The sequence below is a fragment of the Sturnira hondurensis genome, unplaced genomic scaffold (genome assembly GCF_014824575.4).
Source record: "Sturnira hondurensis isolate 20B ecotype Veracruz unplaced genomic scaffold, ASM1482457v3 Scaffold0013931, whole genome shotgun sequence".
Classification (NCBI taxonomy): domain Eukaryota; kingdom Metazoa; phylum Chordata; class Mammalia; order Chiroptera; family Phyllostomidae; genus Sturnira; species Sturnira hondurensis.
Window position 1 is genome coordinate 4,618,972 of NW_028086562.1, and position 60,948 is coordinate 4,679,919.

The following is a 60,948-nucleotide window of genomic DNA, read 5'->3' on the forward strand; positions in this document are numbered from 1 at the left end:
CCGAGGCAGGAAGGAGGTGGCTGCACCCTGCCTGTCCCAGCGCCCTCTCGGCACCCTCCGGCTGGGTGACACTGCCCAGGTGGGCGGGACGACCCAGGGTCTCTGGGGTGCTCTTCCCCGCACTGGGCTGGGGTTGAGTCTGTCTTGTCCTCCTGTGGCCCCCTTGCCTGGTACACGTTGGGGATGGAAGATGAGGTCACCTCCCTGGAGAGGGCCCCAGGCTGGGCTGCTGTGGGGGTGGGCTGTGCCCAGAGGTGAACGAAAGCTGGTCCTCGGTGCCCCACACCCTTCATTACCCCAACAGTTTATTTTGGCTGCCAGAGAAAGCACGCCCCAGGGTCTGCAGTCTCCCCCACCATTGGGTCGACAAGGGCTGGGGATGTCCCGGCGCGGACTGTGCCACCGCAGGGGCAACGCAAGGGCAGGGTGCACCGCCTGGTCCGGCCACCTCGGAGCCCAACAGACCGTGGGCCTCCCCCTCCACCCAGTGTCCGGCGGGAGCCCCTCTTCTGGCGGTGACCAGGCCGTGGATGGACGGCATTACCAGACAGTATTAGACAGAAAGACCCAGGTCTAACCGTGTCTGGTAAGACGCCCATCGCAGGCTGCCTGTCCTGTGGCGTTCAGCTGGGTGGCAGGACCCCCAGGTCCTCCTGAGTCTGCAGAGTGCTGCCCCGCCCCCACGGCCCCTGTCCTGGTGTCTGACCGGAGCCTCCCAGGACTGGGCTGCCCCAAGGAGGGCCTCACACAGACCCCATGCCAACACATAGCCCCCCAGGCCCAGGTGTGCATGTGCGTGTGTGCTCACGCACGTGCAGCTGGGGCATCTGGTTACCCTGCACTTGACCCTGAGTCAGCACTCAGTTAATCAGTAACAGGAGGCCAGGGGCAGACCCTCCTCCCTGGGAGACCAGCTGGGGCCTGGACGGGGTGGGGTTCCTGGGCTGGAGGGCTCCCAGGCAGGTCTGGAGGCCTGGGTCCTGGCCTCGGTTTCAGACTCTGTTTCCCTTTCTGCCTGTGACACTTTGAGGCTGGTGGGGGAGGGGGACCACCCTCATCTGGGAAGAGCAGCGGGGGGCGGGGGGGGGGGTGGGCAGGGCCGGGCACATGGATGCCCTGTCCTTCCTGCGGGTCCAGGGGGCCACCGCAGCTGGCTCCCCCGACAGAGCCCTGTGAGAGGTCAGTGCCTGCTGCGGCCCCACCTGATGGGGGCCTCTCAGGAGGGCCAGCTCCCAGTGGCCTATGTGGTTGGGGTGCCCTAGGACAGCCACAGTGGACATGGGACCCTGCATGGTGGACGGGAGGGCCTGGAAGGGAAGGTAGTCGGGGGTGGGCCTGGCTGCTGCCAGCTCTGGACCAGGCAGAAGACGAGTGTTCCCGTGTGGCCGCTGCCCAGCTGGCTGGCGATTCTGGGAAGTCCTCAGAGCCGGGTAGTAGCAAGTCCATCGGAGCAAAGGACGCAGGCCAGGTCCCTGGACAAGGTTGGCGTGCAGGACGGAGGCACTGCTACCCTTCTCCAGCTCCAGTGTCCTGGCCCTAACTCTCTCTCCCGGGGTCAGTTGCTGTGGGCCGGCCCCGGCCTGGCTCTGCATGCGGGGAGCAGGACAGTGCGTCCCCGGGCCGCGTCCTGGCAGCGAGCGGCGGGCCGCCTTTGAGCATCGTTACCAGACAGTGTTAGAGCCAAGCCGAGAAGTCCAGCACTGTCCGGTAAGATGCCCACAGGGGCCCAGGTGCGCCTCGGCCCGAGGACACGGGGGATGCTCAGTGCCCGGCCCGGACGGGAAGACCGAGGCGGGAGGCCTGTGCGTTCCCACTTTGTCCAGAGTGAGGGACATGGGGCCTGGGGCTGGCACTGGTGGTGGGGCTGATCTGTTAGGCGCCTGTGTCCCCCACACTCTGCTCAACCCACGCCTGTGAGGGGCAGCGTGGCACCCAGCTGGGCCCCATGGACAGGGCCCGGACACCTGATGTCCAAATCCTGGGTTGCTGTTTTGGGGGGGGTGCTCCGTGCAGCTGCAGAAAGCCTTTCATTCTTGGGGCTGAGCAGGGGCTTCAGACCCAATTGGGCCCCCAGGAGGGGCCTGCCCAAGGTCAACTTTCTGCTCCATACCCCCCCCCCACCCCGCAAGAAGCCAACAGGCAGGACAGTGGGGGGGGCCTTTGGGCAGGTGACACCCTGTGGCCTGTGTGGGGAGGGGGCGGGGCTCCGGCTGAAGGGGCGGCCCCATCGCTGCTTGCAGGGCACCGCCGTCATCATTACCAGGCAGTATTAGAGACCCGACTCCATCCAATGCTGCCCAGTAAGATGGCGGTGGCCGCCCCAGGTGGGTCTGGGGGCCGCCCAGCAGGGGCAGGAGGGGGCTTGGTGTGGAGGTGTTCAGCAGCCTGAGGGAGACCCACATTCTCCGAGGGCGCTGCAGTGAGGAGGAGCCAGGAGGGATGGGGCTCACTGGAGGGTCCCAGGTGCCCCACAGGCCCCACCTGTGGGGCTCAGCCTGGAGAAGGCTGGGCTGCTGCATATGGCAGTCCCCAGGGGACAGAAGCACAGGGTGCCCTCCATACGAGCCAGCTCCTCCATCCTAGCAGGACTGCCAGCTGTGGGCGTGGGGTGGGCACCTGAGGTGGGGCCAGGTGTCCTGCCCTCGGGAGGCTGGAGCCCCAGTGCTCGGGGGCCAAGGGGAAGCCACCCTCTGGGTGGTCCAGGGGAAAGGTCTGGATGGCAGGCTCAGCCCCTCAGAGCCCCGGTGAGCCTGTGTCTGAGGCGGGAGGGGCTGCAGTGGCCACACAACGGGCCTCTGCCCCTGGACACCACCCCAGCTGTCTGCAACCCAGCCCCTCCCACCCTTGTCAAGGGTGAGGACTGAGGGCAGCGTGGCTCTGAGAAAGGACAGCCCCTGGGGGCCTGCTCCCCCCACCCGCCCGTCAGGGCACGCCTCCAGAGCCCCAGCATTCCCACCTTGCGCAGTGCCGTCTCTCATCAGCAAGCCCTCGGGAGGGGCTGTCTGCTGGCCCTTGCTGCTGTTGGCCGTGAAGTCCAAGAGCAAGAAGGCGCTGGCTCTGCAGGGGGGTGAGAGGGGAGTCCTGTTCAGCTTGTGCTCACCAGTCTGGGGTTGAACCCCAGAGCAGATGGGACGAAGCCCCCAAACACAGAATGCAGGACTACAGCCCCCAGTGCCTGCTGGAGACAAGCCAGCCTTTAGCGGTGACCCCCCAGGACAGGGGTGTTCAGAGTGAGGGGTTTTGGAAGTTGGAATATCTGCAGCCCCCACCCTACTCAAAGCCCAGACCGGGGACCCCGGCATGGGGCTGAGACCCTGGCACCCTGCCCTGGGAAGCCTGAGGGCTCTCTCCTGCCTCCTGTCCCTCCCTGTCCCCTGTACAGTGGCACCTGGGTCTGGAGAGCCAGCCAGAGCCGCTTCTCAAGTTTTCCGGCATCTTCCACCCACAGAGGCTGCGGGGAGGAGGTGGGAGCCCTTTCCTGGTTCCCCCAGGCTGCTGGCTGACCAGAACAAAGGCTGCGTCCACCCCACCCCCTCCTCAGCCAGGTCCACCTGGTTCTCCAGCCCAGTCCTGGGGACGGGGGGGGCCGACAGTCTTCAGAACACCTGACCCTGACGAAGGGCCTTGGGGGGGCAGGGGGGGCCCAGGCTGCTGCTCTGTGCCCCATCCCCACTGCTGGGCCCTCCTGGCTGGCCGGGGTCTGTCGCACGGACCCGTGGAAATCAGTGTGCTGCGGGGACACGGCTGCACTGTCCTCTGAGCTGCGTGAACCAGTTAGGCTTCACTTTCAGAGCTGAGTTAAATTTCAGCTTCGCTCTGGGCTGCCAGGCCCCGGGGAGAGGCAGTGGGGGCTGAGAAAGGGGGTGCGGGCAGGTGCCCAGCGTCCCACCTTGTGGCCAGCCCTCTGAGCATAGCCCGGCCTCCCTGCCCATGGCCCCAGAGCTGGAGCCCGGTGTCCCCGGAACCCTTGGCCGCTCAGGGCCAGCCTTCCTCAGAGAAGATCAGGGCCTGAGAGGCCCCACGAGCCCACAGCTGGCCCGGCCTCAAGCCAGATGGACAGGAGCCCCTGCTGTCTGCTGCCCGCCAGCTTCCCAGCCATTGCGTTCTCTCTAAGGAGAGGTGCACAACAGCTAGACAGACACAGGGACAGGCCCAGGCCGAGGTGTGGGCCTCGGGAAGCTTTCTACTAACTTCCAGGACAAGCCCGTGTGACCCCCCAGGCAAAGACGGAGCTCGGCCTACGGTTCAGGGCCTGGACCAGGGAGCCCGAGCAGCTGGGACGTGGAAAGGAAGGTCCCCCGCGGCCACGTGCCCCAGGCGGGGTCCCGGCCCGCAGAGAGTGAAGCCAGCGCCCTGGTCATCATCACCATGACGACCAGGCAGGGCTCGGGCGACCGCAGGAAGGAGCCCTCGCACGGCCAACGCCGGTCTGAGGGCAGCGGCCTGTGGGCCCGGGGCAGGCGGAGAAGCGGGTCCCAGCGTGGAAAACTCTCTCTCCGCTGGTTAACCTGCCCGGCGGGCCTTAATCAATGGTGAGGCCCGCAGAGAACAAAGCGCTGAAACCCAACCCCGCGCGTGTGGGGAGAGGCGGGGGCGTCCTCCGAGGGCCGGTCTCCAGCCGAGGGGCCGCGTCGCTCCGCGAGGACGCCGCCATTTCCCTCCCGGCCGCTCCCCCGCCCTTCGGCGGCGCACTGCGCCCTGCGCCCCGCGGCGGCCACACCGCTCCCCAGGGCCTGTGCCTCCGCAGACCCTCCGCCTCCTCTTACATTCACGCGAGACATTCCCACAAACCGGTTTTGCAAATAAGGCGTTTGCAAATTACCAGAATGTTGGAACGGACAGCAGGCTGTGTCCACACCTATGGCTGCTTTGCGTTTTCATAAGCACAAAACTTACTTTGCTAATTCAACATCCTGCTAATCGCCTTAACGTTCAAGCATTTCATCTGGGTTACTAGACAAAAGCCAAACAAAAGAAGCCCGACCTATTTCCCCCTAAAAGTTTTCGAACAACGAGCTCCACAGTACGCCTCCGAGAAAACCTGCCACACGCCCCACTGGCCTGAACACCTCCCAGCCCTTGAACCTGCCCCCCGAAACGGCGGCGGTCCCAGATGAGCTGCGGTGTGGCTCCCATGCATTCCAGTCAAGGATCCGGAGGACAGACTTTGGTCCTGACCCTGAGGAATCCCGCCAGCCAGGGCCAGCCCACTTCTCCGAGGTGGTTCCGGCTTTGTGAGCACCTCCGACCCGGACAGGTTAGAAAGAGCCTCGAGCCAGGCCTGACCGGCTCTGCCCAGAGCTCTGGCTGTCTCAGGGAGGCTGCCGGCAAAGCCTAGCCCAGCCCAGGAGTCCACTCCAGAGCCGGGCACCCAGGTCCTCCCCAGCCCAGCTCGCACCTGGATCAGCACAGCATTTGGGAAAGAGCTTCCCAGAAGGTGCTGTGTTGGGGTGAGAGGTGGGAACCCTCGCTATTGTGGAACCCAGCCGCCCTCTGGGTGGGGCAGAGCCCAGTGCCTGTGCCCACCGGCCCTGCAGATGCGGCCTACGGACCCCAAGTGGCTGAACCCAAGATGGCTCCGCCCCGACACCCAGCGCACCCGGCCTGAGGGGCTCACCTCCTTGGAAGAGGAGAAGGACCACTGTTCCCCAAGTCCTGACTGCAGGCCCATCGCCACGGCTGCCTCGTCCCGGCTGACCCGGGCAGGGGATGGCAGCAGCCACCTGGAGGCTCTCCCCACAGAGCGGCCTCCCCAGGCTCCTCCGCCTCCTGCTTACCTGCCCCGACAGGTTCTGCACCTGGAGGAGGAGGGTGGGAGGCTGCTCCCTGCCCCCAGCCTGGCGGCCGGGCTGGTGTGTCCTGTCCAGCACCGTCCCTGTGCCCAGGACCTACCAGGCCTCAGAATGGACACTGGAGAAGCTTTGGCACCAGTGACCCCAAATACCTGTCAGCTCGGGACAGAGGTTAGGCTTTGGCCCCACCTGATCCCCCAGTCTCGCTGTAGGGGGGCCAGGAGGGCAGCCGCCCCCTGGGAAGACCAGCCCCTGCCTCCCTCAGCTGAGACTCCACACAAAGGCGAAGCTTAAGTCCACATCCACACTTGCAGGTGGGCAGCTCGCCTGGTCTCCAGGAAGCTGGGAGAGTGACGGGGACAATGGAGGTGGTGGCCGGCCCTCCTGCAGCGGCAGAGGGCAGGGCAGGGCCGGGAAGAGACGGCGTGGCCCCGGGCTCGCCTTACATGCAAGGCCTCACCCCGCCCCACACAGGTGCCTGCTCACCACCGACCAATCTCTGCTCCTGGCTTCCGACAGGTGTGTCCCCCGGGCTCCCATAGGCCAGCAGGGAGGCAGTTACATGACGCGGGCCACAGGGCGGGCGGCAGGCCCCGCACGCATTCCTGCCCCCGCCTCACCGCCCGGGGGCCCAGGTTGAACAAAAACCAGGGCAGAGAGCTTCTGCAGAAGCTGCAGCGGGGGGTGTGCGGGGCGGGGGCTGGGGGGTGGGAGGACAGACTCCCAGCAGGCCCTGAGCTCAGCCTCGCTGGAGGAGGCAGGGGGCCAAGAGGGGTCACAGCCTGCACCCTCTCTTTCCATGGGGGGCCTACAAAGGCCCTCTGCCCCTCCACCTGCAGCTTCCCATGAACAAAGCACAGGGCTGTACCCGCCCCTCACTCCCAGCCCCCAGCCTCAGCCGTGGTGGCTGCGAGGGCTGCCCTGAATGGATCCCTGGGAGCGGCCCCGGGTCCAGGGGCTCAAGGTGTCCTGTGGGGATTGGAAGGACCACAGGGTGGGGAGGCCCAGGACTCTGTCCGGGGTGGCGAGGTGGCCCTCCCAACTTGACAGAAGGGGCCGCATGGACATCAGCCCAACCAGCAGAGTTCCCAACGGGCCCCACGGCTCGCCGTGATGAGCTCCGGCAGCTCTGCTGCAGACCTTGAGTGTGCCTGACCCCGGGTCAGGGCTTTGTGGGGCCTTGTCCTCCGCCCTAGCAGGAGGACATGTGGCCACCACAGAACATCCCCCCAAAGCTGAATCATGTCAGGGGGCTGCCTCCCAGTTGGCCTTTGTCCCTTCTGCACAGGGGCCCCAGAGGTTGGCACAGCCCCCCAAAAGTTGCTGTGGGCTCAGACCACTGGGGTCACTGTCGGGGAGCATGTACCCTCCCATTGCCCCTCAGGACAGGGCTCTGAGTCCTGCATGTCCCCAGCCCGGCCTCCTGACCCACAGGGCTGCGCCGGGGGTGAGGGTGCCATAGGCAGGTGGGCTCCTCCTCGGCCTCCAGAGGGCAGAGCACCCAGGAGCTGGTCTGCTCCCCCTGGCCCCAAGGCAGAGCTTCAGGAAGCCAGTCCTGGAAGCATTAGTGACCTCTGACCCTCCAAACCACTGACCTCCAGACCCCAGGGCTGTGGAGGGCACACACACCTTTGGCAAGACACTCACCCACCCACCTACCCTGATATCCACCTGATATCCTGGTGTCTGTGTTTGAGTCGGGGTGGGGTCGAGACAGCCCTGGCTGGCGGCACTCCTGCCTCGGGGAACCTGAGGCTCACTAACCCCAAACCTGGAGGCGTTTGCGGTGGAGTGGGAGGAGGGGCTGCTCACTGCAGACCCTTCCCAGGCTCACACCTGGACCGCGGCTCCGCCTGCATCACTCAGTCGCCGAGTGTCCTGGTCAGCCCAGATGTGCTGGGTTGGGGCTGATGGGCAGGCACGGCCTTACCAGACTCCAGACGCTCCCAGGAGGACAGGGGGCTGCCAGGGGGAGCCGCTGCCATTTCACGGGGCCCCCAAGTGCCTCTGATCGGGACGTGGCGGGGATTGAAGGAGAGACAGTCACGTGAAAAGCGGGGGCCCCCACCCTGACCCTCGGAGGAGGAAGGGCTAGAAGTCAGTCCCCGCTGAGTCCCGGAATCTGGTTATCCCGGCAGCACCTGGCCTGTCCTGGCTACTCTGACCGTGTCGCTGGCCACCAGTTCCAACACTCTGCCCTCGGATGCAGAAACACCAGGTTCCGGTCAGGCTGTCTGACCCAGAGGTGAAAGACGGCACCATTTCAGGCGGGGTTACAGCACCAGGGCGCTGCCGCAGCAGCGAGGCAGGGCTCCGGTTGGCCCTGGGACAGAAGACCCTGCCATGTGTTCCTCTTGGGCTCTGGGCCTGTGTCACAAACTCCTGTCCTGGTGAGAGGCTGCCCCGCTGGCCACAGCTGGGTCTTCGAGCCACAGTCCCGGCCGAGGAGTGGAAAGGCCAGGATGCAGCTGAGCTGTGGCCACGTGGAGGCTGGCCCCTCGGGCTGACCTGCTGGCCTGGGGTCGAGGCTCTGAGCTGCATGGCAGGGTGGTCTAGTTGTGAGTGCCCCTGGCCTGTCAGTTGGAGAGGGAGACTGTCGTCTGGCTGACCACCGGCTCCCTGACCTTGCTATGACCACCCCCGTAGCTCTCCTTGCACTGTTTCGCCTGAGTCCCAAATAGAGTAAAACTGACCCCGAGATGCCCGGGGCACCTTGTGGGGTGAGACGGCCAGGGCGAGCTGGCACCCTGGGCTGGATTGGGACGCCTCTCCTCGCTGGGCAGCACACTGGCAGCCCGTCCAGATGTCCCCTTTGCTCTGAGTCATCACCGCCAGCCCAGCTGGGCCGAGGCATCCTCTGGTGTCTGTGAGCTCCGCCGGCTTCGGGGCCCTGAGCGAGGTGCGGTCACCCCTGGCCAAGCAGCACGGGGCTGTCACCAGCTGGGGGGATGGCCTGGACCCTGGCTGGCACAGGTCTCCCTGGGGCAGCACCCCCCACCCCAGGATGTGTGTGTGTGGGGGGGGTGGGCACAGCCTGGTGAGCACCTAAGTCCTGAGCGGTCAGCTTGGGCCGCCCACAGCACACCAGGCCCACGTAACCCTGCCTGGTGGGTGGCGGCTGCCAGGGTCACTGGAGAAACCAGTGGCCTCCAGACACAGGCTCCTTGGGCCACCTGGTGGGTGTGGATGTTTCCATGACAGCAGGAGGGGATGTGGCAGGCAAATGGGCTCACCGGAGGTGAGTGGTGGGGTGGAGGGCCGTTTAGGGGGGTGACTAAAGCCACCCCCACACTTGGGGACACAGTGGGTTGGTGGCTGGGCTGAGGCCTCGCTGGGCGGGGCTGCAGGACAAAGGGCCATTGTGCTGCTGGAGGCGCTTCAGGCAGGGCGGCCAGCCACTGACTGCCCAGGGTCCTGCAGCCTCAGCCTCAGCCTGGGGGCCAGGCTGTGGGGGACTCACCTTCCTCTAGGACAGTTTTGGGACCTAGAGCCTTTGGGGCTTGGACTCAGGGCTGGGTCCTCTCCTGTGCCCTGGGGGCCCCGGGCTCAGAGGCGCCTGCCTGCCCTGGTTTCTCTAGCTCCAGTCTGTGTCTCCCTGCAGCCCCTGGCTCCTTGGACGCAGCTGACGGCCTCAGGGGAGCGAACACCGGGGGCCGGGTGTGGGTAGGTGCACTGGGGCAGCCACCCCTGGGGTCAGTGCTCCCCATGCAGGCTGTCACTCACCCTCCTCCAAGTCCAAGCTGTTGGCCTGGGTGGGGAAGGGGCTGTGACTCCCGCCCCACAGGCTCATTTTGCCTTTGGCCACCCAATCAGCACTTTCCTAGAACACAGTCTTCCTCAGCCAGACCGGGAGGGAGGTCGGGTCACAGGCCCAGCAGAGCCAGACCCTAGTATATGCGGCTCAGACCAGGAAGTTCTGCCCAGCACAGGGCCCCCCGCTCCGGCCTCCCAGTGGTGTCTCTCTGGGGAGCTGAGGACACAGCAGAGACCCCTGCCCACCCCAAGGGGAAGGCTGTGCAGGCTCGCTCTGCCCCTGAGTGGGGGGTGGGGCTGCAGCCTGTGTCTCTGGACCCGCCCACCCGCCTCACTTCCTGCCCTTGATCCTCAGGGCCAGGTGCTTCCCTGCCCAGGCTGCTCCCTGGGAGGGCGGGGCTGCCAGGTGGGTATGACCTGCGGGCGGTGGTGGGCAGGGGTGGGGGGGTCGGCCCTGCTGCACCCACCTGCTGACCTGTCTTTCCACCCTGTCTTGGCCTGGCTCTTCCAGCCGGACCCAGGGACCGAGGGCTGCTGGCTGCCCCAGGCTCAAGGCAGGAGGGCTCTCACCCAAGGCTCCTCCCCAAGCCCCCGATCTGACCTGGAGGCCAGGTGGACGTGCCTGTGGACGGGGAAGGTTAACCTGGCACTGGGGGCCCCCTCCAGCCCTCCTGGACAGATGTCAGCCACCCCTTCCCCGCTCTCCGTCCTGGACCATGCTCTCAGGTCCCGGCTGTCCCGGCAGCGACCTCCACAGACCCTCCCAACACCTTGGCCTGCTCCCACAGCCTGGCTTGACCTTGACCTTCTTGAACCCTTCCACCTAAGACCCGGCAGCATCTGTGCCTTTCTCAGGTGGTGTCCCTGAGGGCCGTGCCTGGTTACGGCTTCCAGCACACGCTGAGCCGGAAGCCCGAACCCCTGCAAACCTGCCCAGACTCTGTTTTCCGACCCTCAGCCGGCCCACTCACTCCTCCTTGAGTGCCCACCAGACACTCATCAACTCTCTGGAGCTGCCACAGTCTTGTGCCCCCACTGCCTCCAGGGTGCCCAACCCAGCGGTCAGCCCTCAGGCCTCCTCAGCCCGGCCTGTGGGCAGCTGGCACTGTGTGCCCTCCGAGCCGTCGCTCTGCTTGTCTGCCAGAGCCCAAGGCACCCTGGGTCCGCCCTGGGACGCAATGGTGGGTGTAGACGGAGCCCTGTGTGCCTCAAGGTCTGGGGGTTGGGGAGGACTCAGAACAGTCCTCCCTGGTGTCCAGTGGTCTCAGCTCAGACTTCCTGCTGGCTCTGCCTGGGAGTTTGGGAGTTTTCTGGGCAGAGAACCCAGCTTGTTGTGATAGGTCCGCAGAGACCCCAGGTGGGAAACACATCTGGCAACTCCTTAGGTGGTACGAACAGAGGCCACGGCACCAGGGAGGGCCCTGGGATCCCTGGCTGGCCAGCGAGTGATGGGTTCCCAAGGGAGACAGGAGTGAGCAGGGGTCCCAAACCAAAGGGAGAGGGGCCCAGGGGGAACGTCACCCACAAGGGGTGTACCACCCGGCCCCGATGCTGGGCCGCCCCGCTCACCGAGACCACTGCATCACCAAGCCATAGCATCAAAGCGTTGACAAGCCGAGGACCTGCCACGGACAGACCAGGCTACACAGAAGGGGAGGCCGGGCTCTGGGCGTGAGTGAGTACGGATGCTGAGTCCCAGGAACCAGGGGTGGCCGTTTGTCCTGGGGAGCTAGGGGCGGAAACAAGTGAGGGCGGTTGTCTGATGGGACCTCCTCCCCGTAGGAGGCTGGGAGCGCCAAGGGTTCCGCCCCCACAGCGAGAACAGAGTGACAGTGAGCCTCACTCTCGGGAGGCAGGGCAGCCTAAGTTCAAGGCACCTCCGTATTCCCTGGAACCTCAGGTCAAGGTGGTCCCAGGCCAGGTAAGACCCAGGTGCCTGGCAGAAGATCAAATCAGGAAGGTGCCTTCACTCCCTGGCCATCAAATCATTCCTACAAATTTCTGGGCATAGTGCCTCGCACAGCCAAAGCCACTCAGGCCTGCACGGTGCGCCACCCCACCCGCAGGGACCTCGGAGACCCCGCAGCCATCGACACAGACTGAAAAGCAGTGAAACTTCGTGCTGAAAAATAAGAAAGAAGCTTAATAGCTTCAGGGAAATGGAGTTTTAAAAAACTCACATGGTAGATTTTGAAAAAGAAGCCAAACAGCCCTTCAACCAGTGAGAACATCTAACGGCCACCATTTACGACTCAGTGGGTAGGTTTCCAACCAGGTGCAAAGTCAGTGGAAGGAGAACCGGGGCAGAGGTGAGAAAATTTTATCCAGAATAAAGGCAAAAGGAAAAAGAGACATTTTGGAAAATACAGAAGGAGGGAGAGATACATGTTATTCTTTCTAGTTATACATGCATGACACACACATGTATATTGGAGAAGCGGAAGAGGAGAGAACGGGGGAAATTAATGTCTGAAGGGGTGTGGCATGAGCATCTCCCACAGCTGCGGAAAGACGTCAAAAGACTCATTCGAGGAGCCCGCCGGACCCAGACAGGACCAGCGAACAGGAATCCCGCTGCGTTGCCAGTGAGATTTTCAGAAACAACAAGGACAAAACTTCAGAGCCGCCGGAGGAAAGCCAGTCGCATTCCCGCCATCTCCGAGATCCGGGAACCAGCGCAAGGACGGACCACCACATCCCCCTGCAGAGCGAGGCCTGCCCAAGGCACCTGCCTTTAAAACCCAAACCGCACCAGACCAGGAGAGAACATGGAGAGGATTCGCCCGGCAGACCTGCGAGGTGGCAGGAGGGTCTTGGGGTGCAGAAGGTGGTGAATCTGAGTTAATTTTGACTTCACATGAAATTAATAACAAGAGCTGTGGAGTTCAAAAATATTTGAAGTTAAGCGACAAGACCATAAAAAACGTCCCGCTGGTGAGAAACCCTCCATCAAGTGACCGTGGCCAAGCTGGAGTTGGGCACCCTGACAGACGAGATGGGAAGGCCGCTCTGGGGCGTCCCCAAACCCACCACCCCAGTGAGCCAGAGAAAAACACCACAAACGCGGTTTGGGGGCAGGGACGGTCCCAGAGCACCTGACCAGGCTCATCCCAACTGTGAGGGTCTGAGAGTCCACCCCAACCCCTCAGAGACGGGAGAGGAACGGAGGGAGTTGCAGGGGCGGGGACGAGGACTCGCCATGACCCCGGACACACTGACCTGGGAGGCTCACAGCAGGACCTGGGCACAGGGTCTTGGGAACTGGAACTGCCGAGTCTCTTTGCACACCCGAAACCATCGGAAATAAAAATATGCCTTGGAGTATCTATCCTGTTGGTGACCTTGGCTGGTGTGCCCTGGGGCCAGGGGCCAGGGGCCAGGGCAGGTGTCAGGGAGGCTGAGGAAAGAGAGCCAGACGTTCGTCGTTGCTGAATCAGCCCAGGCAAGGCAGGACAGGGCCTGGGGAAGGGCTGGGGGCCTGGGTCTCGCCCTGTCTCTGACTCCTGGCCATGGCCTCAGCCCCCACCCGCCTCTGCGGTCAGGCTGGGCTTGCTGCTCGAAGCTCCGGGTGCGTGAGGTGCCTGAACTTTCCGGGGACCCGGCCCGGCCCTCAGCTCTGCCGTGGTCACCTCCCCATGTTGTCTGTTGGGGCCACGGCAGAGTGGCCCTGACACTGGCAACCTGTAGGGGCAGGTGGGGATAGGCCCCTCCCTGGACAGCCCGAGTCAGCCGTGCAGGTGGGGGCAAGACCCAGGGGTGGGCCCCGGAGGGGACAGATTTGGGGAGCCAGGAGGCCCTCAGCATCCAGCCAGGGGTCCTGGGAGGCACACTGAGTGCACAGGTGTTGCCAGAAGGTGGGGTACAAAAGCAGATCCCCCCCACCAGGGTGGTTCAGGGGGTTGGGTGTCTTCCTGAAAAGCAAAAGGTGGACAGTTCGATTCCCAGTCAGGGCATGTGCCTGGGTTGAGCGTTCGGCCCCTGGTCTGAGGATGTTTCTCTCCCTCTTTGTCTCCCTTCCTTGCCGGCTCTCTAAAAATAAATAAATAAACAAAATCTTAAAAAAAAAAAAAAAAAAGCAGGTGCTGCTGGCCCATCCTGAGCACAGCTGAGCTGGACCGGGCCTCCAAACCACTGCAAGGACCCTTCCGAGGTCGTGCCGGGATGCCCCGGGCCTGGGCCCTTCCTTAGGCTCTGGGGGCCAGGAGGTGGGCCAGGAGCCCTGGAACAGGGCTGTGAGCAGAGCTGAAGGCCAAGGCTCACCCCTGTGGCCTGCTTCCCTCCTCTCACCTCTCCCCTGACCTTCGGTGGGCCCAGGGGGAACTCTGCAGACTCGGGGGGCCTGATGGGGGCAGCTGCCTCCCCCCAGCCCCGAGGCTGGAGGGGCTTCCCAGAGACTGGGCAAAGACTGGTCCAGAGCCCACGTGGCCAGCAGGCAGCCCCTTTTGCCCTGGGGAGGGCAGAGCTTTTGTGTGAACCCCCTGGAGGGTGGGAGGTGTGTCTGCTCCCCATCTCCCTCAGGCCCTCTGTGGGGAGCTTGGGAGACGGGAATGTGGGCTCGGGCCCCCTGACTGCAGAGCCCACCGAGCCCAGAGAGCCACACCTGCCCTTGCCGACCTGCCCTCTGTCCTGGTGTCCCTGGCCTTTCGACCACCAGCTTTCCCAGGCTCCCCCGGCACTCGGCCTTTGCTTCCTTCCTTCTCCTTTTCATAAAAAGTTTTTTACTGATTGATTTTAGAGGGATTGAGAGAGAGGGGAAGAGAGAACCATTGATGTGTTGTTCCCCTTACTCATGCACTCAGTCACTTGATTCTTGATGTGCCCTGACCTGGGACCCGCGGCCTTGGCCCACCCGACGATGGCTGGTCCTTGTTTCTAACTGTCCACCGGCTGAGCCAGTTGGGAACTTGGCCCCCGCCTGGGGCTCTCACCGTGGTGGGACTGTGCCCCAGGACCCCAGGTCTCACCAGCAGGCCCAGCACGGAGGGCTGGGCGGAGCCAGCCTGAGGGGCTGGTGGACCTTCTGTGGGCTTCTTTCTACTTTTTCTGGCCCTAACAGGGAGGCCTGGGCCCTGAGCAGGTGGGAGATGCTGGGCTGGGCTGCCCAGGTCCTGGGGACAGGTCAGGCCCTGTGTCCTACTGGCCAGCACTAAGTGGCTCCAGCCGGATGCCAGGGCTCCCGGACTTCCCCTGCCGAAAGTCTGGCCCCTTCCTGCCCAACCTCCCTTGCCCTGCAGGGCCCACACCTGCCCAGCCTAGCCTTGGGTCTGGCCCTCTTAGGTGGGGCCAGTCCCAGTGACTCAGGAGAAAACAGAGCCCAGGGTGGGGCGGTTCTGGCCGATGCTGGGACAGCAATCTGGGCACCTTTGCTCACCACACAAATGGCACAGCCAGCAGGACACAGCCACCACCTGCTGAGGGGACAGGACGCTCGGCCCCTCCTGCCCCTCCCACAGCCAAAGCTGGGTTTCCCAGTGTTACTGTGACCCCGAGAACTCTCTCCACGGGTGTACCCCAAACCTAGCACTCAAAAAGGGAGGTTCCCCTGGCCTCCAGCCCCTCCCCAGGAGCACGGCCTGAAGGGAAGGCCCCGTGTTTCAGGGGCTGGAGGGAAGGCAGGGGACTCCGGGCAGAAGGGGGCTGGGAGTCAGGGCTCTGTGCCAAAGAGGTTGGTTTTGGGGTCGCAGTGATGGTGAACCTTGTGGGGGTGGGGGTGCCCGGAGCCCCCTCTGGATGGGGTGGAGGCCTGGAGGTCTGGCCTGAGACCCCGCGGGGGGACGTGGGGGCCTGGGCAGAGAGCAACAGAGTTGGGCTAAATGGCTGGAAATGGGGGCCTCAGAGGGTCTGCCCTGAGCCGGGGCTGCAGGCCTCTCCCAGCGAGTCCCTGCTGGGTTCTGACGGGCGGACGTCAGCTGAGGCCCGGGTCTGACTTCCAGGACACTGGGGAGTGGGTTGCTGGCTGGACGTCCCTCATCCTCAACACTTGCGTGTTTGTCCTGCGAACAATGACATCCCCCTCTCCAAAGCAACACGCAGCCCCCAACACTGGCAGCCCTGTCGCCCACCCCCATGGCCGCCGGTCTGGCCCCAGACCCAGCCAACCAGTTGTCCCAACAGCTTCCTTTGCTGCAGGCATCCAGCGGGGACCACAAGCTGCCCTGGACCCAGTGTCCCCAGGATGCCCCCGGGCCTGGCTCTGACTGCCCAGCCTCTGACCCCTTTGCCGGTTCCAGCCGCCTGCACAGAGCCCCTCCCCAAGGGTCCAGTTTGTCCTCCTGTGCTCCGGCGGCTGTGTGGTCCCAGCTGCAAAGCCACGGGAGTGGCACTTGTTTTCAGGCTGGTGGCCGTCGAATGGCGGTTCCTGCCTCATGGGCCAGGAAGAGCCACGTCCTCTCACCACGTGCTCACCTCACACCTCCCCGAGGCCCCACGTGTGCTCCTGTTCTGTTCACTGCCAGGGTCTGTTAGCAGGTCTGACGTGGGCGTCGTGCGGGGCCTCCAGGCTGGCCCTGTGGCTCCCCATGTCTCCAGCCTCCTCTGGCGTCCCTACACGTTCTGGATGAAAGACTCTCCCCCAGGGCACCCTGCCCGTCCCCTAGCTCGGTTTTTCCCATCAGCCCCAACTCCTTTCAGTGGACAATGAATTGAGAAGCCACGACCCGGGGTCGCTGGTGGGCAGAGCTCCACACCTGCACAGCCACGTCTGTCCCTCCGGATGGAGGGCCGTCCACGTGCTCACACCAACACCCACCCAGGATTGCGTGGCCACACTCAGCCCTGCCTGTCCCGTCTTCCCCAGTGAGCAGCTGTCTCCCATGGTCTCAGCACCCTGGGGGCCCCGCCCGTCAGCCCATCACTGCCTGTTCCCAGCACGCTTTTCATTCATAAAGAATACGGGTTGTACCCTGTCGTGTGTGGCTCAGTGGGCTGGGCATCATCCCGCAAAGTGAAAATTCGCCGGTTCGATTCCTGGTCAGGGCACATGCCTGGGTTGCAGGTTTCAACCCCAGTCAGGGCGCAAGAAAGGCAGTTTCTCTCCCTCTCTTCCCCTCTCTCTGAAAATAAATGAATAAATAAAGTGTTTTTTACAAAAGAATATGGGGCCCTGGCTGGTATGGCTCAGTGGATTGAGTGCCAGCCTGCGAACCGAAGGGTCGCCGGTTTGATTCCCAGTCGGGGCACATGCCTGAGTTGCAGGCCAGGTCCCCATGAGGGGAGTGTGCAAGAGACAACTACACATGAATGTTTCTCTCCAGCTCTTTCTCCTTCCCTTCCCCTCTCTAAAAATAAATCATTTTAAAAAATAAATAAATAAATAAATTTTAAAAAAGAATATGGGTTATTCTTTGGATTTTATGATGTGTGGTATTTGTCAACTTTCAAAAATTAGCCATTTATTTCTATTTCTTTTCGGATTCCAAATAAATATCACACTTCATCCCAATTTTTCATTTTTCAGTTTGCATTTTTCTTAAACCAGGCCCTCAGCTCTAGGACCTCAAACCTCACCGGCCGAGGGCAGGGACTGTCTCCTCTGCTCACCAGACAGATCCCAGTTTGGGGGCAGGATGCCGACTCGTCTCCCCACCCCACCCATTTCTCAGACCCCTCTGGCCTGGAGTCACGAGGCCTGAGGGGACCTGCCCTCTGCCCCCCTTTCCCAGGAGCACCGCCCTTCCCAGACCCGTGTCTCCGCCCTCCCTCAGCTCCCTGCACAGCACCCCCAGGCCAGCGCTTGGGGGTCAGTGTTGGAGGGCCAGGGGAGGGCCAGAGGGGTGGGGGCCCGACAGCAGGAACATGGCTGCCAGTTTGCCCGTGGGGAGGCCAAATGACCGCAAAACGTCCAACGTGAGGACTTTTAACCAGGGCCCCCTGCCGACCCTCTCCTGCAGGTGGGGCAGTCCAGGCTCCGGCAGTCCCCTCATAGGGGTGCACAGTGGGCACATGCATGTCCTCCCCACCGCCTCGTCCAGCGACACTACCGGCAGGGGTGACTTGGGGTGACTTGGGCTCCTGGGGCAGCTGGGCCTGCAGACACCACCCTGAGGGCCCAGTGGCAGCTGTTGGGATTTGCGTCCCAAATCAGCCCTTCCGTGTGTTAGCATCTGCTTTGAGTGAATGTTCTCAGATTCAGGGCAGAGGGGGCGCTCCCAGGGATGGTGCCCCAGCCCCCAGACAGTCTGGGGCAGGTGGGGGGCCTGGTCTCCTGGGGAAAGGCCGCCCTCCCCGCTCTGCGTGGAAGCCAAGCGGGGTGGGGGGCAGGTGCTGCCAGGGCTCAGAGGGCCTGTTGGGGTTCCCCAGCTCTGCCCTCAGGCCTTGCACTCTCCTCTGTGTCTGGCTCAGCTGCAGCGGCCACTCTGCTTTGTGGACTCTCCCCTCTGACCCCTGACCTGCCCTCTGCAGCCACAGCCTTGGTCAGAGCCCCCTCCAGGCCTCCCAGAGCCCCCGCAGTGACGCTGGCAGCCGGCAGGCCCAGCGCAAGCCGGGGGCTCCCACCTGCTTTTCGTCCAACAAAACCCAGCTGGCCCCAACTTTGCCCACCATCCTGGGTGGGACCAGCGGTGGTAGGAGAGGGCAAAGGCCGAAGAGGCCAGTTGCACCCTGACCGCTCCACCTGGCTCCACCTGACCCTCACCTGGCCTTGCCCCTGCCCCAGCCACACCTTCTAGGGCTTCCCCGGCCGGTGGACAAACTGCCTCCTTTCTGGAAGGTTTCCCACTGGTTAACCCCAACCCCCTGGAGCACCCCCGCCCCCCATCAGGCTGCAGGCCCAGGAGCTCCCAATGCCCCGGGGCTGGCGAGGTGCTGGATCAGGAAATCTCCTTGGAGGTCAGGAGAGAGAGGAGGTCAGATGAGGTCAGCAGGTTAGATGGGGTCAGCGAGGTCACTGAGGAGGTCACTCTGGATGGTGCAGCCCCTGCTCCAGCCCTTCTCTGGGGCCCCACCAGGGGACGCCCCTCCGGTCCTGTGTGGCCCTCGGCTATTTCTGCCCTCTGGTCCCTGCAGGGGCCTGTCCTGTGTAGTCTCTCTGGGGCTCCAGCCAGGGAGGGACTGGATGGACAGGGCCCCATCCTGGGCCAGGAGAGGGGGGTGGTCTGGGGAGAGCCTGAGAAGGATGCAGGGTCAGGCTGGGGGTGACCTCCGGGGAGGAGGGAGAGCACAGGGGTGCTGTGGGGCGGGGCGCTTCCCGACTGGCTGGGCGCCCTCTGGGGAGCAGCAACTGTGAGTGGGGAGGGTCCTGGCCCCGTGAGGAACTCTGCCCAGGGCTGCCTGTCTGAGCTCAGTGGGCAAATGCCATGCCCTTGAATTTTGGGCCACAAGGGGCACAGAGAGGAAGCTGCTCGGGGCGTTGGAGCGGGAGCCAGAGCCAGCTCCGGGGCCCGGGGACCGAGGGGCAGAGGCTCTGGGTTCTCTGCTTCCGTGGAGGGTGGGCCATGGACCCACCCCAGCATCTGCCACAGGAGCTTTGAGAGGCCTCTGGGGGTCAGTGGCCCCTTTAGGAAATCGTTCTAGAACCAGCCTCCAGTTGGGCCTCCTTTCCCATTCAGCCTGAGTGGTCTTATAGAGGACAAATGTGTGGAACCTTCCAGAAGCCCTCATTTCCCAGGCAGGGAGGCAGCTCCGGCCTGGCGCTGGGGGCCACTGTGTGGGGCGGGTGCCACGGGCACAGGTGCTTCGGGAAACCCCCGAGAGGCCGTCTGCCTGATGCAACCCGGGCACCAGGACCCAGGCATCAGCTGGGCTGTTGCCACTGCAGGGAGGAAACTGCAGCCCCTCGTGCTGGGCGCGCCCGCCCCGGAGAGGCCTGCGCCCGCCTGGGGCCCCGGGCTGGCCCGGCTCCTTCTACACCTCGAGGTCCCTGGGTGGCTGAGCTGTCCAGGCCCGAGACCAGCTGCCTCTCTGAGCCTCCTCCCACGGAGGCGGCAAGTTAATGAGGCCGCTGGGCCCTGCTTGTCCCCGCCACCTGGGTAATTGGTCTCCAAAGGCAGAAAAGAGCCTCCAAGATGCCTGGAGCCGCCACGGGGGATGGGGCTAGAGAAAATTACCATCTCCTTTTTCCACTCACTGGGGCATAATCGTGCAGAGGCTGCCCACCTGACACAGAGCACTTGTTTTTCAGCAGCACCTGAGGGAGTTCGGGGGAGGGGCCAGGGGAGGGGACCCAGGAAGGGCCCGGTGGCCCACGGCACCTGGGAGCGTGTTTTGCAGGGTTTTTTGAAACTTGAGGCGAATACACGGAACACAAAGTTAACCGTTTTAAAGGGAACAGCTCAGGGGCACCTGGTGCGTCCCTAGGCTGCACAATGGTCATCTGGGTCTGGTTCCAGGACTCGTCTCCTGCCCCAGCCCCGGGACAGCCACTAGGTCCCCACCCCTACTCCGAAACCACCTCCTGCCTCTGTCTTCATGGCCACTTCCGTCCACAGACCCCATGCTCCCCGCACCCCCCTGCTGCTGACCATGGGAGCCCTGCCTGCACCCTGCCCTTTTGGTCCGAGAATGGGCACCATCCAGGCCTGGACCCCCACAGAGGACAGCAGAGGGCTGGGCAAGGAGAAAGGAAGGAGAAGCCCACCAGGGCCAAGGTCAGGGGCTGCAGGTGGACAAGGAGGTGGGGGCAGAGGTCAAGGACTGCAGGGCGCCCTGGCAGCGAGGCTTCGCAGCAGCGGGGCTATTCCCACTGCCACCCCAGCCTTGGACACACCGGGGGCTGGGGTGCCCGAGGGGCCATGACTCTGTACAGGTCAGCAGAGTGGGCCCGTCGGGTGTGGGGAACGCTGAGGCAGGTGGGCAGGCGGGGGGGAAACCGAGGTTGAAGCTTTGGGCAACAGTGACTGACCTGCTGGCCAGACGTCAGCGGGGACAGAGCAGGGGCCTTTGGCCCAGGGGCGGGCCAGAGGGTCTGCAAGGCCACCCAGCCCCAGCCTGAGGGGTCAGCCACTGACCGGAGGGCCAGCACCTGTGAGACTCCCCAGTTTCAGAGCTGACTGACAGAAGCCTGAGCTTCTGCAGCGTCCTGCAGCAGCCCACGTGCCTGGTCACCCTCACTGGACACTTGTGAGGGGCACCAAAGCCAGGTCCCCAAAGTATGGGACCGAAGTCAAACGCGATCGATTGGTTGGTGTTTTTAAAAAGAGGCTGAGAGGCCTGTTGAGAAGGATCAAGATTTTGCTGAGCCCCCTCCCTGGTGGGTGAGATTTTGCATAAAACTAAAGCTGAGTGTGGGAGGGGGGTGTTGGGGGTCTGGGGGCACAATGCTGTCACATGCCTGTGCGTGGGCACCCACAAGCTCCTGGCCTGTAGGGGCTTCCTCCCAGGATCTAGCATCACTGGGTGGGCAGGGTGGGCCGGGGGTATTTGGAGAAGGGAGAGCCCTGCAGGGGGGCCTGCAACATTCCTCGGCAGAGCTGGCTCCCGTGGTGGGGGGTGGGGAACAGGAAGGAGGAGGTGACCCAGAGGCCAGGCCAGTAGGAGGCCAGGAGGGAGCCTGAGGTCACTGTGACCTTAACCAGCCAAGCAGCAGGAGGGAGGAGCCAGGCTGTGGGCAGCCCTGCAGTTGGGGAGGCCCAGCAGGGCAGTGGCTGGAGGGTGCCTGGGGGCAAGGAGGTTTTTTTCAGAGTTGGGGGACTTCGGGGCTGGCATGGGGGTGGCAGGTGGGCACTGTGGGAGCCTGAGGCCTCCAGGAGACTCCCCTTGGCCGGGAGCATGGCAGCCACCCCCGGATGGCTCCACCGGACCACAGTGTGAGAGAGGAGGCTAGGGGCAAGGCGACTCCTGCAGCTGTGGGTGGGACCCGAGGTGGGGGAGAGCAGGCACCCCTGGGGACTTGGGACAACCTCCACAGGAAGAGAGGGTAGAGTCCACCAAACAAGGAGCGTCCTGCTGGGTCGTGTCCACGGGGCAGCCGTGGGGGTATTCAGGGGGCGGGGGCCTGTGAAGAGGCCCCGGTGGGTGCAATGACGGGGAGAGGGTGCGGGAGGGCCTGTGAGGCAGACAGTTCCTGGGGCGGCAGGCTGGGGAGAGCCGTTCTGGAAGCAGAATTTTGAGGGTGGGAGTCGGAGGAGGGAGGGGCGGGTTCAGGGAGCAGGGGCAGGTCCCTTTGAAGGACTTGTGCACAGCTCTGAGCCTGGATTCCCCAACTCCTAGGGCCTTCAAGGAGGGCAGCGGGGACTGTCGGAGGGGGAGTCCCAGGGTGGCTTGGATGACGGTGTGAGCAGATGCCCTGTCCAGCCAGACTCTCGGGTGGGCTGGGTGGCCCCCTGAGTCTGGGGGGTAGTGCGCAGCTGTTCTGGTACCCACACTGGTGCCTTGGGTAGGGCCGTCTCTTCTCACCTCGACATGGGCGTCCAGGAATGTGACCCCAGGCAGCGCCTCAGGACCCCGGCATCCCACTGGGGTGCAGGGGCCTTCACACCCCAAACTAGAGGCTCCTGAGGTCATCTGTGGCCCCACCCCATTTCTGCCGGTGCCCACGCTGCCCTGAGTCGGGGGGGGGGTCCTCCGGGTCACCTCCCACCCATTCGATCTTGTGCTGTTACCCCAGCTGCTGGGAGCCCCCTAGACCGGGGTCTGGGATCCACTCGGGTAGGTGGAGGCTGGGCGCTAGACTAACGTTATCAGGGGCCAACGCTGCAGAGCCCGAAGGGGTGGGGCCTGCGTGGCGGAGGAGTGTGGCCACACCAGCTTCTGGAACTATCCAGGCAAAGCGCAGAGCTGCCTTCCTGTTGGGACAATCAATGCTGAGCTGGGGGACAGCCCCGGGGCTGGGACCGCGCGTGGACCGCCTGTCTGGAGCAGCTGTCCGCAGTCAACCGGGACGGGGCGGTGGCCCAAGGCAGGGGCAGGCTTTTGAGCAGGAAACGCCTGGACCCTCTGAACCACCACACAAGCGGAGTGGCTGTCGGAGTCGGCATCGTCCACTGTCGCCGGGCAACGCCATGTCCCAGGGGAGGCCCACCATGGATCACCCTGGCTATGTCCCCGCAAACCCGCTGGAGTCGAGAGCACCGCAAGGGGAACTGCATTAGACACACCTGCCCTGCGATCGGCCGGCGGAGCCCGGCCTCCCGTGCACGTGCTCACAGCAGCTGGTCAGCCTGCGGCTGGGTGGTGGCCTGAGTCCCATCTCGAGTCCTCGCTGCCCCTCCTCACCAGAAGCAGGACACACAGGCGGGCGTTTTGTGGACGGGATGTGAAGACACAAGACATGACACCCAAACCACGCTGGGCACACGGTCCTGGCAGAGTGTCGGTGCCGAGCCGGGCCTGGTGCGGCAGACGGCATGGGCTCTCGCCCTGCCCAGCACCAGGGAGGGGTCAGACTCCCAGCACGGCTTCCACGGACCTCGAGTCACACCATTGTGAAGTGGAAAAATCGTGAGGAACCACGGGAGACAGTCTGTGTTTGACGTTCAGACAACAGATTCCCTCTGAGTTTGGGTCTTTCAAGGAAAAAGTCGGTCCCAGGACTTTCCACACCTTGTCCCGGCTGCAGCCGGGCGAGAGGCGCCCCAGGCAGTGGGTCCAGCTGCCTGGGAGCTGGGGGGCAGCAGAAGGCAGCAGAAGGCGCTGTGGTCTGCACTGAAAGGCCCACCAGGGCCTCAGCGCTGACTTGGGCTGAATCCTGAGCCACATGTGCGTGAGAGGGGAGCAGCGGGCTGCCTTTGCTGCGCCCCTCCCCACCCCCGAGCCTCTGTGGGCAGGAAGCAGACCTTCCCCACGAAGGTGGTCCTGGGCCAGACGCCCAGGGACCCCACACCACTTACACTTCGACATACACACACACTCCTTGTCCGCCTCCCTGGGAGCTCCCCCAGCCTGCCCCCTGCTCCCAGGGGGCGCAGCTCACTCTGAGGCTGTGCTCCCGGGCAGGGGTCCTGGGGGCAGCACATCTGTCTTATTAGGCGGGGTCCCTGCCCAAGCACACCTGCAGGCCTGTCCAAGAGGTGAGGCGTGGCCCTCCTTCCACAGACCCCTGGACGCAGGCGGGCACAGGGCACCACAGCCTCCTCGCAGGGCCCGGAGTGCCGAGGACACCACCCCCTTCCGGCCTTACTGACCATCCTTACTGAGCCTCAGTTTCCCCATCTGCACCCGCCCCTCTCTGCCCCTCTCCTCTGCCTTTTGTCTTTTCGATATAACAAGGCAGCAGGCAGCCAGGGGCCCGGCTGCGCCTGCTTCTGATGACCAGACACGGGGCCCAGCCCTTTCTCAGTGCAGAGCGCCCCAGCTCTAAGCAGCTCCTGCCGCCTCAGGCCCCACCAGCTCGAGGGCTGCCCTGACCCTGGGACTCGGGGTGCCCTGCTGAACTCCGGGAGCAGCCCGGGGCATCCAGCCATCTGTCCGAGACCACCCGCCCTGGCTGACCCGAGACACCTGTGAGACCAGGGGGCAGTGAGCGGGCTCCCGACCCACCGGGCTGCCCCTCGACCCCCCAGAGCGGGGCTGTCCAAAGACCCAGGCGCCCAAAGTCCGGCCACAGCCCTGCGGGCCCGGTCCACTGTCTCCCACTCTGGGGACTTGAATGCCTTCGCCTGACAGAGGGTCCTTCAGAACNGCAGCTCCTGCCGCCTCAGGCCCCACCAGCTCGAGGGCTGCCCTGACCCTGGGACTCGGGGTGCCCTGCTGAACTCCGGGAGCAGCCCGGGGCATCCAGCCATCTGTCCGAGACCACCCGCCCTGGCTGACCCTCGACCCCCCAGAGCGGGGCTGTCCAAAGACCCAGGCGCCCAAAGTCCAGCCACAGCCCTGCGGGCCCGGTCCACTGTCTCCCACTCTGGGGACTTGAATGCCTTCGCCTGACAGAGGGTCCTTCAGAACCTCAAGGCCTCCCAACCATCACCTACGTCACCTGGGTCACCTATAACGCAAACAGCGTTTCCGCTGCAATCATCAGTGGGGTGATGCAAGCCCCAGGAAGGGAGGGTTCTTTAAATTGTGCAAGTTCAAACCCAGCTTTCTGGAAAATTCACTTCACTCCACAGGCCGGGAGGCTCGGGCTGGCCCACAGGCGGGGGGCTGTCCCTCAAGGAGGGGCCGCCCTTGGTGCACACAGCTGTGGCCAGGGCTGCTACAGGTCTGCAAGGCTCACAGAGCCCTCCCCTGCTTCCTCTGCCCCTCAGGGGTTCCTGCCCACCAGCCCAGAGGGTGCAGAAGGCTCTGGAAGGTAGTCAGTGAGGGCTTCCTGCTGGAGTCGGCCTGGGGTGGGGGAGAGCCGGCTGCACCCGCCCGTTCCTGGGGAAGGTGGGAGACAGAGGGAGCTGGTGGCTGGCAGCTGGCGGAGCCGGGGTTGAGGGCAGGTCAGGACAGCCCCAGCCGTGGTGAGGCCCAGGAAGGCGGGGTCGCTGCCTTTGCTCCTTTGCTCGGGCCTGCCCTCCCCTCCCAGGGCCCAGGAAGAGCAGCAGACAGGAAGGCTGGAGGTGCCCACATCCGGGAGCCCAGGATGGGGCCGAGCCCTGCAGGCTGTGCCCTGGCCCCCCTCCCCAAGCGGCACCTGAGAGTGTGCACGCAGGCACGCAGGCACCATGCAGGGGCTGAGCCTGCAAAGTGTGAGGGTCCCAGGGAGGGCCACAGGAAGGGGCTGGCCGAGGGCCTGGACCGCAGGGAGTCGGGTCTGGGCGCTGGCCCCTCTGAGAGGGTCGGGGGACCTCAGGAGAGCCCTGTCAGAGTTCCTGAGCTCCCTCTCCCTGGGATGCTTCAGGTGGCTGCCTTTCCCTGCCGACTCCTGTGATGGAAGACCTGACCCCTTCTCCAGGCTCAGGACATTTGAACCCGGCCCAGTGGCTGTGCCACCAGGTGGGAGTGGGAGGGCCCTCCCTGCCCCAGGTCCCAGGTGCACCTGTGCACAGCAGGTGGCAGAGGCCCGAGAAGGACCCGGGGCTCTGGACGCTGGGGAGCCCCTGTCGGTGAGGGGGGAGGAAGGGGGAAGTCGGGGGGGCAGCGAGCCCCTTTCGTTTCCAGCCTCCGCCCTTTTCCGAGGGCCCTCTCTGAGGATGTCTTTGGGCTCAGGACGAGAAGTCCCCAGATGGAGCCTGCCCTGCTCCCGCACCCCTGCATTCACAGGTGCAGGGGAAAGGGCAGAGGGTTGGGGAGGGGCCGTGGAGCCCCCCCGCCCATCCCCCTCCCCTGCAGGACGGCCCCGCCCCTCCAAGCCACCTCCCTCAGCACCTTTGTCTCCTGTGCACCTGGCGGAGTTTCGAGTTTCCTTATGCAAAGCTGGGTTCCCCACCCACCGCACCCACCGCACCCTCCTCACCCTCCCTGACAGGTGAGGGTGAGGCGGTCCCCAGACTGAGGCCTCCACAGAGCCCCTGCCGACCAGCATTGTTAGCTGGAGAATCAAGGAAGGGGCGGGGCTGGGGTCGTGGACAGGTGCTCGGGCTGGGGGTGGGGGCAGGTGTGAGTGCTCAGAAGGATCGGGCTGCCGCCCCGCCAGAGCCACAAAGCCCTGTGGCCTAGTGCCCAGGGCGAATGGGCCACCTGGCCGGGGTTCCAGCTTCCTGCCCCCTCCTGGGATGGGGCGAAAGGGTTAAGCCTGCTTTGCCCCACCTTTGTTTGCATACCCGCACCTGTACTCGAATTAACCCGGAGCAAAGGGAGATTGCTGGAGTCCCACCAGGAAGACCTGCCCTCCGTCTGCCCCACGCCCTTTGCACCAGCAGGGACCCCCCCCCAACACCTGCAGCAAAAGACAGGGTCTGCTCACACCAGAGAAGCTTAAGGCTCTGTGTTTGGATCCCACCTGCCGGGATGTTTTAGGGTGTTTACCCAGGAAGCAGGAGGCCTCCGCTCTGTGCTCCCCGAGCTGCTGCCCACGCCAGCCCCTCTCCTGGGCTGCGGTCCTGCTCCAGGTGGCCACAGCGGCCCTCCACCTGCCAGCCCGGCCCCCCCTCCCAGGATGGACCCCAGCACCTCCTCCCCAGGGCAAGGGGCCCCCACAGTCCTCCACTCACAGTCCCCCAAATACTTGTGTTTGGCCTCTGCTCAGCCCCAGCCCTCTGAGGCCACCTCCCCCACCCTTTCATCCCCCACCCACGAGTCTCAGAGCTCTGCCTTGCCCCCATGGGCTTGCCCTCCCCAGGGCACCCAGCTGGGTGGGGAGGGTGGTGTGGACGTCGGCTGCAATGTGGACACCCGCCCTTCTACTGTAAGAGGCGTGCCCCTCAGGCTCCTACCCCACTTCTGCCCGAGCTCCAAGGGGGCATCGCAGGCTCCTCCTTTAGGCTCAGGTGCCAACCATCACCGTGGGGGCTGCGGGCCACAATGACATACACCCAAGGCCCCCCTTTCTGACGGAAGACAGATGTGCTTCCGATGACAGCTCATGGCCCACACAGGACACGGGAGGACGTGGAAGGCTCTGGACCCCTCGCGTGGTACAGCCATGTTGGCCAAAGTGTGAGAGGCCTGCCTTCCCTGGAGACTGATCCTGCCTGCCGGGCCCCACATGGTGACGTCCTGGGGGGCATGGGCGTGGACAGGAAGAAAGAAACGCTTTCATGGAGAGGAAGTGCCCCCCTGTTCTGGGGCTTGCTGTGGGATGGGGGTGCAGAAGGCTGCGGGGTCCTGTGGGGGCACAGCCACGCTGGGGCCCTGGAAGCGGAGGGAGAGGCAGGCACCCAAAATCTGCCGTGCTGTCCACTGTGGGCTTGTTTCTTAGGAGGGAGAGAAACCTTCTAAGTCTTCCTGACCACTGGCTTCTCACACGCGCCAGCAAAGATGTCCACGTGAATCGAATCTTTTTCTAACTTTTCTCAGGAAAACGGAGCTGAGGATCCACATTCTGGCACAGTTCCCCTCCCCAGACCAGCTGCCCACCTGGGCAGGCCCCAGAAAGCTCGGTGCTTGTCAAACAGACTGCAAGGGAACCTGGATCTGGCCTGCGCCAAACCCTCTTGTGGACAGATAGACACCATGGAGGTCCCTGGAGCTCCTGTGCGGGCCCGACGCACCTTGGGCAGGTGGGGGGGAAGAGGTCCCCGCTCTGTCCCTGGCGGCGTGGTTTCTGCCAGAGGGACAGGTGAGGGGGGTTAACCATGAGGGGAGGAAGTGAAACATTAAACTCGAGACTGTCTGCTGGCCGCCTCCCACCGGCCTGGGAACCACAGGGCGTCCAAAGCAAACCTCCCCCACACTGGGCCCTGGGCGCTTGGCGCTTGGGTCTGTGAGGCCTGGCGGGGGTGAGGGCCACCGTGTGCCCTAGCTCCCAGCTGCACCCGCAGGCCTTGTGGCAGACAACTCCGCCCACACTGACCCCACATGGGAAGGACACCAGGCCCAGGCTGCCCACTGGGGCCCTGGGATGAGACCGGGGCCCCACCTCATCACCCTGTTGGACCATGTGCGTCTTCTGGGTGCTTCTTCTATAAGAGGCATTTTGGCTCAATTTTCCTTCATACAAATGTGGGCACACAGACCCTGCTGAGTGACGTGGCCACCTGGCCACCCAGAGACACAGTCCTTTCCCTTCCTGGGCAGCGTCCCTGCAAATGAGACCCCAGGCACTGGTCCGTCTCCCTCCGCAACTCAACCGACTGAGGGTCAGAAACAGCATTTTTGAATTCACACCCCCGGATTCACAACGATAGGCCCACGACACCGCATTTGCCGCGTGGCTGCTCGCATTGCAGACGTGAAACCCGCAGACGCACAGGGCCGCCTGCATTCATGGAGGAAAGTGCGTCCATCGGTGGGTGGACTGCCGCTCGGACGACGGTGCCCGAGGGTCAGGGTGCGGTCTCCTAGCTGGATTTGCACTGGTGGTTCTGCCGGCATGCGTGTCAGATGCGCCTGCCACTTCTCAGCGGCACCTGCCGCCCCCAAGTCCCTGCACCCTTCCCTCCGTGGGGCTGCGCCTAACGCCCCGTGATGCATAAACCATGTCCCCCAAACTCCCAAGTGATGCCCTGATCCAGTGCCTCACTTGCGACAGGGCCTTGAAAGGGCAACCGAGTGAAAATGAGGCCAGGAAGTGGGGCCTCGTCCAGTCTGACTGTCCTCCTAGGAACGGGAGGGCCGGGCCCAGACCCCCCGAGAGAAGGCCGCAGGGAGGGCGCCCCAGAGCGCCCGGCACTGCCAGCGCCCGGCTCTCGGGCGCTCGGACGTCCAGCCCCCGGGATCTGGAGGAAATAAATCCCTGGTGTCCGCAACTGCCCCCATGTCACCCCCTCTGGCCTTTCACCTGCGAGCTCCTCACGGAAACAAGGGACCTGGGGGTCTGCTTTCCGGAAGTTTCTGACTCCAGCCGAGGGGAGCTGCCCACCTTCCCCGAGGGCCCTGCCCCATCAGGGCCTCTGCTGCTTGTGAGACACGTCCCGAGGGCCACCTCCTGAGTGCCACCTCCCCTCCAGGGGGGCCAGGTGCCTGCTGTCCAGGGCCCCCAGCTGCCCCTGGGGGTGGCGACCCTGGGGGTGCAGAAGGAGGCTCTGCCTGCTCCCCTGGCCCCACCCTGCCCCCCCTCGGCCTGGGCTGTCCCCCGAGAGGCCCGCCTCCGGGCACCCACACGGGACCGTCCCTGCATCTGTGACCACTGCTTCCCTGAGAAATAGGGACTCGGCCCACAAATAGCCCTCACCCGCCTTAACACCCAGCTTCCTGTCTGTTCCCAACAATTTATAAGAGTTCTCAACACAAATGGACTTTAAGTCCTTGTCATCGGCACCAAAACATTTTCTCAGTTCAGCGCGTTTCCCACAGACTCGGCACATGGAATCGTTTCCTACCTTGAAGTTTTGACTTTGAGGCAGCTGATGTGACTGCAAGGAGACATGGAATTCTGTATCCACATATGAAATATATGTGACATGTACGTGTGTATAAAATACAAAATTCCTGTGCTTTTCCAGACTGTGCAAGGAGAAAAGTTTTTAAAACACCTTATGATTAATGTCCTCGAAGAGGTAGGAAAAAACATTGTGACCACAGACAAAGTTGAGAAGTCAATATTCAGAGAACAAAAGTGACTTGGAAATGCCGGTGGCAGGCACAGTGACAAGCTCTGTGGAGGAAGAGGTGGGAGCCAGAGTCGGGGCCCTCCTTGGAAGCAGATCGCAGGACCAGGAAGAGGAAGCAGGGAAGGTCGAGAGAGGCGGGCCTGAGGTCCAAGACCCCAGGGACGTTGACCGCAGACCGAGGGAACCGAGGGAGGGAACCGACACAAAAACTAATGATCGAGAAAATGTCCTGGAACTCAAGGGCAGGAAGGTCTGGACTGAAAAAGCCGCTGGGAGCCTAGCAAAGGGGGTGCGCGTGACCCACACGCAGGGCGCTTTCACCAACGATCAGAACACGGCACAAAAAGAAGGCCCTAGAAACTTCCAGAAGAAAAGCGAGCATGCCAGAGAACAGAAGGGACAGTGCCCTCGCAGGACCCACAGCCTCGGGGGCTGGGAGACACTGGGACGAGGCTCGGGATTCGAGGGAGTGTGGCGGCCAGGCTTGCGTCTGCAGCCCACGCTGGCCCCTCGGGGAGGGTGGAGGGAAGGCGCTGAGGCCACAGGTCTGCCACCTGCCCTTTCTCGGGAAGCTGCAGAGAACATGCCCCCTAAGAAGAAGAGGAAGCTGAGGAAGAGGAAGGATGGGTCTGGGGAGCTCCAGGGTGAAGTCCAGGATGGTCTGGGGTCCAGCCCTCGGCACCCCCCAGGATCAGGGCGGTGCCGGCTCCCGCGGGGCGACCCCAGGCACCCCCTGTCTTTCCGGCTGTGCCGCCGGTGAGTCTGGGGATGATTCAGTTATGAGCTGAGAGAAGACAGAAAGCGGATCATCAACCCCAGGGAAAACACGCGTGTGCAGTGGGGACGGTGACTGCAGCACACCACCAGCCGGGTGTGATCTCGCACGCAGAGCCAATGGGAGTCACCGTGCAACCCTGTGGGGACACGGGGGCCCGCGCATGTGTGAGGAAGCGAGCGCCCGCCATGTCCTCGGGGGCACCCGGTGACCCCTGACTCAGACACACAGGAAGTTGCTCCCGGGTGGCATGGCATGGCGCCGTGAGTTTGGCCAGCAGCACTAGGGTTGTCCCCACAGACGGGGGAGGGCGGCGCTTGGGGTAGGTGGGGGCTGCCCCGGTGAGAGGCTGTCTGTCCTGGAGACAGACGCCTGGGTCTGAAACCGCACGCAGGAGCAACTGACTAAGCGTGAAGTCAAAAGCTCACTGGGTGTGGCCTTCATCCTCTCGGGCCCCGGGTCACTTCAGTCGTCAGCCAGTGCTGGGCCACAAACGTCTGTCCCCTGGCTGTCTAGGGCAGGTTGTCGCTCACCTCTCCTGGCCTGGTCACCATCCCCACCTGCTCCTTCCTGCTGTGACAGCATCTGTGTTCCTGGGATCGCCCACCGTGGAACCCCACCCCCACCCAGGTCCACCCTCCCGGCCTGGCAGGTCTCCACAGCGACACACCCACGTGGCGATACCAGACCATGTGCCCGGGGGCTCAGGCCCCCGTCCTGTTTCTTCTGTGCTCCCACATCCCCCGTGACACCCCAGACTCCTGGGTTTGGGCAGGATTGAATTCTGGCCGTGAGGACGAAAGCTGTTCCTGCTCTAGCCAGAGAGGACTCCCTTGCACACTCACAGGGCGTCCATGGCACACCCGTGTCTTGCCACACAGAATACATTTCTTGGCAAGAGCTTCCTGGCATCGCCATGTCCAGGAAACGTAAACCAAGGCCGCCAGCCGGAGCCTGTCCCCTTCTTCCTGGGCCCGGGGCTGGCTGTGCCTTCCCACCCTGCTGGGTCACAGTTACAGCCGGGGAGCAGTTTAGGGCCTTTGCAATGGTCCTTCCCACAGAAAGCTCAAAACACCCGAACATGCCATGGAGGGCCAAGTCCCCAACTTCTCCAGGAGCCGTGGGTCCCCTAGTGCTTTCATATCCAGAGGCCACAAGCTGTGGGACCTTCCGTGGCCGGCTGGCCGGCCTGCCCAGCCCAGCTTTCCCTGCCATTTCAAACACCCCCAACTGTGTGCTCTACCCCCAACAGAGGGCAGAGCCCCGGCTTCTGTGACTCCCCGCAAGGGACCCTGGGGCCTGACCGGCCGAGCCCCTGTGCTTCCTGCTGGGGGCCGATGCCCCAGTGCCGCCAGAGCCCCAGCCTGGGGCAGACAAGGGCGGGTTAGACCGCAGCTTGGATAGAAAAGCTTCAGGAGTGGGGGGTGGAGGCACCCGCAGTCCCCACAATACAAACTCCTCCTGAGGCTTCCCCTCGGCCTCAGTCCTACCTGGTCCCGGGGAGACGGTGCCGGCTGCAGCCACGGCCGAGAGGCCCCCAGGCGGCGTTATCGGCCTGGCCAGCCGCGGAAGGCGGTGGAACCCTTTGCCTGGTACGACGGCCTCTGCAGCACAGCCCAGGAATTCCGTGTTGAATAATTTTTAACTTCTGCTGTGAGAGGAAACCAGGTTTGTGTCTCGTGTCCGTCTGCACAGGGGTGCCCAGGACTTGCTGTTCAGAGTCAGCACGTCAGTAATAATGAGGAAAGCTGCCTCGGAGGGAGAAGGGAGGCAAGCACAGAAAAAGGAACCGGGCGCACTCCCTGCTGGAGTGTGGACGGCGGCCTCAGGTGGGGCCCCCGTTCCCCCACACGGCTCTGCATGCCGCTCCCCACTCCCACGGGTTCTCATCCCAGCTCTGGCCATGACCTCGAGGCTAGTCAGGGCAGAGGCCACATGGAGCTCCCGTGGTCCTGTGGCCACGACGGGGGAGGGGACAGCCTGGCCCGCCAGCCCTGCCCTGGGTGACCGTCACACCGTGCGCTGGGATGGGCCATGCCCAGACCCAGGTTTCCTTTAAAAAGACCTCGACCTGGCTGGTGTGGCTCAGTGGATTGAGCGCGGGCCTTCGAACCAAACAACCGTGGTTCGATTCCCAGTCAGGGCACATGCCTGGGTTGCAGGCCAGTTCCCAGCAGGGGACACACAAAGGCAACCGTACATTGGTATTTCTCTCCTTCTCTCCTTCCCTTCCCCTCTAAAGATAAATAAATAAAATCTTTTAAAAATGTTTTTTAAAAAAAGACCTCGAGTTTCTCGAGCTCTGTGTTCAGGCATGACCTCCGCTCATGGAGCCACATGGGAGGGCACTGGGCCCCCACACGAGCGGCGTCATCCCTGCAGAGGACAGGACCCAGCGGTCAGCCCAGCTGGGCCCCCATGGCCGGAGGCTCGGCACCAGGGAGGGAGCAGGGGTGGCTGGCGCGTGATGTCACAGAGAGGTGTCTGAGAAAGGGGGCAACCCCAGCAAGGCCAGGACCCGACTGTTGAGCATCAGCAGCCCCCGCCCCACAGGCCGTCTGCACTGGGACCCTCGGCCGCGAACCTGCAAGGCCCAGGGGCTCCTCTTCTTGGACATTCTCGTCCGTAGCCTTTGCGCACCTCCTCACCTGTGCACTGAGCACCAGGCATCTGGCCCGACTGGACAGCCTCCCAGCCCCCGCCATGTTCCCCTCCGGCACTTCCCTGCCCAGACACACGGGGGCCTCCCGAGGCTCCTGGAGCAGGAGGGCCTGTGGCCGTGCCCTCGTGGTGACCACAGGGGTTTAGGTGTAGCTGGCGACTCCGTGGGCTGGACATGCTCACGCCGTCTGCAGGCAAGAGGTCCGGGCACACAGGGGCAGGCAGCATTGCAGAGAACAAACCGGTCCCTGTGGGCTGCGGGCATTGTGTGAGTGGGCAGGGCTGACCGCCACCTGCCCTGAGACTCCTTGGCTCTCGGAGAGACGCTTCTTCACAGGCAGGCCCACTGGGAGGCTGCCCCCGGGAAAGCCCTGGATGTCCAGAACCACAGACACACACGCTAGAGCAGGAGGAGGTCGCGTTTATTCAGGTGTCGGCACAGCTCTGGTGCCAGCACCCCTCTGTCAGAAACAGGCAAGAAGCACAGACGGAACCGGGGCATTTAGGGGTGTACTCCTCCTGCCACCCCACACTAGCAGCCCTTCGGGGGTGCTGCTGATGCCGCATCAACGGGCAAGACTGCCCAGGCAGCAGAGGAGCCGAGGGACCCCCACCAGCCGACCGGGTCTGTGAGCTCCGACCAGGCCAGGAGCGGGTTGGTACCGAGACCAAGGTGGCAAAGGGTGCCATCCAGGGCTTGTGAGATAAGGTGACTTCAGTCTGGGGGTGACCAGTGGACAAAGAAAAGGTGGGGTGGGGTTCTCGGGGAAGCATGCCTGGCATGGGAACAGCCCGGGGGGAAATGGACAGAGGGGAAGTGGCTGAGAGCCAGGGCAGGTGTGGGCATCTGTTGGGGACCAGTGTGTCCAGGGGCCGGGGGGGCCGGTGGTGGTACAGGGCCAGAGTGAGCAGGGTCCTGCTGGCCGGCCAGGGCAAAGGGTCGAACTGTGGGGAGACCACACACGTGCAGGGGTTTGCAAGGATGAAAGGCCACGTCCCTGGCAGGACTGAAGGCAGTGGCCGAAGGCTCGGAGGACACATGCTACCCAGAGGCAGATCTGAAGATGGGGGACCAGCAGGCCCGGGGCGCGAGGGTCCAAGGGAGGCCACAGTGCTGGAGCCACAAGGCATCCCTAGACAGCTGAGGGGTCAAGGTGCTGTCCGTCCCCGGAGGAAGTACCAGGTCAGAGGCCAGCGATCTGACCGGGCCTGTCCTGGGGGTGTGCCCCGGTCAGTCTGCACCTGGTGACCGTCTGCCATGCCCAGAGCCCTGTCCTACACCCTGGGGACCACCTGCTCTGCCTGCAGGGCCATCTCGTGTCCAGAGTGGAAAAGGCAGCGTGACAGTGAGGCTTTCTGCCCACGGGGAGGTCCAGGAACACAGGTGGATGGCGGCAGGGGGGGCACTGTCGGGCCTCAGAGCAGGGCAGCTGAGGGGTGTGTGCATGTGTGTGATTGTGCATGCCTAGGAGTCCACACGTGTGTTCACATGTGCACATGTCGGTGTGGTTGGGTGCACGTGCATTTGTGAGAGCACATGTGTGAATGTGTGTGTGCACGTGTGTGGTACGCACACCTCTATGTATGTGATTATGTGCATGCACATGCATGTGGCCACTGCCTGTGTGCAAGTGTGCATGTGCACGTGTGGTTATGTGTGTGCTTGTGCATGAGCATTCTCCACACACACCCCCGCCAGGGAGGTGACCGAGGGCCAGGTCCAGCACTGGCCCCTGGTCGCTGAGGACACAGTCCACCCCTTGGCTGGGCAGTGGGAGCTGGCCCGCCCTGGCCACCCACCGGTCACTCACCAGACAGCCGCTGTGGAGAGGGAGTGGGTGGGGATGACCCCAGCACGGACGCTCCTCTAACACCACCACCACCGCACTTGGGGGCGTCGCCTTGCAAAGTTTCTGCCTCAACAGAGCAAACGTAACATAAATAATGTTGGTCAGAAGCCAGTGCAGCTCTGTCCACTTGAGACAACATTGTGAGTACCCCCCTTGTCGCGATGACTTCTCACAGACAGCCATGTGGCCTGCTTACGCTGACTTCCCAGACCAGCCCCGGGGAGGTGGTTGGCTCAGCCAGGAGCAGGGAGTGAGGACCAGCCCCCAAGCTCCGCAGGCAGACGTGTCCTCATCCCCCTGGGTGCCGCCCCTGGGGACACTGGGACCCACCCGGGCCAACACTCCAGGGTGGCCGAGGGGCCCCGCTCAGAGCTGCAGGGCCTCCCTCTCTCTGCCAGCCGGCAGCGGCCTCCTGTGCAGAGGGGGCTGCTCCAGCGTCTGTGCCAGGAAGGAGGCTGTGTGCTTTGTAGCTGCCCCAGGGAGCCTGGGGTGGTGTTCTGGCAGACAGCTGACCCCTAGTGGGACCAGACCCAGCACACAGGGAGCAGAGGGAGCAGCTGGTCTTGACCAGCTGGTGGCCCTGGCTCTCAGAACCTGCGCCTGCCCAGGAGACGCCCTGGGGGGAACGAGGGGACAGGGCTGGACCCAGAACACCACCCCTGCCAGGGCCCCTGCCCCTGGGCAGCCCTGGGAGCTGTCCTCGTGGGGATGTAGGCGTGAATCCGGGGTAAGCGCTGACCAGCCCCGGGCCAGCTCTGGGGGCCCGTCCCAGCCCCGCCAGCAGCCGCCCACGGCTGTGGTCCAGGGAGGGCCCTTCCCAGCCTCTGAGCCTCTGGCTGGGTCCCCACAGCACAGCCCGTCCACGGGGAGCAAGGCCTGGGGCTGGTGCCGCCAGGAGAGGCCTGCACGTGGACACCCTTCCCACCACCACTGCTCTGAGGAGGCAGGGTGGCCACGCTGCCCCCCCGAGGCTGGGTGAGCACAGGGCCCAGAGCCACCAGCAGCCTGGGACGTCTGCTCCGCTTGGCCTGGCTGAGAGGCCACCCACTGTCTCGGGCCTTGAGGAGAGTGCCCTCGGGCGTCTTTCCAGCCCAGAGCCCCGGTACAGGAAGGCACCCCGGGCTTCTCATCCCTGTAATCGTGGCTGCCCGCCTATCACACCATCAGCACACAGAGACCGGCGTCAGGAACCGTCCTCAGCCACTGGCCCAGCTCCCCAGCTCGGGGCTCACCATGCCCTGGGTATAGGGGACAGATGTCCAGAGGCCCCTCACCCTCATCTCCTGCTGGGTGGGACATCTTTGCTCTCCATCCTCGGGAGACCTGAAGTCCTCCAGCAAATGGTCAGGGGCCTGGGGGCCCCCTCCTGGGCCCCACACCAACCCCTTCCCTGGCCAGTCACCCTGCAGTGTGCCTTCTCAGCCGTGACAAGCCTTGTGTGGCCTTTGTCCTGAAAGCCCTTAATGGCTAAATACACATCTGCCCGGAATAGGGCTTGGTTCCCAGAATCCATAGTAACTGGGTCCAAAGTGGGAGGGTCCTTTCAGCGTGCCTAGGGGCGGTGCCATGGTGCGGGGCCTGGGGTCGCACCACGTTCCAAGCCTCCCTGTGGGGTTGGAACACAGGGCTGACCAGCATGGGAGAAGGCCACCCAGGGACACCGAGCTCTCCGTGTCCTGGGTCGGTCCCCTGCTGCTGTGCGAGAGACACCCCTGGTGCAGCGCCTGAGAGCAGCAGGTGGCTGCCAGCTTCCGTGGCTGGTGGGGCACCAGGCGGCCATTGCCGTGTGGGACAGGGGCACCATCTCAGCCGGAGGGCCCCTGGGCTGCCCCCCCCGGGGTGAGAGCAGCTGCACCCCTTTTAGAAGCAACCTTGGAAGTGCAGTCTGGTCACTGTGGTCACGCATGTCCCTTCAGGGCAGTGAGTGCTGAGATGAGGACCCTGCCCTTGATGCCCAGGTCACAGCTGCCAGATCAGAGCTGAGACCCTTGGCACTGTTTTGCTTTTGTTCTTGGAAGCCATTCGTCCTGAGCGTGGGCTGGTCTGGCACTTGGCAAGGGAGGGGTCTAGAGTGGGGAAAACTGCGTGATCTGCTTTTACTTCGCTCGTCAGGAATGGGAGGCCCCGTGTGCTGGGCTCCCCCGCCCCTGGTCCCTGCGGGGCGTGCCTCTCAGCCTCTGCACCCCTGGTTTCCTGAGAGCTCCCACCCCCACTCCCGGTACCGTCAACACCGAATGTCACTAACTTGCCCCCCGCAGCTCCTCTGACGTGGCCCAAGTCCCCAGAGTGAGCCAGAGTCCGAGCTGCTTGGTATCAACTTGGCGAGGCCTCAGTGCCAGCTTCGTGGTCAGGTGTTGTTGGGAGGGCGTGTGGATGAGGCTAGCATTTAAGTCGGGGCGCTGAGTCCAGCCGGCCTGACCTCCCCTGGGGTGGGCCCCATCTGTCCGCTGGGTCCCTCCTGCCTGGTGGGCCTCAGCCTTCCCACTGGCGCTCCTGGGTCCCCAGCTTTCCAATTGCTGAGAATCCTAGTAAATCACTTCCTCCCACTTGTCCCGTTTCTGTGGAAAACCTGGTGCACTTGCCGCTCAGAGGGGTTATGGGTGGGCCTGTGGCCTTGGGGCATCCATCCTACTGCCCCAGGTCCAGCTGGTCAGAGGACCTGGGTGGGGACCCAGGAGCCAACCCAGACTGTCCTGGGGATGGAGACACGTGATGGCAGGGGGTCTGAGACAGGAGGGCCTGGGGGGTGGCCAGAGGCTGTGCCGGCCAGTTCGATGCCTCCCTGCCATGTTCTGAGGGTTTGGGAGGCCCCAGCAAGCCATGGTTTGGGGATTTTAGGTGCTCGGAGGCAAGGCCTCTCCCCGTCCCCAAGGCTGCCTCAGTGTGTTCCTCTGTGCGAGGGCCCCACGTCCACATTCTGGGGGCCTCGTTTCAGCACCTCCTCCCACTTGGGTCAGAAAGCCCGGGGCAGTGGGGGCGTGGGCAGCACCTGCACATCCCAGCCCCGCTGCTGGGTGAGGGCGCCCCCTGCAGGCGGCTAGAGAATTGCCTGCCTCTCCTCCCATCTGTGGGCCGCCGGGCACAGGCTGGGGACAACGGTCCTGGCCACTGCCCCAAAGGCAGCTGCAACCTGGTCGCCTCAGTCCACCATTGAGGTGGGGCTGTCTGCGGCTTGCTGACCACTGACCATGAACAGGAAGCTGGCTTCCCCCCACAGGCTTGGCTGCTGAAGAAGTTTCCAGCAAGGCTGACGGCACTTGGAGCCCAGGCTCTGTCCCTCCTGCGGCTGACTAGGGGCCTCTTCTCAAAATTCACCAGGTGACCCTTGGCTCCTGGGGGCTCAGGTGCCACGCCCCCCGCCAGAGGCCTGGGCACACTGCTCTGCTCTGGGGTCCTGCCAGTGACCACTGGTGAGTATGCCCCGTCATCCCCCACACTATCCCAGAAAGCAAGGACAGGGTGGGACAGGCTGGGGCACCCAGCCTGGCTTCCTCCCCAGCCTAGTGGCTTTTTCCCTCATGAAGACTGGGGGCTGAAGCCAGCCATGCAGCCCAGCCCGGGAAAGGGGCCTGGCCCAGAACGCCTGGGGCACCTGGGGGGTGGGGGCAGCCAGCCATTAAGGCTGCTCTCTGACATGGGCGACGGAGTAGCTGGTAGCCAAGCCTCCCCCAGCATCTGCCTGTGGTTGGGAAGGGCTAACCACCTCCACCCGCTCCCCAAGGGCTGAGTCCCTGCAGGGGTCGGGGTGAGGGCCCTGGGGGTTGGGTTACAAACCCCTGTGGACTGTGTCCTGTGGAGAAACCAGGGTCCTAGGCCTGCCCACATCCCCATGCGTCTCAGCTCCGGGAACAGCTTCGTGGATGGTGAAGTTCCTTCCTAGCAACACGTGGAACAAAGTGCAGGGAGTCGGTCCAGCCTGTGACAGGCAGAGGCAGGGGGTGTGGAGCTGAGCCCAGAGAGCAGAGCGGGTGCTGCCACGCAGACCGGAATCGCGGGTCGCAGGTACCCCGCAGAACACGGGGCCGGGGCTCCTCCTGATCATGCCGGTCCCCTGAGCGATCACATTCCCAGGCACAGCTTGGCTCTCAAGTGGTTTTGCCGCTGCTGCGAGAGCCACACTGTCCTGAAAACCTGCACCGTCGGCGGCCTTCTTGTCCTGGGTGTTCACACTTGAGTTTCTGATGGGTGGAGACAGGGTGTCATTCTGAGACCAGACCTGGAGACAGACAGATCAGCTCCTGCCAGAGGCCCAGGGCGGGCGTGCCGGAATCAGACCCCTGGCTCCCGACGACAGCAGCTCAGCGAACACTGCTGTCCAGAGAGAAGACAGGCGGCTCTCCCTCTGGAGGACACAACACCCTTGCTTGGGGGATAGCCCCTCCCACTTACGGGACTGGCACTCTGTGTGTGTCGAGAACTCAGGGTGTTCACACTGGGAACACATATCCTGAGACAGCATCAGAATGGGAAGAGGACCTGTAGGACTCAGCCAGGTGGCCCACACTTGCAGCTCCTCGCCCTGACCAGCTCCTGGCTGGTACCCACACGACCTCAGGGATGCTGACAGGGTCCAAACCCTGTCATGAGCACACATCTGACTCGACTCACTGAGAAGTGGTGACTTCTGCAGGACACTCAGTAGTAGGGTTTGTTTTGTTCTGTCTAGGGTGGCTCAGTGGCAGAGCCTGAGACCACACACATGCATTCTACCCGCCTCAGTGGTGGCACAAAGCCAGCCCAGGGTGCCTGCCCTCTCACCTAGTCCCGGCAGCCTTTGGGACTGAGCGGGGAGCACCCAGGAGTCCATGGGGTGAAGTCTGAGCCGGAAGAGGAGCCAGTCCCATCAGCTTCACCGGCTGACGGGAACCAAGGTCACACCTGCCTGCTCACATTCACACGGAAGTGCATACGGGAGTCCTGCAGAGCGGGTGTCAGTCGGGACATGCACTGTGTGGACGTCTTTCCTGGCCCAGGCCAAGGCCACAGATCTCTCTGCTCAGATTCCCCGGACCAGGCACTGCTCTCAAAGCACTGGCCCTGAGGCAAACCGGCTCTGCCCAATGGCACAGAGCAGCCCTGGTGACCTTTCCTGCCAGCTGTGGTCCGTGTGCCAACCTCACCACCAGGGAAGGTAGAACCATGCTGGGCACTAAACGGGCAGTTGCCAGCCTCGATCTTTTCTCTCAGAAGCTCCCTGGCACACCCCCTCCCCCCGGGGGCCAGCTTTGCATGCCCTAGAGAGAGGGGTTTGACCAGGCACGATGAAATCCTATTTAACCCTGGCCCCACAAAGGCTCCACATCACCCCAAGAGTGGCAGCCCTGGGCCGCAAGACAGCCCGAGAACAGGAATTGCCCGCAGGGAGAACCCCGCCCCTGCGGACGGACCCGGCTGGCGCACAGCGGGGCATCGGGGCCGGAGCTGGCAGGTCTGCGTTCTGCAGGAGGCGTCATTGGCGGGCGTCACCGAGGCGCTCCGCTGGGAGGCAGTCCGTCTTCGGGCTCTGCGGTACCCCTCCCTAGGCAGCGGCGTCTCTTGCCAAGTGAGCGGCACCACGGGTCCCACTTGCAGTCACTGTCTCAAGTCCCGTCAAGAGGCAGAGGCGCCCGGGGGCGCGTAGGCCAGAGGCCGGAGCTCTCCATTCCCGCTTAAGACCACTACTTGGTCTTAGACACTACCAACGCCGTCGCCCCGTGGGCGGACCTGCTGTCTGCATTTCGCAGCAGCCTCTGTCAAGCGGGAGACGGGCCGAGACAAGAGATCCGGGGCCTCCTCTCGCGAGGAGCGTCGCGCGGACAGCAGGAGGACTAAAACCAGCAGCCCGGTTTGTCCGGGAAATCGCAGCGCGACCCAGAATGCGGCCTTCGGACGCCTCTAATGGCCTGTTGCAGCTACCCTTTCCGGTCTTCTAGCAACACCCAAGATGGCCCGCGCGCGAGGAATCCTGCGCAATGTAGTCCCTCCCCTGACTCCGTAGTCCCTTCCCTGATTCCATAGTCCCTCCCCTAACGCCGTAGTCCCTCCCCTAACGCCGTAGTCCCTCCCCTAACGCCGTAGTCCCTCCCCTGACGCCGTAGTCCCTCCCCCGACTCCATAGTCCCTCCCCTAACGCCGTAGTCCCTCCCCTAACGCCGTAGTCCCTCCCCTAACGCCGTAGTCCACTCCAGGGCCCGGAGCCTAGAACCGAGGCGCTCTAGACTACACCTCCCAGATCGCTCCGCGCGGGCCTCCTCCGGCCTCGCGAGCACCCTGTGCCGGAACCCACTTGGTGAGAATTAGCTCTCGCACGAACCGCCGGGATGTGTAGTTTTAGGCTGGGAATCTTGTGTCCTAAAACCTGGGCCGCGGTAGCGGAGAGACTACAAGTCCCAGGGGGTACTGCGCGACCGCTTGGAGGGCGGGGGGTACGAAAGAGGAACCCAAAGGGCGCGGGGGTGAGTGAGGCGCTGGAGGCGGACGGGCTGCGGTGACTGCGCGGACACGGGGCTTAGGAATGCGGACGCCCGGGCCGGGCAGTCTCGGTGCGGGGGCGGAGCGCGGAGGCCGGACAAAAATCCACGGGGACCCCAGAGCGACCGGATCCCCGGGCGTCGTGGCCTGAGGGAGCCCCCGTACCCGAAACTAGGAACCTCGTCCCCGAACTGCCCCCAAACGGCGTCCGGCCGTGCTGGACCGACCGGGACCTGACGGGCCTCTTCTCAGAGGTTAGCACGTTCATCGCCCCGAAATAGTGCAGGTTTAGCCGTAACGCAGGTATTCCCGTCGCGGTTCAGCGATGTCACCGGAACGATGTAATAGATGTTTTAGTTCCGGTGTGATTTGAGACTAGGTGGTTTGGGTACGTTTTTTAGAGCATTTCAAGGGACAGCGTTTTGGCAAATACAACTTCTGCCCCCAAAGCTGTTTTGTGACAACTCTTAACCGCCGCGTCCCAGCGAATTCGCGTTTGTTCGCGTTGTTCTCAGTGTCGCCGCGGCGAACGGAGGCAACCTTGGTCTGTCCCTGTCGGGCTTCGGGGTCCAGCCAGGGTCCTAATGCCAGATTGTTTTCAGAAGCTTGTTGCTAGAAGAAAATAGTCTGGATTGTGCAGAAAGCTTCTTTTCCTGGCACGTGTACACTCCACCTCGTTCTGCAGAGCAAATGGATGTCTTAAGGGTGGGAGAAGCAGAAAGGTCCACGCACCCGCAACCAGCCGTCGGACTGCCATCCCCCACCCCTGTGGTCCTGGTGGTCGTCCAGTGGGCCTTCCTCCTGGGGGAGGCTGTGCACATGGTTGTCCTGCCAGCACCTAATCCTTGACCGCTGGCTCAGGGTCACCCCCCCCCGCCCACCCCGTTACCTTCACGCGTGACTCAATTAGAATCCCCATGACCTGAGGACGCTTATTCATTGAAAGCAACTCTTCACAGGAAAAATAGGCACTTGAAAGAACATGCACGGGTAGTCCGATTTAAATTCTCAGATTTCCTACTACCTTGTAGAAATTGTTTTATCCAGTTGTATAGCTTTTTGGCCCCACTAAGGTTTTCAAACAGAAAGTGAACTGCATTTATTTGGTTGGTTTTGACGTGTAATTCCCATCAGTGACAAGCACAGTCCAGCCTGACCAGTTTTGACAGGTGCACCCAGCTGTGTCACTTGCACCCCCATCACGTTGGAAAACATTCCTGTCGCCTTGTGGGCTGAAGGCTTGTGTCCCCACGGCCATGAGTCAAAGCCCTGACCCTGTGTGAGGGTGGAGGTGGGGTCTTGGGAGGTGCCTAGGGTGTGGAAGTTAGAAGGGTGGGTCCTGGTGGGACAGTGCCCTGCTAAGAGGGGAGGGACCCCTGTCCCAGCTCATGCTCCCTGGAGAGGCCACACAGAAGCAGATAGTGAGGGGACACCGTCTGTGTATCAGGAGGGGCCTCGGACCCCAAACCTCCTGGCTGGAGTCTTGGACCTCCCACCCCCGAACCGTGAGAATCGAGGGTGATCTCTGCTGACTTGTCACCGCCACCAGAGCTGGCAGAAACCTCGTAAGCCTTTACAGACCTGACCTCCAGAAGCAAGCACCCTGGTTCTCGCCGCCAGCCCTCCTTAGATTTGCCTTGTGCACCCTTGTAACGGAGCTGAACCGCACCTGCCCTTCCTCCTGCTTGGGTTCCTGCGTCACCTCCCTTCCTGGGGACGCATTGTGGGCCTCTGACCGAGCTGGGGGCTCCTCCTGTTTGGCTCCTGCAACAGAGGTGATGTAATTCCCTTGCCTGTTTCCTGTGACGAGTTCTCACTGCTGTCGGGCAGATGCCCAGTGGAGGTGCTGCCCAGGGCCTCACGGGCCAGCAGCAGCTTCCGTCTGCATTTCCTTGAGCTCACTGACCTGAGCCCTCCCGGACGCTTCGTGGCCCAATCCTGCCTTTTGCCTTTTCCCAAACCACTGTGAAGTCCCTCATGCCTTCTGGAGACAAGGCTCTTCAGATGTGTCACCAGTGTCACCTCCCATCCTTCAACCTGCATATTCATTTTATTAATGGTCTGCAGCATTTTTTAAACTACCTTTAGAAATCTTGGAGTAGTTTCAGGTTTCAGGAAAGCTGCAGGCAGCCGGTGTTTCTGAACAGGGATCCGTGCTAACCCTGACGCACTCGCCCGAAACTCAGGAGCAGCGTGGCTGCCACTCCAGCCCAGACGCCGGACTTCCTGTGCTTCCTGCCCTTCCCTCTGCCCCACCTGTGTCAGATGCCACATGTCTCCTTTGTCCCCTGCTCTGTAGCAGCATCTCAGCCCCTCCTGGGTTGGCATGGCCGTGACTACTTTCCGAGGCTGCTCAGGTGTTGTGTCGAGCGTCCCTCACGCTGGACTTGTCTCGTGTGTTCTCTGGTGAGACCGGGGCTGTGGGTGTGTGGAGACAGCACCCACAGCTGAGGTGGCCCCTCACTGCATGATATCGGGGGCACCTGACGTCTGCACCACGACATTCTGGGGGTGTCCTCCTGGGTCACCTGGGTCGGGTGGTGTCACCTGTGGAGTTGCTCCACATCCTGTCCCTCCTGTCCCCAAGGGACCGGACCCCGTGTCCCGTGTGGTCTGTGCAGAGCCGCCCTCCCCTGACGTCCGTCCCCGTGAACTCGCGTGTGTTGGCCCAGCTGCTTGTGCTGCTGCTCGCAGTGCCAGCCCTGGCCTCTGAGTTCCCGGAACTCACCGCCTTCCCACTGGCCTTAAGTGCTTAACAGAAACAGCGTTTTGTGACTTAGTGTGACCCTAGGGTGCCTCTTACTGGAGAGTGAATGGAAGGGCCCCAACCTCTGGACTTTTCCATGAGGCAGGAAAGGCAGTCTCTAAGTAATGATTCGGATCCCACCCCAGAGGGATCGTTCCACTTATGATGTCAGCAGTGCTGGGTAAAGAGAGAGTTCTCACTGCAGAAAGGAGGTCCCTCAGGGAGGGGCAAGGGGGGGGCGGCGCTTAACAGGCCAGAGAGGAGGTGGTTTTGTCACTGCTCAGGACCGGCTTCCTGGTGTGTGTGTGCATGTCCCCCCTGCTCCAGGAGGCCGGAACGAGCCCTGGACAGTGGGCCCTCCCCACAAGGACCTCCAGGCAGGAACCCTTGGTCCCTTGCCCAGCCCCAGATGCGCTGTCTTCAGCCCCCTGGGAGGGAAGTTTAGGCAGCTGCCCGGGCTCTGATGCTCGTGACCTGAGACTCCCTGCCCAACTGCCCCTCAGCTGTTTCTGTCAAGTGCAGGGTCTTAGAGGTGACTCTGATGTGTGAAAATGCTGTGACTATGGTCACCACCGACCTGCGAGTTGACAGCGATTTGCGAAGACTGACAGTTTACCTCAGGGACATGCAGGTCGGCTTATATAGCAATGTGGCAGCTCAGGCCCAGCCAGTGGGGGATGGAATGCGGTGACGGGTGGCCAGGCCTGTCTGAGCTCACATGCAGGGACTGCTCATCCTGCCCACCCACCCACCTACCTCTGCTCAGGCCCTCCTATGGGAGCTGCTGGGGGTGCAGTCCAGAGCCCAGGTCAGATGTTCCCCCAGCTGGCAGGCTCCCTATGGGAAGTCCAGTTGAGGCCCCACCTGGTTTGGCTGCATAGTGACCCTCGGGGGCCCCGCTGGGTACCTTGATTCCCAGGCCTTGCACCAGCAGGACTCAGGCTGCAGGACTCCCGGCAGCCCAGCAGTCCTGACTGCTGAGTGCTGGGCGGGCAGGAGCTGGATGTCTGCCGCTGGTGTCCTAGAAGGCGGGTGAGGTCCTCCACCCCCCAATCCCATGGCCCCACAGCGCCCCTCTCTGTTGCAGACCTTGAGCTCCGGGACATGGCGCTCCAGCGCGCCGTCCTCCTGGCCGGCCTCCTGGTAGAAGTTGCCAGCAAATCCTCAGAGAGCGTGGTAGGTGCCCCATTGCCTGGTCACACTGAGGGGCCAGGAAGGGAGGTTGGAGCCATCTAGTTCCAGCCCCTCGGAGGTGGGACCCCGCCCCTAGGATCTCACCCCTAGGTCCTCTAGGTCCTGCGTGAGCCACCTGCCCGCAGGATCTGGGTGCTGACTGCCATTTCCCTCTAGGGCCAGCAGCCCGAGTGTTGTGTGGACGTGGTGGACGCCAACACCACCTGCCCAGGCACGAGCCTGTGTGGCCCAGGTAGGCACTTTGGCATAAGCTGGCGGAGGCCAGCCTTGGGGGTTGCTCTGTCAAGCTCCCCACATCCAGTGGGGGCCCAGAGGGCACTGGAAGGGGAGTGGGAGAGGCAGGCCCCGTGCAAGCCTCCCTCCTGGCCTGGCTACCTCATCCAGGTGGTTTGGGCAGTGCCCTGTGGGGAGACTGGCACCAAGCAGTGGGGGGGTGCAGGGAGGCAGGATGCTGGTCGTGCTCCTGGGGAGGCCCAGCTGGGCCCTCAGACAGGGCTGATGGGAGAGAGAGTGACGGGAGAAGCAGTCAGACAGATGGGAGCGAGTGTGCCTGACATGGAGCCCTCACGAGGAGGGGGAGGGGGATGAGACCGCCCTTCCTGCACCTGCACCTGTTTTTAAGTGTCTTACGCTAAAACTAATGTTTACGTCAAAGAGGCACATTTTGCAGCAATATTCTGGCTTCCTTCCACCCCATGCTTGGAACCAGGAGTCGGTCGCTGTAGAGGCACCAGCAGATGGGAGTGCAGCGGGCAGGCCCCCTCCAGTGAGGCCTGTGTGGTGGGGGTCAGCAGGTTGGGAGTAAGAGGTGCCTTTGTGGAAACAAAGGGAAAATGAAGGCTGACGGTTGGAGCAAATGCAGACCTAGACCAGAGTCCAGAGATCGGCCAGCTGAGACAACTTCCAGATGTAGCTGGAGTGAGGCCAGTGGTAGCCATCTGTGACAGACTCCTGGTCGGTCACCCAGCTCTCTGGTGGTGGCTCTGGGGTCCTCATGTCCTTTGTGAGCAGCCCACTTGGCAGCCGGTGCGAAGGATGTCACATGTCACCTGCTGTGGTGATTCCAGGTTGTCCAGCCTTGGTGTGCAGGGCTTCAGGCAAAGGGCAGTTCAGTTCTTAGTGACTCCCAGCCGGAGGGCGGGAGGCAGTCGCAGACATCAGTGTGGAGGGCTGTAGGCAGGTGTTGGGGGCAGCTAGTGAGTCCCATCCGGTCCAGCCCAGAGGTGGGTAAGCCTCAGGCGTGAGCAGGCCTGGCCTCCCGTGTGCACACGGGTGCAGGAGGGCTCCTGCTGCAGCACCATTTCCTCTGCGTCCTGTTGCCACAGGCAGCCCCGGGAGGACTGGTTCGCTCCTGAAGTCAGTCCGGTCTCGCCGTGGGCTGAGTGCTTCATGAGCTCAGTGGGAGCTACAGGGCTGGGTGCGCTCCTCTCAGTCTGCCAGGCGGGGTCTTTTCATGAGGAGTCTGGAATAGACTTTAAAAAGCCAACTGAGGGCTCCTCTGCAGACTTCACGGGCTGTATTGTAGACCTGGGTGAACCCTCTGGCCTGCAGGTCCCCGGTATCTGCAGGTTCCTGACCCTGCTAGGAAGTGACCATCCTCACCAGCCAAGCAGGCAGCAGGGGGTTTTCAAAGTGCCTTGTTGGCTCCAGCATCAGCCTCAGTGCCTGAAGTGCGTCTGGCCCTGGCTCTGGGGCTGTGCCTTGTCCCTGCACTCAGCGCAGCTGGGGCTTCTCCTAGAGGCGCTGCATCGGCACCAGGCCAAGTCCCAGGCCTCCTGGAGCTGACTGCTGGGTGCCTCCCTGCAGCCTGCCCTGCCCTGCCCTGCCGCTCCCGAGAAACATCAAGGGACAGAGCCAAACTCACCGCTTTAGAAGAGAAACTGTGTTCACACAGGAAGCAGAAGACTGACTCCACCTGGGGTCCTACTGGGCCCGTACAGTGCACGGCCTCATGGGCGCTGCAGGGAGTCCTGGCTGTGCCATCGCCCTCTAGGCCCTGCCACTGCTTGGTGTCACAGCAAAAAGGCCTTCCTCTCGCACTGGCCGTCTGTGTGGCCTAAACGTCTGAAGTCCTCTGTGAGGGCCTACAGCCTGCAGACTCCTTCTGGACACAGCCATGGCCAGCACTGGCGTTCGACACCCGCACTCAGAATGGGCCAAGTGTGCTTGCTCCACCTCTGTGCCAGCTGTTGGGGACAATAAGAAATAATAATGAGCTTGGCTGGTATAGCTCACCCGGTGGATTGAATGTGGGCTGTGAACCAAAGGATTGCTGGTTCGATTCCCAGTCAGGGCTCGTGCCTGGGTTGCAAGCCAGGTCCCCAGTGGGGAACTTGTGAGAGGCAACCACACATTGATGTTTCTTTCCCTCTCTTTCTACTTCCCTTTTTCTCTCTCTAAAATAATAATAATAATAATAATAATAATAATAATAATAATGGAGTTGGACAAAACTCCTGTCCTGGTAGGGTGCAGCTGGCAAGACAGACTGTCCATCAGTCACAGGCCAGGGGAGCCGGCCTGCTCCCAGTCCTGGCGTGGGTGGCTGCTGGTGACGGGCAGTGTGGGCAGGAAGTGGTTGGGTGTGCTGGGACCCTGGGGGAGGGGCGGCTGCAGAGCCAGGCCACACCTGACTGAGTGAGGAGCGCAAGCCCTGGCAGCGGGGGGAGGGGGGCTCATGAGCCTGGTGGTCAAGGCTGTGGAAACGGGAGGCCCTGTCGTGAGTGGGAGGCATTTCTGAGGCTGTCCCTCCAGAACGGCTTGCTTAGTGCCTGGAATGAAAACTTGTATAATCAGAAAGTGCAGACGCTCAGCCAGCGGGCAGCAAGCTGAGCGTCTCCTGCTGCTGCCTCTGCAGCCCAGGCTGCTTCAGGCGCTGGAACAAGGATGAGGGTGCCAGCTGCATCCAGGGCAGGAGCAGGCCCTCCAACAGCTCCGAGTGCAGAAGCCATAGGTCACTGCCCCCCACAATGCCCACCTGGCCCACTTCGCACCAAGTCCACATCTCCCAGTTCTGGAGGGATGGGGGGGGGGGATCCTTCCCGTCCCCAGGGCATCAGGGTGCCCACTGGCCCTGGACCCCTCTCCCCGTCTTGTTTCCAATCAGGACAGCAGCAGGCTGAGGGCTGTTCTGCCTCCATGGTCATCCTTTCTTGTGACTCCCCTGGCGGCTGTGTCTCTGGCTTCCTGGGGAACCTCACAGGGTCCCCATGCGTGGCCCAGCATTAACAGGCGTGTTCCCCACAGCTGCTGGCCAGGGCACGCAGCCCCCCGTGAACAGGAACACAGGGACACCCGGGCAGCCAAGTCTCGGTAAGTGTCCCTGCTTCCTAGACCAGAGAAGGGCCTCTGCACAGGTCATGGGGGGCGGGGCATCCTCGGGCTGTGCCTGGTGCAGACAGACCACTGGTGCTGCCCCAGCGGGGCCATATCCATGCCAGGGCCAGACCACCTGCCGTGAGCTCTGCCCAGCTGGGACTGCCCAGCTCTGAACAGTCCCAGCAAGCGGAATCCCTCAGAGCACCGCATTGCCACCTCTGCCTCCCTCCTGGCACGCCCAGTTCTTGGTCCACGGGGAACCGTGTGGTTCTCCAGAGATCCAGGGGCAGGCCCTCCCGCCACCCCCGGGGCTCTTCTAGGATGCGGGGCTTGGAGGGGACTGCAGGCGCTGCCCCAGACAAGTGCCCTAACCTCCTGGGCCGGCTGCCAGGCATCTGTCCTGCCTGAGACGACCAGTGGGGCCACTGCAGCCAGGTGTACTGGTGCCTGGTTAGAAGGGGCGTGTCCCCTAGGACCTGTTCCCTGGGCACCTGGACTGTGGACCCTGTGCTGACCCGGACCACAGAGGCCGGTGGCACAGAGCAGCTGAGTTTAGGGTGGGGTCCGCCCACACGGCCCAGCCTCTTGTCCCCGGGGCCAGGCTGGCAGCAGGGGCGGCGGCTGCAGGAAAGGCTGCATACACCTGGCTCGGGTGCTGCAGATTTGGACAGACACACTTGCCGACTTGCTGGGACTCCCCCTCCTCCTGGCTGCTGGGCCCAGGTGTGTGCAGGGAGGGCTGACGTGCCGCCTTTGCCTGCAGGGGGCCCTCAGGTGGCAGCCTCCCTCTTCCTGGGGACCTTCTTCCTCAGCTCCAGCCTCATCCTCTCAGTGGCTGGGTTTTTCTACCTCAAGCGCGCCAGTAAACTGCCCAGGCTCTGCTATGGAAGAAACAAAGGTACTTGTCCCTGCCGTGGCAGCCAGCACCTGCCTGGCCACAGGCTGCTGAGCAGCAGCCCCTGCAAGGCCCTGAGTGCTGCCTGGTGGACTCGGGGGCTGGGCTGTGCTGGTGTCCACCCACAAACCCTGAGAGTGGCCCTGGGGCCCAGGGGAGAGGGGCTGTGCTGGCCCCAGGGTGCAGACCTCCTGGGGTCTTCACGGAGGGGGTGCTGCTGTGACTCCACACAGCCTAGACGCTGGCCCTGCTCCCTGAGGATGGGTGTCACTGCTGCTGTGCCCTTCAGGATGCCCAGCAGGGGGCGCCAGCAGACCAGACTCCTCAGCGGACAGTGCCAGTGGCTGAGGCCCACTGCCACCCCCCCCCCCCCCCCCCCCCCCCCCCCCCCCCCCCCCCCCCNCCCCCCCCCCCCCCCCCCCGCAACCAGGCACTTCCATGGAGCTGCCACAGCCCCTGTCCTGAGTGGTGGGCCGGCCCTTCCCACCTCCCAGGATCGGGGCTCTGGGGTCAGTGCTGGGAGCCTGCTGGCCATGGTGGGCCCAGGTCTGTGTGTGCCTCTTCCCCACTGCCAGAGAGCAGCGTTTGCTCAGCCCCAGGAGCTGCAGTCCTGGGAGAGGCCAGGGTGGTGGGGGTGGAGGTGGTCCCCTCTGAGGCCATTCGTGGGAGCCTAGAAGGGAGGCTCGCACAGTGTGGCAGCCTGGTGGCCCATAGAAGTGCCCCAAGGGCCAGCTGGTCCCCTCTGAGGGCGGGAAGCAGGGGCCTGGGGGTGGTTCGCCCAGGGACTGGGGCGGGATGTGTGGCCAGGCTGACCACCAGGCCTAGGGCATTGCTAGGCAGGGGTGTGGAGGGACCCCCCACCTGGCCAAGCCCCTGCTGAGGTGGCTGCACGGTCCCTGCCTGACACCTGTGCTCTCCCCAACAGCCCCAGCCCTGCAGCCTGGCGAAGCCGTAAGTAACCAGGGGGGCTGGCTGTCCTGTGCCCCTGCGCCCCACCCTCTCACTGCCCTTCTTTCCTTCCAAGGCCGCGGTGATCCCCCCGCCACAGTCCTCAGGTACGTTGGCTCCCACTGCCCTCTCCTGTCGGGGCCCCTCGGCTCTGTGTGAGAATTTCAAAATGCTGGCTGTCTCCGTCATCAGCTGCCCCCATGGGGCCACACCAGGGACGGCCAGGGACTTGGGCTCGGTGGTGTCTGACCCCACATCCCCCACCCCATCTGCTTGGGATGCCAGCCAGTCCCCTTCGTTAGCCACGGCTCGTGTGCCCTTTTCCTTTCTTTCCTGGGATGTTGGGTCCATGGAAGCAGGAGGAGGATCCCCAGCATGGGGTCAGGGGTCACCTCTGCCACCCTCTCTTGGCCCCTTCGCCGAGCCCTACCTGAGTGGCAGGTGCCGGGCCTCCTGTGGTCCCCCTGAGGGCTGGGGCTTCATTTTACTGTGTCAGGCGTGTCCTGCCTCAGTGGGCAGTGCCACGAGCACCGCGGTCACCCAGCCTCTGCCGGGAGCCTTCGCCCGCCCCTGTTCTCACCACTGTTTCAAAGGTTGTGGCAGGGAAAGGAGAGGCCGGGCCACTCTGGGGGACAGAGAAGCCACTGGGTCCAGGCCGGGCCTGCTCTGCTCCCAGAAGCACTTGTCTGCAGGACCCTAGAGCAGCCGGCCTGCAGCGCCTCGCATTTCCCACGGACCCCGTGTATCTCCCAGGGCAGCTGCAGTGCACAGCCCACCGCGCAGGCTCAGGATCAGAGCTGGGGCTGCCCTCTCTGAGGCTCCCAGCAGGGGGTGTTTCCCGCCTTCTCAGTCCCAGTGGCTCAGGCGTCCCTGGGCTTGTGGTTCCTTGTGAGGACACTGGTCCCTGGAGTTATGGTTCCCCAGAGGACCCAGGAGGACCTCAGCTCACGCCCCCTAACTTCATCACAACTTCACCGACCCTGTTCCCAAATGAGATCACATCTGTGGGTTCTGGGGCTGAGACAGTGGACACATTTGGGGGCCACCATGCACCCTGTGATGTACGATGTGACCTGTGGCTCTGGGTTCTGGGTATGACAGGCACTGCCCAGGCCATGGTGCTTGGGGTGTGCTGGGGGGTGGGGCACAGGGGCAGCTTAAGTCCATCACGACGCTCTCCTGCTTGTGGGCAGGCCGAGTGGGGTGTGCTCCCTGTCCCAGGCCCTGCACTCACCCCACCTGTCTCCTACCCTGTTTCAGTGCGGAAGCCACGTTATGTCAGGCGGGAGAGGCCCTCGGACAGGGGCACGGGCCTTGCTGCTGTCTCCTTGGTGGAAGCCCGGGTCAGCAACGTCTGACCCCGAGGCTCACCTACAGCTCTGCACACCGCCGAGGAGGAAGCCAAGGAGGAAGCTGTGGAGGAAGCCCTGAACACAGGGCCAGGCTCTGTCCTGGGAGGGTTCTGCGCAGTCCTGGACTTGCCCCAGGCCTGGCTCTCGTCTCCCAGCGACAGGCGCTGCTGAGCAGCAACCAGGGGCTCCTGAAGGTGCTGTACTCCTGGGCTGCAAGGGAGGCCATGGGGCCCTCGCCTAGGGACAGACAGTGAGGGACCCGGCCAGCCACTGCCTGTCAGGAGCCCAGCAGGCAGACACCCTTCTAAGGGCAGTGAAGCGGAGGCCTTTGGGCGTCCCAGCTGGTGCCCAGACTGGGATGGAGGACAGGGACTCAGCACGAGCCCTTGAGCCCGCGACCCCTCGTTTCCAGGAGCTACAGGAGTGAGTCGCCTGGGTCCTGTGGATTTCTGTCTATAAGTGAAATGCATTTGTAGAAGAGCCTGGGCCCCACGCACAGTAGGCTTCGCCCACCCGGGACGGCACTGCCTGCAGCTGCCGGGTGCCCAGGGCATGTCTGCCTGGGGCCCACTTACTTGGGGTGTGGCCCGGATTATCCTGCCTGCCCTGCAAGGACCATAGCTCCTGCGAAAGGCATGTGTGTGGCTACCTCCCGGCGCTGCGCCCAGCGCGGCTGTCCGTCCCAGACCCTGAGCCGAGGCCCACACTTGCTCCTTCGGTGCCCGGTCGGTGTCTGAGGAGCCCAAGGCAGGGCTTGGCGGTGGGCCTCCTGTGCCCTCCTTACAGCAGTGCCGGCTCAGGCTGTCCCCGTGTGCAGATGTGCGTGCGTCCTCCTGTCTGGCAGCGCAAAGGGCAGCCACCTAGACACCACGTCCAATAAACTTCTGGGCTTTCCCTTCCTGTCCTTGCTGCTCCAGGCTTCATGTGCCCCTGAGCAGGCATGGCCCCGCCGTCCAGAGCAGCTTCTCACCAGGACAGGGGTGTGGAGAGCCCTCAACAAGGACCAGGACCCCCACCCAAAAGCCTGTGTTGAGGCCGGGGCAGGTACCCGCACACAGCCCCCACCTTCTGGAATGTCATTTCTGGGAGAAGGGGGTTTGTCCCAAGCTACCTCAGGCAGGCAGGACAACCCAGCAGCCCCCAGCCTGTCAAGCCTGAGATGGGAGGTGTGGCTGCTTCTCAGAGGGGCTTTTCTGCAGCCCGAGCAGGCCTAGTGGGGAGTGTGGAGCTTAGGGGAAGCCCATGGGCCCCAGGAGGAAGTGACAGGTGGGCAGAGTGCCAGCTGGAGGGGCCACTGAGTGGGCGGCCTGGCCAAAAAGGGCCCGGGGCTTCACCCCCAGAGCCAGCCAGGACTGAGCTGCCATAGCACAGCCCTGCCTGTGGGGGCAGCAGAGAGCCACTCCCAGGCCTGGCTGCTGGCTGTCCTGTCACCTTGCTGCCTGCTCACCTGTCCCTGGGAACCCTGGTCTGAGGTTATGGCCATCGGGCAACTGGGGGAGTGTCTGCTGGGCTGTGGCAGGCACGTAGCATGTGCACACCCGGGGGGCAGCAGGATGGCTCCCTGAGCTCCGTCGTCCTGTGTTCTGGGCACTGCCTGCCTGCCCGTGGCCACCAGCCTCCCCAGGCCCAGGCCCGGGCAGGGGGCAGCCCCTTGCTCCTGCAGCATCTGCAGCTACGAGGCAGCCTGGCCAGACGGAATCGGACACAGCGTGGAGCCCCAGGACAAGCCCTGGTGGAGACAGGAAGGAGGGGTGTTGAGCAGCGCCCATTGCTGTGCTCACAGAGGCCCCGCGTGGGCTTTTCAACGTCACGGGCTTGGGCTGTACCCCTCGGGCCTGGCTGCTCTTCCTCTTGGCCCTCTCTGTGGGTGAAGGGGGCACAGCAGATGGGGAGACCAGGGTCAGGGTCCCCACTGGCTTCAGGGACCACAGGGAAGGGAGAGGACTTAGGGCCAGTCTATGTGTGGCCCCCACACACCCCTGCCCATCAAGGAGGGGGGCCGTTCAGCCCTCAAGGGGAGGAAGCTCATGCCCACTGCTCCTAGGATGGCACCAAGCCACACTCCTAACTTTAGGGTAAAACAGGAAATAGCCATGTTTGACCAAGATGGCAGGTCCAGCTGCCCAAGCCTAGAGGGTGCCCTCCACCCTCCCCATCTCCCCCAACCCCGAAACCCAGGGTCCCTTTGGCCACATCCCTCCCACAAACCTTGCAGGTTCCACCAACTTTCTTGGAGTTTGTCTCCTCCTCCCGCCCCCAGCCCCACACTTGGGATGCCCTTCCCCTGACCTTTGAGGCTGCAGCCTGGGCCATTGCACCCCCAGTCACACCAGTCTGACCTGTGCCACTGGACACCCTGGGCCTGGTGCACTGTCTCAGGCCCAGGGAGTAGGGGTGGGTTTGCTGGACTCAGCATCCCCATGACCTGGGCATCCAGGCCAGAGAGCAAGTGGTAGGGGTGCCTGAGGTTGGGATGGGGACACTGTAAGGGGCAGGTGGTCTGCAGTGGGGGTGGGATGCAGCCCTCTCCCTAGTCTGTCTCCATCTAGAGCCCCTCACCTGGGCTCCAGGCCCTCAGAGAAGAGGCCAAAGTGAAGCCAATTTGTGGGGTCATAGCTCAGGCCAAAGCAGACAGGTGGTGCACCATGTCCACCACCACAGAAGTCAGCGGGGACTGCGTTCACCACGATGCCCCAGGAGGTGAGCACGGTTCAGGGGGGGTGCCGCCTCAGGGTCACAGCTGCAGCTCATTTATTTCTTCCTTCATCCTCAGCACTGGGAGAAGCGCTGACAGCCAGCAGAGGTCAGAGGTCAGCAGCATTGGGAGGCGGGTGCACAGGGCAGTACTGGGTGGGCCTGGAGAGGTGGAGGCGGGGTCCTGGGCTTGGGCCCCAGAAAGAGCCAGCCACAGCAAGGCTGGGGAGGGGCAGCCAGGCCGACCTTTGGGGACTTAGCTCCCGCGGCAGGCGTGGGAGGGCCAGGACTGCTGGGCCCACCTGACTGGCCAGCAGAGCCACCTGGTCCAGAGCCCAGTGCCCGGGGGTGGGCTGGAGATCCCACCCAGATCCCAAGCTTTGGTTCAGCCTCCACCTCCCATGTCGGGGGCCAGGACCTCGCAGGCAGTGCGGCCATGTCCCAGAGCCTCAGCGCTGGTGTCCCTGGCCAGCGGGCACAGGGCAGCGGAGCAGTTGACAAGTCAGCCAGTGCTGGGCAGACGGGGGTTGCGGCCCCAGTCCCCTGAGCCCCAGACCAGCCCTGCAGTGCCTCACATGCAGCCACATCCTGTGCCAGGTGGCACCCGGTCCTGGGGAGGGGCCAAGGCAGGCCTTGGAGGACAGTCCTCTCTGCCCAAGTGGCTGGGGGCTCAGGACCCCCACACCTAAGAGCCATGTCTAGACAGTGGTGTCAGCGAGGGTGTTGTCCTCTCCCCTGTCCAGTGAGGTCCAGGCGACAGGGTTGCATGCTGGCAGCTGTGCTCCCAACACGTGTGCACGTACCTGTACATGCAGGGGCACATGCACTGTCACACTCAGCCAGGAGGATGTGCTGGCATGTGCACGCCCACCCGCCCCCACAGAGGGCGCGTACAGCCGTGCGTGTACGGGCACAGCTGCCCCCAGTGGGCTGGAGGGTGAGCGAGTGTGGGACCTGGCTCTGGCCCTGCCTTGTGTCCAGCGAGGCCTGGTCACCCCCAGGGGGCGCATTCCTCAGGTCTTCCTGTCCCTTTGACTGGGCACTGACTGTCCCCTGGGGAGCTTGTGTGACCTCAGCTGGGACATTCCCAGGAGTCCTCAGGATGGTGTCCTCAGAGTAGAGGGACTGAGGACATGTCCTGGAGGTCCCCATGGGAACGTGGCCCTGTGGTGCACAGCTGGGCTGGGCCACGCCCTGACCCAGGAGCCCCGCCCTCTGCCGACTGAGTCCCCACCCCCACTCTGAGCACCTGCCCTTCTCTGCATCCCCATCCCCCCTCTCTGCCCCGCCGTCCTTGTCAGGCACCTCTCTGAGGCTCCCCTCCGGCATAAGGAGGAGCTGGGGTCCCTTCCCGAACCCAGGCCCCGCCTTCTCTGCCTGCAGGGGAGGCCACTGTCCCCACCTCCTGCAGGCACATGGCATCTCTGCCTCCACATGAGGGCCTCAGCTGTCCACCTCGCTGTCTCCCCAAGGCTGGCTCTTCCTGGGCTCCCGTGCCCCCACCCACCTCCTGAAGCTGGTCTTCCTCTTGCTGACCTCTGACCTCTGTGGTCTCTCAGTGCCGCTCCTAGTGCTTCAGGGACTGGGGATCTCGAGGGGTCCTGGCCCACCAGCTGAGGTGGTCGGTGGGCACCTGCCAGGGGTGTGGGGGCAGCCTATGGGTGTAAGGCAGGCCACCCTTACCACCCAGGCTGGACCCCACTCCCCACAGGCTCAACACTGGGGTCACGTCTCAGCGGCAGGGCCCACCGCCCTGAGATCAGCTCGGACCTGCACTGAGGTGCTGTGCGTGGCTGGGCGGTGGGTAGCCTGCCACAACTGCAGGGAGGGCTGGGCTTTGGGTGTGGGGGGTGCAGCCCAGGCCCCTCCAGCACATCCGGGACCCCATGCTGACTGGCCAAAACCTCTTTACTCCCCCAGGAAGATTTTCAGCCCCCCCAGCTGGGTGGGGCTGTTTTGGGCTCCTGGGTCCCATGTGCGTGGCCCAGGGTGCCCATAGCAGACACTGACCCCTGACAAGTCCTTGTGGCCCTCCTGGTCCCTGCTGCATCCTCACCTCTGACTCCACCCCTTGGGGGGGCTTGACCCCTCACCCCATTCCCCGGGCCCAGAGCAGGGAGATCCCTCCCTGGCCCTGAAGGCTTCAGTGGGCGGGGGCAGGGGCAGGAGAATCGAAGGTTTGGGAGGGTCATGCGCGTGCATACTGGGGTGGCACACGTGTGTGGACACACGTTAGTGGGCCATGTACATGAGGTGGGAGGGCCGGAGAGGGGGCTGTGAGGAGGGTGTCAGCGGACCACAGGGTGTGATAAGCTGGGCTGAGATCGTGAGTGTGGGGTTGGCAGCCCCTAAGGGGCTCAGGTGCCACCAGGGCCCCAAACAGGGTGGTGAGCTGATGTGATTCTGGGGGGGCCACTTGGGCATTGCTGGGGCTGCAGGGGGCAGTTTTACCCAGGCCTCCCACGGACCTGCCCAGACTGTGGAGGCCTACACTGACTGTGCCCGTAGCTCCGCCCCAGGCTCTCACTTCTCACCTCTGACTCCCCGCCCTCTGATGCCTAGCTTGCCAGGGAGAGGACAGGCGGCCAGCCAATCCCAAAGCCAAGGCCACACCCTTGGCCAGCATGACCTGAGCGTATAAATACACCTGCCAGGACTCACAACCAGAGAACTCACACCCGCCTCAGCACTTGACACCTGAAAGAGCACACGCAAACCCCTGAACCCCACCTGCCTGGAACACACCTGCCAGGCCAGGGCCACTGAGACAGCTGCTGTCCACCAGCCCGAGGAGGGACACCTGCCAGGTGAACAGAGGCTGGCACTGCCCCAGAGGCAGGAGCAAGTGCTGCCGGAGCAGGAGAGCTCGGAGGCTCAGAGCCCAGCGGTGGCCAACCGGGAGGACCATGCTCCGACCCCGCTGACCCCTGCCCACCAGGTAAGGCCTGCTCAGCTGGCACTCACCTCTCACCTATACAGGCTCAGGGTGGGGCAGCTCCTTGGGGGTGAGGCCTCAGACCAAGGAACCGGTTGTGTGGGGCACACAGGCCTGAGTGAGGACAGCCCACAGTCCCCTCGACCCTGCCAAGCCTGCTGCCTAACTTGCCACCACTGCTGTCATCCGGATACGATGACATCTCCTGTCATGATGGGGGGGACACTCATGACATCACAGTGATGTCACCATGACTCATGACAGTTAATCATGATGCAGCAACACCTGCGCCTTCATGGCATGCCACTGAGAAGTCACCCCACTGGCCCGCCTGGACTGACTGGAAAGTCAGGCCCAAGTCACCTCTGGGGGCCTCCTGAGTTCCTTGGGGTCATGTGGTCAGGGTCTTCCCAAGGCCCTGGTCTCTTCTGTCCACTTTGTGGCTGCCTGGGGTGGAGACCTGGGCCTTGTGGAGGGGCAGAGCTGGGCGAGGCCCTGGTCAGCAGGCCAGTCACCTGAGCCTGGCCAGGGAGACAGACAGGGTCTCCCACAGAAACAGGGGTGAGCCAGGAGGGCACAGCTGTGCGCTTGGCTGAGAGAGGACAGAGGGCCATTCGTGTCCCATCCTCTCAGTGGGCTGAGGGCTGTCACCAGGGCCCCCTCAGCAGCCAGACAAGCTGGTCCTTCAGGTTCAGGGCACTGCTGGAAGACAAGCCCCCCTTGAGCCACCGCCCCCACCCCTGCTCAGGGCTCCCCCCCCCCCCCCCGCGCAGCCGCCGTCTCCTGTGGACTGATGGCTTGGCCCAGCCAGGCCTGGCACCTGGTCCTCACCCGGCTGCCTGACAACTGCCCTGACCCCGAGACATGCCCGCCGGGGAAAGCCCAGGGTCTGTTGGCCAGGTGACCTGGCCAAGTCTCCCCTCCCTCCATGCTGCCCTTTCTGTCACTTGACCTGGCCCAGCCTGGCAGAGCCCATATGTAAACAGTACCTGTTGTGGGCCACTGTCATTGTCACCTTTATCTCTGCCAGGGGGCACAGCCAGGTAGGGCGGGCCCACCAAAAGGTGTCCACGGAGCAGTCAGCACAACACCCTGTGCCCAGGGCCCTGTGTGGGTCAGTCAGGCCCGAGCACTTGGGATGCCACCCCTGTCTCAGTGTGAGCGGGGCTGGAGGGGGTGGGACAGGCACAGGTGGGGTTTCTGGAGGTGTCCACAGGCAGGCAGCGTCCTTCTCGGACACTGGTGGGACTGGTGCTGGACAAAAGAGAGCGACGGGCTGCCCGTATAGGCAAGGGCAACCATGGTCACTCACAGTCGTCTCTGTCCCACAGCTCAGAGCCATGGCATCAGACGAGCAGGTGTGGCACATGGCCCTGCCACCCCCCAGCCGGAGCAGCACTACAGCAGCAGTGCCCCGGTCCCTCAGCTCAGCCAGCAGCCCCCGGTCCCCCGGCTCGGCCAGCGGCCCCCGGTCCCCCAGCTCGGCCAGCAGCCCCCGGTCCCTCAGCTCAGCCAGCAGCCCCCGGTCCCCCAGCTTGGCCAGCGGCCCCTGGTCCCCCGGCACCCCTGGCTCAGGGAAGGTGGCCTCCCCACTGGAGTGCTCCATCTGCTTCTCTGGCTATGACAACATCTTCAAGACACCCAAGGAGCTGTCCTGCACTCACGTCTTCTGCCTGGAGTGCCTGGCACGGCTGGTGGCTGCCCAGCCAACAGGCCGACCTGGCAGTGAGGCTGTGCCCTGCCCGTTCTGCCGACAGCCCACAGCTGTGCCCGCCGTCGGGGCCCCCGGGCTGCGCACCAGCCGTCAGCTGCAGGCCCGGATGCCAGCCCACCTGCGGCTGGAGGAGCCTGTCTGGTTGGAGGGCACCAAGCTGTGCTGCTGCCCCCAGCCCTCTGCACCTGGCCTCTCGGCCCCTGGCTTCGTGAGCGTGGATGTGGGCCTCAGCAAGCCCGCCGAGCCCACCGCACCCACTCCCATCCCAGGCCCTGCCAGCCGCCGGGGCCGCCTGGCCCGCTGCTGGGCACGCTGCAGGGACTGGAGGCGCATGGCACTTGTCACGGCCTTGCTGCTGGTGCTTTTCTGCGTGGTGCTCTGGCCCGTGCATTGTGTGCTCAGGACCGGGAACCTGCACTGCCTGTCCCGGCCTCCTGCCAGCACTGCGCCGGCCACTGTCACCTACGCAGCCACCTTCTCTCTTGGACCCCTGGCTGACAACTAGGGTTGCCCCTCGGCCCACTCGTGGGTTCGCAGCCCACAGCTGGAGTTACAGATGCAGCAGCTGCTGGGAGTCAGCTCCCCAGGACCCTAGAGGACCCCCAACATTTCTGAGGACCCCATTTGGTCCCCATTCTATGGGGCTGGGTCCTGATGGGGTGAACAAAAGGCTCCCCCAAGCTCCCAAGAATCACAGGCTCCTGTGAGCCCCAGAGAGTACCCCCCTAACTGCCACCGTGCAGCTGGGGAAACTGAGTCCAGGAGAGATGGCCTGGCCAGGCCCTCCGTGCACACACTGTGAATCGCCCACAGGGCAGCCCCTCTGCTGAGAAGGGGGGGCATGTCATGCTTACTTTCACCTTTCACCCATGGCTCCTTCCCTAGATGGTGAGTACCCAGGCAGGGCTGGCCCCTTCCGTTGGGTTGGGGTGGACCGTGCCCTCTGACAGGGGCAGAGGGGACAGTGGCTAAGAGCCAAGCCTCCCAGTGCCCATCCCACCCTCCTCAATTGTACATTTTAAATAAATTGTTTTGTATCCACATTTGGTAAGAGGTCCTCTCCCCTGTACCACCAAGCCCTTCCCTCCAGAAAAGCCCACAGTCCACCCCGCCCCAGAGAGCCTCAATCCAGAGCCCCTACTAGGGCTGACTCCCAGAGGCCGCTAGGGCAGGTGGGCCCCAGGTGCTAGGGGTCCGACTCCCATCTCCTCCGGGCTGTGGATGGCCGGGAGCAGTTCAGGACTTGGCTGCCCCCTAGGTCCATGAGGCTCCCCCTGGGAGGAGGGGAGGGCCCAGAACCCCTGAGATGGGGCCTTGGTCTAGACCAGCGCCCTCTCTCATCCTTAGCCTTCCTACGGGAAGCCCGGATGGCAGGGCTGCAGAACCCCATGGCTCCCCAGGGACTGAGAACAGAAACAGAAGTGGTGACAGCCAGTGTGTCCCGACAACCCACAGACAACAGGTCTGTCCAGTCAACCCTCCCTGGGCCTGGCTGGCAAAGCAGCAGTGCCCTGCCAGCCCCACCCCAACCCCACACAGTTTTGCTATCAGCCCCAGGGGCCCTGCACCACTGGGTTGGCATGGCCAAGAGAGGCCAGGCCAGTTCTGGCTCTCAGCCTCCTTACCCCTCACCCCAAAGCCCTGGACTTCCTGCCCCACCCAGCTGGGCCTCTGCTGGGTGGGGAGACCCTGGAGAAGCTGGGCTGCCATACGGACCCACACGCACCCTGTCCCAGGCCCCAGCAGCGATACAGAATTTGGAACAGTGCATTTTACTGAGAACATCACAAAGCCACAGCACCAGTGGGGACAGGACGATGCATGCACCCATGGGGCACATGACAGTGACTCTGCACCCATCACACAGCAGTGACGCACACACAGAGCCTTGCCCCGTCACAGGCAGAGCCAGGCACATGAGG

General features: G+C 63.6%; 2 protein-coding genes and 2 long non-coding RNA genes across 8 annotated transcripts; 3 read left to right on the top strand and 1 right to left on the bottom strand.

Annotated features, from left to right (window-relative positions):
* Window positions 1-19,008: 19,008 nt before the first annotated feature.
* On the bottom strand, window positions 19,009-40,721 carry LOC118998227 (uncharacterized). Its single transcript, XR_005068830.1, has 3 exons — window positions 40,127-40,721; window positions 20,231-20,236; window positions 19,009-19,019 (listed from the first exon to the last, which is right to left on the bottom strand). It is a non-coding gene; the product is annotated as an uncharacterized LOC118998227 (long non-coding RNA).
* Window positions 26,576-28,338, top strand: LOC118998225 (uncharacterized). Its single transcript, XR_005068829.1, has 3 exons — window positions 26,576-26,939; window positions 27,300-27,502; window positions 28,020-28,338. It is a non-coding gene; the product is annotated as an uncharacterized LOC118998225 (long non-coding RNA).
* Window positions 40,722-41,079: 358 nt separating the features above from the next.
* On the top strand, window positions 41,080-52,587 carry CUNH1orf159 (chromosome unknown C1orf159 homolog). Of its 5 annotated transcripts, none has more exons than XM_037062262.1 (8): window positions 41,228-41,484; window positions 42,365-42,795; window positions 45,064-45,152; window positions 45,327-45,402; window positions 48,417-48,482; window positions 49,252-49,386; window positions 50,408-50,438; window positions 51,592-52,587. In XM_037062262.1, the coding sequence occupies exons 3-8, from the start codon at window positions 45,081-45,083 to the stop codon at window positions 51,935-51,937; spliced, it is 726 nt and encodes a 241-aa protein (XP_036918157.1). In that variant the 5' UTR covers window positions 41,228-41,484; window positions 42,365-42,795; window positions 45,064-45,080; the 3' UTR covers window positions 51,938-52,587. The 5 variants fall into 5 exon arrangements, with proteins under 5 accessions (XP_036918155.1, XP_036918157.1, XP_036918159.1 ...); XM_037062264.1 differs by lacking the exon at window positions 42,365-42,795 and adding an exon at window positions 50,309-50,334 and having other exon boundaries at window positions 51,592-51,791; XM_037062260.1 differs by lacking the exons at window positions 41,228-41,484; window positions 42,365-42,795 and adding an exon at window positions 41,080-41,214.
* A 3,634-nt stretch (window positions 52,588-56,221) lies between these two features.
* On the top strand, window positions 56,222-60,069 carry RNF223 (ring finger protein 223). The gene is made up of 2 exons (XM_037062258.1): window positions 56,222-57,315; window positions 58,644-60,069. The coding sequence occupies exon 2, from the start codon at window positions 58,653-58,655 to the stop codon at window positions 59,529-59,531; it is 879 nt and encodes a 292-aa protein (XP_036918153.1). The 5' UTR covers window positions 56,222-57,315; window positions 58,644-58,652; the 3' UTR covers window positions 59,532-60,069.
* The last annotated feature ends 879 nt before the right edge of the window (window positions 60,070-60,948 follow it).

Excerpts from the sequence above, each read along its gene's own strand:
- CUNH1orf159 (XM_037062260.1), top strand. The coding sequence starts at position 45,081 with ATGGCGCTCCAGCGCGCCGTCCTCCTGGCCGGCCTCCTGGTAGAAGTT. Across the intron at positions 45,403-48,416 it reads CACGAGCCTGTGTGGCCCAG|CTGCTGGCCAGGGCACGCAG; the intron begins GTAGGCACTTTG and ends TGTTCCCCACAG. Across the intron at positions 48,483-49,251 it reads ACCCGGGCAGCCAAGTCTCG|GGGGCCCTCAGGTGGCAGCC; the intron begins GTAAGTGTCCCT and ends CTTTGCCTGCAG.
- RNF223 (XM_037062258.1), top strand. The coding sequence starts at position 58,653 with ATGGCATCAGACGAGCAGGTGTGGCACATGGCCCTGCCACCCCCCAGC.